The 60,948-nt window shown below is 63.9% G+C and overlaps 2 protein-coding genes and 1 long non-coding RNA gene across 8 annotated transcripts; 1 reads left to right on the forward strand and 2 right to left on the reverse strand.

Moving 5' to 3' along the window:
- Nucleotides 1-23,233: 23,233 nt before the first annotated feature.
- Nucleotides 23,234-30,755, reverse strand: MRPL23 (mitochondrial ribosomal protein L23). Of its 6 annotated transcripts, none has more exons than XM_087822462.1 (5): nt 30,672-30,755; nt 28,242-28,364; nt 27,217-27,299; nt 26,566-26,639; nt 23,234-23,448 (listed from the first exon to the last, which is right to left on the reverse strand). In XM_087822462.1, exons 1-5 carry the CDS (start codon nt 30,686-30,688, stop codon nt 23,290-23,292), a joined length of 456 nt encoding a protein of 151 aa, XP_087678588.1. In that variant the 5' UTR covers nt 30,689-30,755; the 3' UTR covers nt 23,234-23,289. The 6 variants fall into 6 exon arrangements, with proteins under 6 accessions (XP_087678588.1, XP_087678589.1, XP_016072011.2 ...); XM_087822463.1 differs by lacking the exon at nt 30,672-30,755 and adding an exon at nt 30,356-30,493; XM_016216525.2 differs by lacking the exon at nt 30,672-30,755 and adding an exon at nt 30,323-30,493.
- Nucleotides 30,756-33,392: 2,637 nt separating this feature from the next.
- On the forward strand, nt 33,393-41,696 carry LOC107539916 (uncharacterized). The gene is made up of 3 exons (XR_001603456.2): nt 33,393-33,532; nt 34,507-34,671; nt 41,075-41,696. It is a non-coding gene; the product is annotated as an uncharacterized LOC107539916 (long non-coding RNA).
- A 2,234-nt stretch (nt 41,697-43,930) lies between these two features.
- On the reverse strand, nt 43,931-60,136 carry TNNT3 (troponin T3, fast skeletal type). Its single transcript, XM_016216532.2, has 15 exons — nt 60,085-60,136; nt 57,604-57,635; nt 57,477-57,490; nt 56,952-56,969; nt 55,799-55,828; nt 52,329-52,364; nt 51,664-51,682; nt 48,932-48,977; nt 48,273-48,389; nt 48,100-48,177; nt 47,748-47,861; nt 47,508-47,617; nt 47,280-47,370; nt 45,572-45,612; nt 43,931-44,070 (listed from the first exon to the last, which is right to left on the reverse strand). The coding sequence occupies exons 2-15, from the start codon at nt 57,618-57,620 to the stop codon at nt 44,016-44,018; spliced, it is 786 nt and encodes a 261-aa protein (XP_016072018.2). The 5' UTR covers nt 57,621-57,635; nt 60,085-60,136; the 3' UTR covers nt 43,931-44,015.
- Between the last annotated feature and the right edge of the window lie 812 nt (nt 60,137-60,948).

Here is a 60,948-nt window from a genome sequence, read left to right on the forward strand (position 1 = left end):
GGGAGGCAGGCCAACCGCCCCGGCCAGCAGCCAATGGCCCACCACTTTCAAAACAGCACAGGGTCCCCACAGAGGAGGGCTGGGGTCCCTTCTTTTTTTTGGTTTGTTTTTTCAATCCTCAGCTGAGGATATTGCTTCCACTGCTTTTCAGGAGTGGAAGGGGGAGAGAGAGAGAGAAACATCGATGGGAGAGACACACCGACTGGCTGCCTCCTGCACTCGCCCCAACCAGGGCCGGGGATCGAGCCTGCAACTGAGGTAGGTGCCCTTGGCCGGAATCAAACCCGGGACCCTTCAGTCTGCAGGCCGACACTCTAACCACTGAGCCAAGCCAGCCGGGGCTGGGGTCCCTTCTTGAGAAGACCTGTACGTTCTGCCCCCCAAGGCCAGGCCAGGCCCAGGGAGCGTGGAGAGCAGGCTCCATAGCTGGGCAGCTGCCTGAGGCCCAATAGGCCCCCAAACAGTGGCTGCCCCCCCAGGAGCCTTTCTGATGAGGAAGGACGGGCCGGACAGTGCGGGGAAGCCCCGGGAAGAATAGCTCGGCTGGAAGGGCTGGGAGCCTCCAGCGACCCTCCTGCCCTCAGCCTGGGTCCTGCCGCGGAGGCTCCCACCTGCGGGCTGAAGCCGTCCATCTGTTTTGTTGTTTTCCTCAGCTCCTCGGGGGGCCCCTACCCCTCTGTAATCACGCACATGCTTGTCCCTTTTGTTTTACTTTAACAGTGGAGCTGACAACTGCCTGGAGAGCAGACAGCCAGGTTTGGGAGCCTGACCTCAGCGATGGTCACCCACAGCCTGACCTTTGGGAGTGGCCGCAGGCCTGGCCCGAGTCCCCAGGCCCTCCTGACCCAGCCCTGTCCACTCCTGGGCGGCCTCGGGGAAGCTCCTAGAAGAAGGCCCATGAGGTCCCAGTCGTGGGGTTCTCTGGCCTCCAGCCACCAAGAAGTGGGTGTGCTCTGACCTCGGGGTCTCCTGCTCCAGAACCCTGTTTTGGCTGTGACAAGGGCAGGACTCGGGGGGACGCTCTGTGACACAGGTGTTCACGTGATAACAACAGGCCACTTGGCCACATGCTGGCTCATGGGCTCGGGCAGCCCCTCTGCATCAGCAGTGAGGGGGTGCCCTCTATGGCCCCATCCTGCAGATGAGGAGACTGAGGCACCGAGAGGTGGAGGGCGTCCCTGAGCTCCCGCAGCCACTATGGGAGCCGCCCAGGCTGTGGGTCCATGTGGCCATTCAGATCACATGGTCTTCACCACCCTCTGGCTTTATGTTTGCTCAGCGGGTGGTGAATGGGGGTCCCCCAGGGCAGATTAGCCCAACCAGCAAGACTGCCCCAGAGTGTGAGGGTCAGGCTGTGGTGCAGACCCAGAGGCAGGAGGAACGTTCTGGAAGCTCAGAGGCTTCCCAGGTGGAGGCTTGTAGGGGGGCCCCATGTCTGATCCCACACTCACGCCCACGCCCACTCCCCAGCCGGCAGGATGGAGGGGCGCAGGTTGTGTGGGCTGTAGGAACACCCACCCGGGCAGAGTCCAGGGCACTGACCTAGAGCTCCAGCAAGGCCGCTGGGCCCGGGGGTGGGAGCCACGGCTCCCTCAGTGGGGAACGGGTAACACACCACTTGGGGGTGCAGTGAGCAGGCTGCCCCTTACTGGCCTCGGGCACTCCAGGTCCTTGTGCTGTGCTCAGTCTGTAGGTCATCTCGGGGAGGGGTCTTCTTCCGCAGCCTGCAGCCTCCCCGCGTGGGGACAGTGGTTGGCCACCCAGGGAGGCCCTTTCTCTTGGAGGGTGGTCCTCGGGGAGTTTCTGGGACACACTGCAAACCTGCTTCCACCTCACAAATGTCCCCCAGGTGTCTGCAGGTTTCCTCCAGCCAAGGTGGGGTTTGGGGGTGCACAGGCTGGGCTGGGGGTGGACAGGACTTCAGCCCAGGCCTGGGGTGCTGGGGGTTCTGAGGTGGGCACAGCTCAGGGTTCCCTGTGTCTCTGCAGCCTTGGGCCCCGGGGGCCCTGGAGGAGATGCTCCCCGGCAGCTTGAGGGGGTGCCGAGCCTAGTCACAGCCTGTGGGGATGTGCCCCAGAGCCAGTTCTCCCTTCCTCCCGTCTGCCCCATGTGCAGAAGAGAAGGTGTGCGGGGCACTCGGGCAATGCCATCTTGCTTCTAGGACCTTCTCAGAGCACTGTCAGAGCCTCGAGCCCTCAGGCCGGCTGCGGTCCTTGCTCGGGCTGCCTTCAGGATTCCGGGTGCACCCGCCCTGTGGGCAGGGGGCAGCCAGCCGGTGGGAGAGATCCCCCCCTCCCCTGTGCTGCCCCCTCCCCCCAGAGGCCTGGGCTCAGAGGACCACTGGGAAGGGGGAGGCCGCGTTTTGTCCCAAGAGGAGAAAGTGTCACTGCCTTAGCAGGGGCCGTAGGGGTGGGGGGAGGCCCCGGGCTGCATGCCCTCCCAGGAAGCCCTGGAGCCTTCTGTCCCAAGGCCTTGGGCCTGGGGCTTGGGAGCAAAGCAAAGAGGAGGGTGGAAGGGGAGGGGGCCCTGTGTAGAAGACTGGCCAGGGAGGGACCAAGCTGGGGCCCCCCAGCCACCCCCACGCTGTCCTGGAGAGGGAGACCCAGCTGGCCTGGGAACAGAGTCACCTGCGGAAGGAAGGCCACCTAGGGGACACAATAGCCAGGCCACCCAGCAGTGTCCCTGGGTGTGGGTGGCGGTCGGTACCCAGCCTCTAGAGCCTCTGGCCGGGCCGGGCCTGCTGAGCCGGCCTGGGAGCCTCCTCAGAGTCGAGGCAGCTTGGCTGGGAGACCCCACGCTGCTCCCCTCGCTCTCTGGGGACCCAGGGCCATCAGAGAAGCGCCAGCCAAAGTGTTTATTTCAAGTGACATTTTTAAGAAAAACAGCTTCCCCCAAATGCTTGACCTTGCATCTGGAATGTGGAGAGACAAACAGCTGTCCACCCCCAGACCCTGCACAGCCCCTGATTGGGGGCAGGAGTTGGTGGGCCTCCTGGGGGACACGGGCTGTATGTGGTCAGAGCGTGGAACCCGGCTCTGGGCTCCGTTCCCAGTCTTGCTGTGTCCCCAGCAGGATGCTGACCGCCCCCCCCCAGCCCCTGCAGGGACAGCTTATCTTGGCTGGGGCCCCATCACCCGGGGCTTGGAGTTCTGGGACATTGCCTCCCGGCAGCACGCGCCACGCTCCGGGGCAGCCCCGTGCTTCTGCTTCCGCTGGGCTCCCAGCTTGTGTCCCCCTCGGCCTACAGCTGGCCCCAAACCTCGCATCCCCCTTAGAATCCCCACCTCCAGGACGCCCTCCAGGGGAGCTCAGCAGGGTCTGCTCTTGGTGGGCAGCTGGCATTCCCCATGCCTATCCCACCCATGGCAAGGGTCCTGTGCCTCTTGCCCACAGGCCCTCGGACAGAGGCTGGATCAGTGGATCCTGTTGGAGAGCGTCACTGGGGGCAGCTGGCTCCGTGACCCCTGCCTAGGTGATTTTCTGGAGCTCTTTGCCAGTTAGGGGCTCTTGGGGGCCGGTCAGCCAGACCTCCTCGGCTCATCCTGACTCGGGGTGCCCACTGTCGAGAGGTGCAGAGGAAGCCCACCCAACCCCTTTCCCCAGCAATGGCCTTCACTTCCCCCGCAGAGGGGCCCCATCCCGGGGTCCCTGACAGCCCACTGCAGAGGGGAGGAGGCACCGGCACTGCCCCCAAACCCCGGCTTCCTGTTTCTCAGCCCACAAAGCACTAAAGGCCGCAGGTCCCGGGACATCAAAGGCCCGGGAAGCTCATTGTGCCGAATTAAGTGTAAATGAACCAGAGGCATGTGGCTTGCATTTCCACGGAGACGCCTGCCCCGCCCGCTCGGAGGGCTGGGGTGAGCGAGGATGGGCGGGAAGGCGGCCGGGGGCCTGGGACGTGGCCCCCGGAACCGGCCCCCGCCACCGCTCCTGCCCCGAGGAGCAGCACAAACAAACCCTCAAGGTGAACCTACTCGGAGCCCCACAGAGAGTGGACCAAGGGCCACCATCCGGGTGGGGGCTGCCCAGGCCCCGGGCCCCCTCTGCCTGCCCGGTGGGTGGGCTAAATATTTACCAGGCCAGTGCCCTCGGGGCCCAGGCTGGCCTTCAGGATCGGCTGGCCTTGAGGGGCCGGCCCTGTTTTTGTCTGAGAGCAGTGGCCAGCCTGAGCGGCACCGGCCTCTGTGTGCCCGGCCTTCATGGCCCGGGCACGTGGAGCCCAGGGCAGACAGACTGACTAAGAGCCAGGAACTTCAATCCCCGGGGCTTCTCAGTCCCTAAAAAGCCCTAGGTATGGGGGACAGGCAGGGGGCGGAGGGACGCGGGCAGCTCCCGGAGCCCAGCCTTCCCCCTCTCCTAAGCGGTGGGCCCTTCAGCCACCGCTGTTCCCAGGCGCCCAGCAGAAGGTTCCGGGGGCGGGTAGGCAACCAAGCGGGGGGAGCGGGCCTAGGAGGCAGAGAGGGGAGGCCAGAGGAGGGGCGCCCAGAAGTCAATGACCCAGGGGGTTATCTTGCCTCTCTTTGCACACAGTGTCTCGGCTGCAAAGTTGGCTGAGCAAACACTGGAGCCAAGGGTCGAGCAGATAGGACCAGCGGCCCCACCGCCCCCTCTGCCGCCCGTCTCTGCCCAGCCCTGCCTTCCGGGTCAAAATCCAGCTCACCATCTGCCCCCTTCATGACCCCACGATCCAGGAGGCCCAGGGGTCCCAGCACCCCTGCCCACCCCCACCGGGCACGCCGGCCCCTGCTCCCTCTCCACCCTGGCGGATGGCGGCCCGTGCAGGGTCCCCCTGGGCGAGAGGCCCCGTGTGGACGGCAGGAGTTAATGAGTCTCCGGTGGGGACAGCTGTAACTTGTCATTCTCAGGGAGTCCTCTGCTGGGCCCAGGTGACTCAGTTTACCCAAAATCACCAATGCCCCGGAGCCCTGCTCCTAACACTTTGTTGGAGAGGAGGGTGCACCTTCCTTGGGAAACCCTGGAGAGGGGAGACTGGAGAGTTGGGGCGCGAAGGAGCCTGGCGGGAAGCGTTGCAGGCAGGCGTGGGGGAGGGGTGGCGAGGGGCGGGAGGAGGTGCCCGGGCCCTCGCCCCTCCAGCAGCTGCGGGCTTATCCGGCTCCTTCCCCCTGGTGTGAGTAACCACCACAATCAATCACGGAGGGCTTAGCCCAGGGGCTGGGACAGCTGGGGCTCCAGAGGGTTCCCAGGGACCAGACCCACCAGACAGCAAGCTCAGCCCCTCCCCCGAGGGTGCCCCCTCCAAGGACCCAGACTGGAGGGACTGGGCCCAAAAAGACCAAGGGCGAGAGAGAGGACGAGCCCGGGCCTGTGGTGGCCAGGGGGTGCCAGCCTCCTGCTTCCCAGGAACCCCTCCCACCCGATCGGCTCATCGCACCCTGAACCCCAGGGTCTTTCTCTGGTCACCAGGCAGGCTGTGGGTGCCACTCGGGGCTAAGAGCTGGCTCCTCTGCCAGCCGAGGGTCAAAGGTCTTTGATGAGCCGCTGACGGATGGGGACAGCTGCTCCCCTAGACTCTCCCGCATGGACGGGGAGCCCCCTGCCCCATCCGTCACGGCCCACCCAGGACCGTGCGTCCATCCTTCCTTCCTCCTAATCCCCTCCACTTCTTCCCAGCGCTCCGGGCATTTGGACACATTTTCCAAATTCTCAGGCCTCTGCTGCTTCCTCCTCAAATTCCTTGGCCCCCCACCCGCCCAGTCCCCTCCATGGGAAAGGCTGCCACTGCCCGGACACAGGCTCCGTCCTGGGCTGGGGGGGGGGAGCAGCTGGCTGGCCCCAGCAGCTGTGAGGTGTGGGGGTGCCAAGGAGAAGAGCCCAGATTACGGGGGCGTCATGGGAAAGCTGTGACGGAATGCTCCCCAGAGCCCCTCCTGCCCACAGCCAGGCCCGCTCCCTCTCAGGGTTTCTGGCCTCGAAGTGGCTCTGGAGCGAGGCAGGTGGGGCTCCCAGCCTGGACCACGGTGCCCTGCTGGCCACAGGCTCTGCCAGGAATGTCCATCTGCCCGGGCTGAGTACGGTCACTTCGGAGCTCCTGTACCCACGCCCCTGACCCATGCCCGCTCACTGGCGCAGTGCACAGGGTCCAGCTGAGCCACACACTCAATGGGCGGTCCCCAGACAGGGCCCAGGATGTCCATGTCTCTTCCTGGAAGGGGCCAGAGTGTGGGCAGCTGGCCAGGTGTGCACAGGGCAGGCACTGGCAGGGGCTCTGACCCCCACCCCCGGGCCCGCCTTCATGGGTCCAGGTAGCCCAGGGGACACACAGACAGAAGTCGCCACACCGCCCCAGGGTGACCACCCTGCAGACAGAAGGCAGATTCCCTGCTGATGACCGGGGCTTTCTCTGCCGGCTGGGGATGGAGGGGAGAGCAGACCCCAGAGCCCAGGCCTCCCTGTGCACATTTCCTGGGCCACATGGTCTCAGTCAGTCCAGCACTGCCCTTTCTGGAGGGCAGGAGGAGGTGCTCAGGTCTTCCCGCCTTGGCGTTGGCCCCTCTTTGGCCCTGGATTCTGGGCCTCCCCCAGGCTGGCCAGCCTGCCCCTGCCCAGGCCCGCGCCATCCTCTTGGCGGCTGGACCGTCACTCTGCAGTCATGTTCTCCCATCTCTCACGTCCCCTTTTCATAATAAAACCCAGAATTCTCTCTCCTGCCTCCAAGGCAACACGGCCCAAAGTGTCCCCTTGGGTTGACTCTGGCCAGTCCGCGGCCTCCTGCCAGGACCCTGGCCCTCTCTGCACCCTGTGTGACTGGACTATCCGAATTACTGCTCTCTAGCTCACCCCCTCCTTCCATCGTCCACCCCCAGGCCCCCCGGTCCCGGCTCCTCTCCTGCAGGGTGAACTCAGCGTTTCCCGGGCCCACGTCAACAGCGCCTGGAGCCCGCGTGCTTTCCCGCTGCGTGTCCCTACCTCTCGTCCGCAGGCCTCCACGTCTGCCCCGGGCCAGGGCTCAGCCACACACAGGGACAGGGCAGGGAAGCCAGAGGCCGGGCTGGGGCAGCGGGGGGTGGAGGCAGGAGCTGAGGGGACAGGGGACGGTCTCCTGGTGGGGGGCCAGGGGGAACAGGCGGGTCAGCGGCCTGAGGCGGGGGTGGAGTTCCCGGAGTCAGGCCACCGGGATGCCACCTCCCTGGACAGTGCCCACAGGGGGGACGGCGACTGCAGTGGCTCCTGATCTCAGACCTAAGAGCTTTATTGAGGTAAAACAAGGAACACAGAACCCGCCATCGTAGCATCTGTAAGGGGAGGTCAGGGGCGCCCAGCCCATCCACCCTGTGGCATCGCCACCGCCCTCAGGCCTCACGGACGCTTCACCCTTCCACAGAGATGCTCCTGGGACCGGCCGGTACTCCTTGGCCTTCACCCCAGAGGGCAGACTCACGGGGACCCAGCTCCCGGTCACACCGAGGTGGGGCGGTGGGCCAGAGACAAGCGTCCAAGGGTGCTCTTAAGGTCCCACGGAGAGTGTGTGGCAGCTGGGCGCCGGGCTGACCGACGGGGGACGCGGTGGAGAGGCCCGTGTGCCCGAGGCAGGCAGTGAGCCGACCCATGGGCTGCACTGGGCCCCGGCACCGCTGCCCACCTGCTGGCCGGAGGGTCGCCGCACGGCCTTGACAGCCGAGGGGGTTTCACCTTCCAGCCTCTGGTTGTCATTAGCTCTCCAGGCAGGAGGGCGGGAGGGGACTCTGCAGCCCATGAGGGGCCACCTGGGCCTAATTACTCCTAAGTGTGTAGATCTGAGGGGAAGGGGGAGGGAGAAAGAACTGCCCACCCCACGCCCGCCTCTCCCAGCCAGCCCTTTGGGGGGATCTGCAGAGTGGACTGAACCCAGATACCCCAAGCCCGGGAGGGGCATCTGTAAACAGCTCAGCCAGCAGGAGAAAGGCCCAAAGGAAGAGGCAGGAGGTCAGATCCTGCTCCTTCCCTGTCTCTGGGGGTCCCCACGTCCTTCCCGAAGGTGCACTGGGGGGTCTGCAGTCAAGGACGCCAGCAACGCACTGTTTCTGACAGGCGGGAGGGGTTGGGGCACCTTTCTCACCAGCCCCACCCTGGGGCGCACCCTCCTGGCTCTCCGTCTTCCCCACCCCAGGAAGCCTCCGGCTGGGGATTGGAGCCAGGAGGGTGCTGAGGGGACTCTGGACCAGCAAGTCACAGTCCCCAAGATGCCCAAGATGCCAGCATGGCAGTCGAGGAGCTCAGGGTATCAAAGCACCCCCTCCAGGGGCAGGTCAGCCAGCATCCTCCGCTTACAGGAGGCCGGCCGGACCCTGTGTGGAAAGGGCCCAGAGCCTGCCTCTGAACCCATGGCCTCTGGTGTCCCTGCCCCTGTCCCTGTGCAGAGCGGCTGAATCCTGGCCAGGATCCCCAGCATCAGCCAGAGAGAGGCTTCCAGCTCCTGCCCATGAGGAGCAGAAGCCCGGAGGGAGGACACTCAGGGCTCGGGTGGGAGGCAGAAGGCCGGGCAGGGCCCCGGGGCCCTAGGGACTGGCTTGGCACCTGCACCGAACGCCCTGCGCACATCTCCATCCATCCACTCCGGAGCCCAGGGCAGGACCCTGATCACCCCCCTGGCTGACCACAGGAATGTGTAAAAGGGTCCCTGCGGAGAGCTGGGTGGGGCGGGCAGGGCAGCCTCCAGCACGCTGACCGCTGGCCGAGCGATGGGAGGGCACCGGGGCCCTTGGCATCGTCACCTCCGCGTTTGCACCCACTGAGCAAGTATACACTGAAGGAAGGACAGACGAGCCTGGCCAAAGGGACAGTCGATTCTGTCCTTTCTTCTTAATCCCTTCGGCTTAGGGTTTCCCCGGCCTGGACAGCCTGTCTGGGGGGAAGGCTGCCCAAGGGCACACGGGCATCCGTCCGGGCACATTCAGGCAGCGACCAATCCCTGGCCGCCCTGGCGCGCGCCCTGCACCATGGGCCTTTTCCCAGCCGGCCCGTGGGAGAGCAGCCACTGCGGGTCCCCGAGTCTTGGTGAGATGGTCGAGGCGGGACCTGTGATGGAGACGGCACGCGGCGGCGGCCGTGAGAGAAGGAGGAGCGCTGGCTGAGACAGGACCCATCTACCGTCCCCTTGGCCAAGCCACAGAAAGCAGCCCTCTTCCCCCAGCCCCAGCAGCCCCCCGGAGACCACCCTGGGCCGGAGCCCAGCACGGCCACCACCGTGTCTCAGCTGTCCAGCTGGGGAGAGGTCAGTTCTCGGACATCCCTGCTGGAGCAAGTCCTGGAAGAGCCTCAGGGTCATACTGGGCACAGGAGTGCCAGGTGAGGGCCCACCATGGGCCCTGAGGATGCTACCTGGGCTGGCTGGGGCACCTGCCCTGGAGGAGGGGATGTCGCCCTCATGGCCATTTCCCGGAGGTGATGCCCCAAGCCCAGCTCAGTGGGCTGGAGGGTACCAGAGCCCCACCTGGAAACACCTGCACCCCCCCCCCCCAGCCAGGACCCCAGAGCCCAAATGTCTTGCGTGGTCCCAGGGAGGAGCTCACCCGGACCCGGGATCAGGAGCTGTCCCCAGTCCCACCCATTGCGCCCTACTCCCCGACAACCTGGCTTCCCAGGAGCTTGGAGGCAGGGCCTGGCCTCTCCTGGAGGGTCCCTGTCCACAGGGTGCCTTTCTGCTCAGACAAGCTCCTGAGGGACAAGTGAGCTGCTGCCTGGCCGCTCGCAGCCTGGTTGGCCTTTGGGGTAAGAAGACCTCACCGGGAACGAGCCTCTGTGTCCATTGTCTAACCCCCGGTCCCCAACTGGGCTGGGAGCAATGCTTTGCATTTTGGGGGAGCTTTCTCCAGGTGACCTCCTGGCCCAGCTCAGCTGGGAGGGGGTGATGGGGTGTTACCCCCCAAGCAGGAGAATGGAAGCCCAGAGAGCAGAGAGGGGGCCATGGCCCAGAGAGCTGGGGTCCATGCTGGACTGGATGGGGTCCGGGCCTCCTCACCCTGAGGGGAATGTGGGATGTCCCCCGGTCATTGGGGGTCCTGGGAATGAAGGAGGGATGAGCGAACAGCCCTGGGTTCTAGAAGGTTCTCCCATCTCTCTTCCGACTGCACTGCTCTAAGCCACTTGGCCCCATGAGCCGAGGGCCCCTTCACTTGGGCACCCACCTCTGGCCACAGGTAGAGCCCTGGACCCCAATCCCCAGGGCCCTTCCCTCAGCCCAGCTGGTGGGGCTCTCAGCCATTCTGGAGACAACCATCTCTTCTTCCTGCTCCCCATGTTACCTGAAGATGCCCCAGCCTGGGAGGGGCAGCCATCAGGGGAAAAGGTAGCCCCAGGACCCCAGCCCCTCCATACACCTCACATGCTGGCCGCCCTCCCTCCCCAAACACCTGGAAATGCAGACCTCTGTCTTCTCCGGCTTTGCTGCCCACCGCCCTCCAAGGTCTTGGGTGACCGAGGGCCTGGGTGGGCACAGTGGGTGCACAAAACGGCGGCCCCGGAGCTCCCTCAGCACCAAGGAAGGGCTCTGCCATTGGGCCAGAGGACACTGCACCCCAATGTCCAGCCCCCATCCGGCTTCTTGGCTCCCTCCTCACCTTCCTGGGCTCCCACTCCGGCCACGGCCCCTGTGGGGAGGGCTCCAGCCCCTCGTTTCCGTTCTCACTGCGTTCCCTTCTCCAAGGCCCTACCCTGCCCACCTCTGCTCTCTCCCAACCCCTGTCTTCTTTCTCTGAACGTCCACTTTGTCCTCGCTGAGATGCCCCCCTCCCAAGTCCCCTCACCTGTGTGCCCGCGCCCTGTGCTCCGCCTCCCGGGACCTGCGGCTTCCGTCCCGGTCCAGTCTCCACCAGGGCCAGAGGGACAGCGGGCGAGAGCGGGGCCTGCATCGTGGCCTGGGGACACTGCTGGCCGCCTCCCAAGGAGGTTCGAGGAAGTGGCCGTGTGGGTGGCCGTGTGGGTGGGTGGCCTGAGCCAGAGGAGCATCCAGGGGTGGCCCCGTCTTTGCCGCCAGGCAGGGCGATATCTGGCCAGAGCTTCCCGCGGGTTCTGAGCTTCCTGGCCTGAAACAGAGCCCCTGAGCTCCAGCGGCACAGCCTCGGCTGGGAGTCCGCCATGGTGCACGCGGGCCGCTGTCCCTTGCCATGCCACCACGGGGTCCCCACTGTGGCTCTCAGTCCACCCTGGAGCCTTGCCCAGGCCTCATGGCACCCCAATGCGACTGGACATGGGGCCCGTGGAAATGTGGACAGATTGGGTGTCCAGAAACAACTCAACAGCTGGCCAAAGTGGCCCAGGTCTTCCTTGAACAGGGTTCCCATGCCCAGAGACGAGCCAGCCAGTTGTCTGCATTCAGCCCCCTCGGCCTGGGGTTGCCCACCGGGCTGCAGGCGGGCCTGGGGTGCCCTCCTCTCCCGGCTGGCTGCCTCTCTCTGCAGCGGGCGCTCCGGAGGCTGGAGGAGGCAGCAAGGCCAGCTGGGCGGGGAGGAGAGGGCACCTTGGCCAGTCCGCTCCCAATGGGAATTGGGAGAGTCCCAGAAGGGCAGGGAGGGCTGGGAAGGACGCGAGGCCCGTGAGAAGGAGCCTGGAGGCCAGAGACAGCATGGCGGGGAGCCTGCACTCAGGAAAGGGACTGTCCCAGTGGAGCTGTGCCATGCACCGCCGGCCAGGCTCTGTGGGGCTTGCAGAAAGTGCTGACCTGCTGAGCCCACGGGCCAGCCTCGGAGGGGACTGGAAGGAGCTTGCTGCCTGCCCCATCTCCCGTTTCCAGGGCATCGGAGCCACCAAATCTGCCGGCCCTGTGCCTGGGACGGGCTCGCGGGGACACTCCAGGCTGGGCTTCCTGCCCCATGGGGAAGAAGGGGAAATGTCAGCCCCTCGCCCAGTGCCCTGGTCCAGGGCCCATCCTCTGGCCTTCCCATCACCTCCTCCAAGACCCTGGGCAGCATCTCGCCCTTGGGAGCAGGAGCCCCCACCTGCCTGCAGTCCCTCTGTCCCCAGTCCTCACAGTGGAGGAAGGATTGACCTTGGGGGACAGCAACAGGGTCACACCAGGTGGTCGCTGTGGCCCGAAGCCGCAGGGAGGGGTGTCCAAGGAGTCGGGAGAACAGCCCAGAGGCAACCTCAAGGGTCTGCCCAGAAGGAGGAGGGGTGGTGGGCAGCAGGGAGAACCTGGGTGTGCCCCCTCCCTCCTCGGCCCCAGCCAGTCACTCTCTGGGGGTTAGGGGTGAAAGTGTGAGCGGGAAGCCCCAGGGTGTGAGATGAAAAAGGAAGGCCCGGCCACAGGGCCGGGATGGCCAGGCCGGGCTCTGGGGTCTGCCAGGGATCCCAAGAGAAAAGGGGGCAAGGGCTGGGAGGCACGAGTGGGCCAGAGGCAGGCTGGATGGTTCTGAGACTCAGGGTGGGGCAGAGGGTTGGACCCCAGCGTGATTTCTCTTATGTGCTGGCCTCCTGAAGGGCCCCATGGAGGTCACAGGGGGAAGGGGAGTCTTGGGCCTGCGCCTCCCGTGGCCTGAGGAAAGAGGGACAGGATGGGAAGGGACGAGCCAGCCGGGGAAGGGCCCCGGGCTATGGAGGAGGAGGCAGAGGGCTGGCTGGGGCTGGGGCTTGTTGGGAGCTGTGGGGCAAGGAGAGGAGCTGCGGGGCTCAGGGGCTCTGCGGGGCTGGGAGGGTGCGACGGGCTCGGGGGCCATGCCGAGGCTGGCTCCTCACCCCACAGCATCTGGAGGCCGGCAGGGGCCACGTGGGCGTGAGGGTGAAGACGTGTCGCCCGGCCTATGTTTAGAGCAGTGGCAGGAGGACCCTGAGCCTGGCTGGATCTGGGGTCTGAGGGCCCCTCGAGCGTGCTGGGCAGCCAGGGGTGAGGGGAGGGCCAGCTTCCCCCAGCCCGGGGCCTGCGGGTGGGACGTGAGCAGAGCCAGCGGTGCGAGGGGCCCTGCCCGCACCCGCCCCCACCTCCGGCTGCCTGCGCGGGCCGTCTGGATCCCATCAGGTGTCACCGCAATCTGCCTGTGACATAATGAGGCGGGCCGGGGTCGGCGGGGTGACCTCTGGTGGCCCCGGTGTTTGGAAATCCCCAAATGAAAATGACCCAACAGACAGGCTCAAGACTGCATTTTCCAAGTGGGCCCCTTCAATTACCAAAAGGCACACCGGCCAGGCCCTCTCGATTATGGCCTCCCGAGGAGGGAGGGTAGAGGGCCGGAGCCCAGGACCACCTGGGGCAGGGAGCCGGCCCCCAGCCAGGGGCTCCCCCAGGCCCATCTCTCCTTGGGCAGGGTGGGCAGGGCGGCTGGGGCTACCCGGAGCCGGCCACAGGAGACAAAGGACAGTGTGTGACCCCGTGCTGAGCCCCCCCCCCCGCCCGCCCACCCGCCCGCCCGCCCCAGAGAAGCCGAGGGGCCCAGGCAGCCAGCAGGACTTGAGAGGCTGGAGGGGGTCTCTAAGCAGAAACCAGCCGGGGAAGGAGGCTCACGTGGCCGGAATCAATAACTCATTTTGGAGGAGGGGCTGTGGGGAGGGGGTCCCTCCGGCACCCAAGTTCAAAGCCTTTTGTGAACAGACCTAACATACTTCTTGTCCCTCCCCTCCAGGTGTTAGCTGGAAAAAAAAATCTTTTCAAAGTACACGCTGAAACTTAGGCAGGAAAATTTAATGTCAGAAACCCGTAATCTCTTTCCCAGAGATAAGAGCCCGGCAAGGAGGGGCAGGCCCAACCCTCCACTCAGACTGCAAACGTGGAGCCGGAAGGCAGGGCTGGGGGCCCATGGGGGCTGGGAAGGGGCGCCTGAGAGTAGGCCCTGCAGGCTCGAAACTTCCGAAGGGGGCGGCTGATCCAGTGGGGGGGGGGCACGTCCACACTGCAAGCAGGCTCCAGCCTGCCTCCTGCTCGCCCTGAGGCATGGACTGGTCCCTCAGGGTTGGGACCGGACATTCCTGCTGCCAGGAGGTTCAGGTGTCCCCATGAGGCCTGAGGTGGCTCCCTAATTTAGGCCTCGCAGCTCCTGGCCAGAGAGGAGGGTTTGGGTTGTCGACAGCTGAGCAGAGCAGGGCAGCCTGGCCACCGCAGCGCATGACCCCTCTGAGCAGCGTCCTGCTGGCCCGCTCCTGGCCAGCAGCACCGCCCTCGGGGAACAGGACCCATGCACAGTTTTGCTTCCAGGCCCAGGTCCGCAGGGCACACTGTCCCCTGCCCGAGGCCCTGGCACTGGGTCCACACCAGCAGTCATTCCCCGGGGAACGAGCCTGGGTGTGCGTGCTGGGGTTCAGAATGGCCCTGGTCGGCCCAGGCGCCGGCCTAGGGTGTGGAGAGGTGAACAAAGGCCCCAGTCGGCACCAGCCTCAGTTTCCCCTTGGTGACACAGACAGAAATTCCCCAGTTGGTCCCCGAGAGCCCGCACCAAGAACAAAGCCTGGGCCTCAGGCCTTGGAGAAGGGCCAGACCCAGCAGCCAGGCCTACCCCACCCAGGGTCCTTGCTCAGCACCCCAGGAAGGGGTAGGGTGCCCCTCAGGCACATGGGTGCCAGATCCCAATTTCCCGGACCGTGTTCTGGGAGAAGGGGTGCTGGGAAGGCGCACTGTGTGGAGAATCGGCCTGGCCCAGGGGCAGGGGCCCCGGGCTGGCCGCGGTCTCACTGCGTGGTGTTACTGCCCCCGTCCGGCAGCCACCACCTGGGCCTTCGACCTAGTGACCTGCCCCAGCCCTGCTCTGAACCGTCTGGCACCCCAAATCCTGAGGGACAGGGAGAGCTGTGGCCTGGTCACTGAGTCCCTACTTCAATGGAAGGAGATGGGGACCCCCTGGAGTGGGGCTGGAGCCCCGAGGCCTGGCTTGCAACAGTGAGACCCCTCTCTTAACAAACCCCAACATACTGGGGGGGGGACCCTGAACAGTGGGGGGGCTGCTAGCCACCTCGCCCCTGCACATGCTCCTGTGTGGCGTCCTGGGCTGGAGGGGGCTAAAGGTGAGTTTCTTCCCCAAACAGGCTGTCCCACCCTCTCCGAGGGGCCGGGAGTCAGGGGGCCACTCTGTTGTGGGCTGTTTGCCGTCCCTCCCAGGGTTGCCATAGCAACGACACGGGTGCGGCGGGGGGAGTCATGCCTCAGAGCTGACTAAGTGTGCTCTGCCCCCCACCCATAGCCCCCAGCTCCCTCCCAGGACTCTCACCTTGGCCCCGGCCCTTGGCCCCTAGCCCCCGGCCCCCAGCAAGAATGTTCCATGACCCCGCAGGCAAGCATGTGTCCCAGCACGTCAGGCCGAGCGCGCCTGGCCGGCGCCGGCCCCCCTCCCGCCTGCGGGCCTCACCGCCCAGCCCTGAGCCGCCCCGCCCACGCGGCCACCCTGTCCATCTCAGGGTCCTTTCCTCGGGGCTCTCAGGTCCCCGCTTCCCGGTCTCAGGGGCTTCCTGAGTTTCCCCGCTTTCCGCCTGGTCCCCGCAACCGAACCTCTGGTGACACCCCACACTCCACGGGTCACTCTGTGGGTCATGGCCTTGGTCCCCCACTGTCCCCCAGCCCAACCCCGCTGCTCAGGACACACACGCAGCACCCCAGTCTGGGGAGGGGGCTTCAGGCAGAGAGGAGACCAGGGGCAAGGGGACCAGCATGCAGAGCCGGAGGCCCGGGCACCACAAAGGGCTTTGAATGGCCAGCATGGCCCCTTCCCGCCCCTCCCTGGGGGGCCGTCGGAGGGCTCGCAGCCTCCCTGACCCGGGAGGTCAGGGGAGGTCAGAAACGGCTCTTGCGGGGTCATCTTGACTGACGTGGGCAGCTGTGTCCCACCTCCTGAAGTTATTTCGGTTTCAGCCGGAGTTGGGTGGACTGGCACTCAGCTCCGGCATCCAGGCGGGCAACTCGATAGCTTCGAAAGGAGGGCATTCCTGGCGCCCTCATCGCTCTCCCTGGGCAGCTGTCCGCTCCCCTTACCCCCTAAGCCCCAAAGGAGGCTGGGAACACATAGTTTTCCAGTTTTGTACCAGCCGAGGGGCCAAAGAGGATTCAGCTGGGGTGAGGGGGGGACAGGGCTGGCAGGGAGGACCCTGGAGGTGCGGACAGGCCAGGACCCGGACCCCAGTGGCTTCTCACCCTGCGGGGCTTCCTTTGGGACCAGCCTGCACCTCCAGCCAGCTTCTATTTTTAGGAGGCACCTTCTAGGATGGGCACCGCCTCATCCCAGGGGCACAGGGACAAGCTCAGCATGGTCATGAGCCAGGCCGCCCGGGATCCGGGAGGGACCTCAGCAAGGGGAGGGTCCTCAGGCCTGGTCCTAGACGTTCTGGGTGCCAAAGTTGGGACTGTGTTTTCCCCACACACTCAGCCACACCTCCCCATAGCAGGGGCCGGGGTGACCCCGTAGTCCCTCAGGGCCGAGCCTGTGGGTCGAGACCCTGGCAGCCCCTTCCTGCACCCATTTCCCGGGCCCAGGAGCACCCGGAGCCACCCACAGAGCACTGGACAGGCTTTAAGGGGGAGTCTGAGCTAAGCGGACACTGAGGAGCAGAGGGCCCCTGGGACAGCCACGTCACGGGCTGGCTCAGCAGTGACGAGAACCTCGGTGACCTTACCACTGTCCCCTCAGGGTTCAGAGACCGGCATGGAGGGAGGTTTCCTTCTTAGACCAGAAGGACCAATGGCCCTTCTGTGGATGTGACCTGATTTGGGGCCACACAGGGCCGTGACCGTGAAGGTCGCCCCAAGGTGTGTGGAGCCCACTCTGGCACCACCTCTAGAGCCCGGATAGTCACCCGTGGGTGGACGCCCCGTGAGCCTCCCACACCCGACCCTCGGACCGGGGCTCCAGAGCATCCGTCTGTAGCACTCTGCCGCACCGCGGCCGCCCGAGGAAGCTCGTCCTGGGTCCAGAGCCAGGTGCCACACCCAGCAGGGACACCGGATGTGACAGGCCACACGGGGGCGGGGCATAGTGATGGACAGCCACAGGAACAGAGACCAGGCTGGACATAGGGCTCCAGGCCTTACACGGCACCAAGGTGTATCTGGGTAGAGAGGAGGGCTGGGCATCGGGGGCACTGGGGGCCCGGGCAGCCCCAATGTCAGCCCTGTGGCGTGCCTGGGGCGCCCTCCATCAGCCCCGACTGTCTCCGCCCTCCGGCCTTTATCATTCCTGCATTTCAGACAAAGTCAAGGCTGCAGCCAACGGCCTCCCGGTTGCAAGGCCAGCCGCGTGTGCCCGGGCTCCCGACAGCTTTGCGTGTCACCCTAAACCCTCAGACAGGCCCTCACTTGGAGGTCCCAGTGGCCTGCGGGCAGTCGGAGTTCTGGCTGCAGAAACCGCAGGGCGGCCTTGGAGGCCACGGAGGCAGGGACCTCAGGGGCTCCTGTGCCCACCAAGGCCCGGCCCCATTGGCGACTTGTGGCCGAAGCATGGGGGTCCCGGGTGGGACTGGCTCCGTAACAGCCGAGCCCCCATGCCCCTCGCTGGCCTCCCTAACGAGCGCGTTTCCAGGGCCCTTTGATCTGGCCTTTAATTACTGGTCCCCACCAGGGAGCCGACACCGGCATCCCCAGGCCCCCAGCCCACGCAGGGAGGATTATCCAGACCCCCGACCACAGCCGGTGGCCCCGAGCTGGGTGCTGCGGGGCTCTCGTCCCCATCGGGGGCCAAGAGGACATTCTCGGCTGTGTTCCGGGGGGGATGTGGCTGGGCCAGGCTGTCTGGGATCATCTGGGCTCCCCCAGGCCCAACGCTGGGGGAAGAGGCAGCTGGAGAAAAGGAGCCCCGACGATTTTTTCACCTGAGGCCGGCTCAGGGGTGCACAAGATGGGGCCCCACTGTGAGGGTCAGTGTGAGCCCGTCCCTGCCCCTCCGCCTGGGCAGCCTTGCCTTCTCTGCTCGCCCGCGCTGAGGAGTCACACCGGCAGCTGCGCCTGGTCACCAGCCTGCCATCCACGGCCGGAGGCTGCCCAGTGGGAAGGGGCTGCACCTTCGCAGGGCCTCTGTCCCGCAAGGATGTTGGGCCACAGCTAAGTGGATCAGGCGCAGAGTGGGGTGTAGGTGGAGGGGGCAGCTTCAGGGCTCAGTGGGGGCACCCCACCCTCCCACACCGGTGCACACACGTGCACACGGGTGCACATGCACACACACGCACACCAGCAGGAAGGAGGCCTCTGCGGCGCCGGCCCCCTCCGCCCCCACTCTGGCAGCAGGCGTGGGGTTTTATTGGTGCTACAAATCAGATATCACACAGTTTGGGGCTGACATGGTTTTTATAAGAATTATTTAGGGCCCTGGCCGCCGGTGAAGTCCCAGGGAGAACCTGGCGAGGAGCATCCAGCTGTTGGGGCGTCGGAATTCCAAACACTTCGTAAAGCGGTGGCATGAGGGGCCGGCACCTTGTTCGAGTTAAGGGGCGCTTCACCCCTGCCCTGCGCCTGCCGCAGAGGCTTCTGGGAGGCACCTCCCCCTGCCGGCCGGGAGGGGCTGCCTGCAGCTGCGGGGCGAGGGGCGCCAGGGCTCCTCCACGAGCGCCTGCCCCCCACCCCGGCAGCGCCACCCAGGAGCCTCTGAGGCCCAGACTCTCTCCGTGGCTTCCACACGTTCCGAGGCTCTGCAGGCTCCCCCCCGCCAGGCAGACAGTGGGCACGCTCCGGATACCCACCGCCCAGGCCTCCCACCCAGGGTCTGCTAATGGACAGTGGCCCCGGCAGCCACTCTGGGCCAGGTGGCCAGCTCAGGAGCCGTCGTCCTCGGGCTCCCCGCTCCCTGGCGCCCTATAGAATGTCATTGGCCTGGAGGAGGGATGGTGAGGTGGCCGGCCCATGGCATCGGCGGAGTGAGTCAGAGAAGAGGGGCTGAGTTCCACCCACAGGGCAGCCTGCTGGTCACCCCGAACCTGGGCTGCCTCAGGGACCCTCCCTGGTGGCCCACAGAGCTGTGCCAATGTGCGTGAGTCCACGTGGAAGGAAAGGAAGACAGTGTGGCCGGGGGGAGCTCCTGTTGGAACCTCCAGACCAGTCACCTTCCCAAAGGAGGGAAGGTGCTGGGCCACCCTCTGACCTGCAGGCCCTCATCTCTGCAGGGGACTGGGACCCCTCCTCACTGGACTCCATGCAGAAGGGCAGGGGGATTTGGGGAACCCTCCTTGGGAATGTCTCTTGATGAGCCTGCTCTGTCCTGGGTGAGGGGCACCAGGGGCTGGGATGTTTGCCACGTGCATTCGTGAGGCCTCTGTGGAGGGGGAGCCCCCCGGCCCCCAACCCCCAACCCTGAAGTGGAGAAACCAGGACCCTGCAGAGCTGGGCGGGCGGAGAGCACAGCTGTGTGGGGAGGACCGGGGCCCCCACCCCAGCCCCCACGCCTGGCCTTGTGCGGGAAAGAAAGCAGGCTGGCCCCTCTCCCCTCTCCCCTCACCATAACGTCAGGGCTGCAGCATCCACCCCACGAGGCTGGGGCCAATCAAAGCCAGATGTGGGAGCAACAGAAAAATGCTGATTATTTTGACTAGGAAAAGCCCTATTTACAAAGAAATAATGAAGTGATTTGGGGGGATTGGTGCTGTGGATGATCTCAGCCGGGAGGGAGCAAGCACAGATGCCGAGGGGGCCTCCTGGGACCACGTGCGGAGTGGTCCCAGGCCGGCCAGTGGCCCTCGTCTTGCACTGCCCCAGGCCGAGCCTGTAGGGTGCAGCTCCCTTGGGCTGAGCTGGGTGCAAGCCTTGGGAGAGGTACCTGGGATGGACACTGGGCCCTTGCCCAAGGGGGGAATCAGCACACTGGGCTGGGAGGAATGGAGGGGTGTCCCGCAGTGTGGGTGCCCTTGCAGAGCACACTATCCAGCGAGGGGGGAGTCCTGGTGCCGCCCAGGGGGTGGGTTCTGAGCCCTGAAGGGACTTAGAGTAGGTTGCAAAGATGGGAAAGGCACCCACACCCACTGAGACTTGGGGATCAGCCTGAGGCCCCAGATGGGGGGGGAAACAGCACACATGTGAGCCCAGCCACCAAACCTGAGCAACAGGGACTTCTGAGGGTGAGAGCTGAGTGTCCTTTGAGGGGAGGGAGGACCTGGGGCGCAGCTTGGAGAAGGAGAGAGGCACAGGGAGGGGGCAGAAACCCCAGCCAGCCCTGCCGAGGTGGAAGCCTCTGCCCTCCAACTCCTGACCCAGGTGGGTGACTGGCCCCCTGGGGCACCCTCAGTCGCAGGGACTGCCTGAGGACATCGCCCCATCTCTCAGCAGCCTTCTGGGACTTCAGGGACTTGGAAAGACCCTTCCATGGAGGGCAGGCTGCCCTGGCCTCAGTGGGACACTCCTGGCAAGCTGGCCTGTGAGGCGGAAGCGGCCCGTGCCCACCCATGGACGTGGTCCTCTGGCTGTGTGCACACCTGCACGGAAAACCGCTCAGCCTGAAGCGGACGGGCCTGGCAGGCACCACACCGTGTGAAAGGAGCCAGTCATGGTCACCGAAGGCCACACACACGTGACCCGTGTCTGAGAATGTCGAGAATCCATAGGGGCGGTGGTGGTGGATGGCGGTGGGCGGGGTGGGGCAGGGAGGGCCTGCCAGGGGCACAGGGTTGCTGCTGGGGGAGCGTGAAAATGTTTTAAAATGGATCGAGGTGACAGATGCCCAACTCGGGCTCCAACGATACGCCTTCCATGGGAGGGCTGCAGGCTGTGTGAGCCGTGTCTCAACAAAGCCGCTGAAAGCACCGGCCTTCCCGCCCTGCGACGGGGCCTCAATGGCTGCCCCTGCCTCCCGCCAGCCTCCGGCCCCAGGGAGGACCACCACGGTGACGGTGGCAGAGGTGCCAGCGCCACCCAGCACCTCACGGACCTCCCCCTGGACCCCGCCCCCGGGGCCCCCACTTCCAAGCTCCCAGGGACAGGCTGCAGGCCTCTCCTGTCTGGCGGAGCCGACCTGCAGTTATTGTCTTTCACTCGTTCACTACAAATGTGGAGTCACAGGAAAGGGGGGAGGTGGGAGGGGAGCCCCGAGACCCTGCTTGATCCAGAGCTGCCTCCCAGGGGCCTGATGTCTTTAGCTTCTGTTGGGTTTTAAGGCTCCTTCTCTGCAGGGGGGCCCGGCCAGGCAGGTGGGATTGTCCCCTGCAGTGAGTCACTTGGGGGACTAGTTTGGAGCCGGGGTGGTGGTGGGGGGGGACACACGACAATGTAAGGCAGCCCGGGGAGGACTCTGCTGGCCCTTGAGAGGAAAACCAGGCGCTGAGCAGAAACTGGGAGGCCCCGGGTGGCCGGGCCTCACCTGGAACTGCCGGGGAGGTCTGGGATGCGTCCCCGCCGGCCACGGAGCCGGGCTGCCGCCGCCGTAAGTCATCCACACAGACAGGAGTGGGGAGCGGAGCCGGCAGCCCCGGGCGGGGGGCGCGGGCCCCAGCCCCCGGCCCCCAGGGCCCCCTGTCCCTGCGGCCTGGGTCTCACTCCCTCCTGCAAAGTAAACAGAACCGCATGGCAACAAATGGACGCCTCGCAGGGGCCTGGGCAGTGCTGGGGCCGCGCTGGGGGCTCCTCCCCCTCGGCCGGTATCCTTTCCCCCAGGGGCTGCCCCCACCTCCCAGCGCAAGGCATCCGCAGGGGAAGGGGGGCCCTTGCTAGGGCGCCCGGCAAAGGCAGGCCGGCCGAGCCCCTCTGCAGCAGCAGGCAGGCTGTTTGGGTTACATGGGGGTCTCACCGGGAGGCTTATGCCCAGGCTGGGGAACCCCAGGAGGCCCCCCTCCGGGCCCCATGGTGGGGAGCACATGGGGGTGCAGTGGGCTAAGCAAGGAAGGGGGGAAATGAGCCACAGAGATGCCATTGCATGGGGCCTGGGGTCTGGGGCAGAGGTGGGCCTCCCGGGGCTCCCTCCTCTCCCTGCCCAAGCCGCACCAGGGAGGGTCTGGGGGGCACTGGGGCAGCCAGCCTGCCCCTCTTGAAGCTCTGTGCCTGGGGGGACTGCAGAGCAGCCCCCGTCTGAAGGCCCACTTCCCGGGTACTTGCAAGCAGCTCTCACCCCCGCATTCCCCCTCCTCACTGCCTGGCCGGGCCCCTTCCACCCCCCACCCCCGCCCCCCGCATTCCCACAGGGGCCCTGCTGGCCGGGGGCGGGGAGGGGGGAGGCAGAGGGCGCTGGGCTGGGGCCGTCCACCTCGGGGGCAGCAGGCTCCCAGGCCTAAGGGGGCCCCTGGGGCGCGGGCGGGGAGGGTCTGCGGGCCAAGGCTGCCCATGGGAGGAGCCGTGCGGGGGCGGCTGGGCTGGAAGGGCAGGCGGTGAAGGATGAGATTCCTCTCCCGGCCTTGAGTTGGGGTCCTCAGGGCCGCAGGGCCCCATGAATTATTTCTCTAAGGAAAATACCGTTGCCTCGGTCTCCGGTTGGCTTCCGGACCCTCCCCTCACTTAAATCAACACCGGAGGGCGGGGTTTGCCCGGACCTTCACCCTGGAGGCGGAGGGGTGCCTGCCGCCATCCTGTCGGGGGTCCCTTGTGGGGGCAGTGGAGCCAGCTCCCCGCTGCCCTCCCCCCTCCAAGCCCCCACAGGGGAAGCGCGGGGGCCCAGACCGAAGCCGGGCAGCAACGTGGCCGATTCCCTTGCGTGCTGCCCGGATCTGGAGGCCAGACCTCTCCCGGCACCGACCCGACACCCAGACGCGATCCCGCAGTCCCGGCTCCCCGCACCCTGCTCCTGCTCCACTGTCCAGGGTGCAGCAGGCTGCCCAGCGGGGCTTTGAGCGCGAGCTCAGATTCGCAGACAAGCAGAGCTGTGGACAGGCCTCAGGAACTCGAGGCCCAGGGCAGCGGGCCCCGTGGACACTCAGCCCCTCCGGCTGCGGGTCTGCAGGGCTCTCTCCCTTCCCTCCTCCTGGTCTCGGCGGCACAGGCCGTCTCCCACCCCTGCCACCAGCTCCATGGCCTCGCCCTGCGCCAGTGTCTCCTAACACCACCTCCCTCGGGTCCCTCTGCAGCCCTGCCCCCCAACACCCACCTATCCCGCCAAACTGGAGCCTCAGCTCAGACGGGCTCCCGGCTGGTACACACGCTCCAGCCAACACCCTGTCTGGGCCAATGAAACCCCCTCCCCGCAGCCCGCCTGGACACCAGCCTCAGCGTGGACGCTCAGAATTAGGTTCTGGGGGCTCTTTCCAGGGGCATCTCATTTCCACACTGTGATGGGCGTCCCAGCCTTAAGAGACCAGGACTAGACATAGGACTGTGTGGGCCAGAGCGGCACCCGGGCTGCCGTGGGCACAGGTGGGGGAGCAGGGCGCACCCGGGGCCAGCGAGCGCAGAGGCCTGGGGACACAGGAACAGAGCCAGGGTCCGGTGTGCACACGCAGCGCTTTTATTTAAGCCGTGGGCCCCGCACCGTGCCGGCTGGCCCGTCACAGGCCGAACCACTCGGGGACACCGCCGCGCCGGGGGTCACGGCTCTGCCTCTTCCGCTGCTCCTCCAGGAGTTCCTCCTGGACGCTGTCTTCTCCAGAGGGGCTCCGCTTTTTCTCGGGAAAGAGGTCTGGGAACGTGAAGGTCTGTCCGTGTGCCTGGGAGACGGGTAGGCTCCAGCTCAGCCGCACGCCACGTGGACAGGACCCCCCCCCTCCGCCCCGGGCTCAGCTCCCACCCCGCGCCCCCAGTGCAGACACGCATCTCCCCGTCCCCAAGTGAGGTCCCTGCGGCAAAAAGAAACCCCTGGAGCAGGCCTTTGGCGGGACAGGCAGTGAGGCTCTGCCCCCGCCCTGCCTGCATTGTCTCTTTAGGGGCGTCCGCAGGGCGGCCTGCAGCAGGGCTCAGGGAAACTTGTCTCCATAGTGTGTGGGGTCGCCTGAAACCGCCTGCACCCAAAATACCTGACGGCCTCCACCCCCCACCGGAGACCACCCCTTCCAGCACAGCCTTGCCGTTCAAACGCAAACAACACACAAAGAAATGCCCTGAGTCTGTTCAGCAGGGCGGCCTCCCATCCAGGCTTTTACGTCTTGCTCAAGGCTCAGCGGGTCTATGTCCCCCCAAAACCCAGGCTGAGCACCGGGGAGCCAGCCCCCAGTGTGGGGGAGGCAGGACCCCAGCTCCTAGACAAGGGCGGGAGAAGAGGGCGCCCTAGACGGGAAGGGGGGGATGGCACGTATCTGGGAAGTTCTAGTCCGTGAAATCAGTAAGGGGAGCTTGGTTCTCGTAGACCCTGGTTTTGTGAAGACATTTGGATGTGGGCAGGCGGCCAAGTGCGGGCTGACCCTGCCCGCGCACCCCCGAGGACGCCAGGCTTATACATTCGGGTCACGTGGCGAGGGGCGCGGGCCCTCGGTGATGGGAAGCAGCCGCGGCGCCCTCGGTAGCCAGCCCACGGGAGGATTATCTTACACGTTTCAAAACTTTTTTTTCCCTTCCTTTTTTTTAAAATTCCAAAGGGTCATGGTTTACATGCAGGGCTGGCCGCCCAGAGCAGGGGGGCTCGTGTTTAATATCTCGGGGTGATTCTGCTGGTCTTCTGAGGGGGGAGAAACCCAGAATGAAATTTTAAATGTAAATACAAAGATGGCAGTTTGCAGCAGCCCGGGACGCAACGGAAGACGCGGGTGCAAGGGATCCTCTGCTTCGCCTGGGCCGGGCCGGGGTGCGGGACCCACCGCGAACCCCGCTCCAGAGAACGCACCTTGTACTTTCGAAAAACAAAACCCCCTTCAGCCTTCCAGAGAGGAGAGAGCAATCTGATTGCGGAAAAGTACAGGAAAGCAGGGAAATGTCATAAAAGTGAAGAAACCGGCCCAGACTGCAATCCTGGAGCCCCCCGGGCCATTGTCTGCGAGCCGGCTCCCGCTGGGCCCCCACTGTGGCCGGGGCCATTCATTCCTGCTCGCTGTGTAAACACTGGGCTCCGAGCGGCAGGTCAACGCTCCGTTTGTTGTGTGGGCCACCGAGGCCCTCGCCGGAGCTCGGACTTGGGGCCCGAGAGATGTTTATCAGGTTGTCAGAGGAGGGGAAAAAATGTGGGTCTCCCACCCAGTGGGACCAGCTTTTCTGCAGCAGCCAACTCAAAATAAATCTGCTGATTTCATTTGTCTTTCTGATGGACCCTCTGTGCTTTATAATTAGCTCTGTTTTGAGAAGCCCCCAGGGGGGCTCAAAGGGACAGGCCGGCCGAGGATGGTCAGCCTCGGCCGCCGAGCTGGGGGCAGAGGAGGGACCCCGTCGGAGGGCAGGGGCCCCACGTCCTTGTTGTTTGCAGGCTGGGCACAGATATGAAGGCTCTGGGGGCTGGGGGGGCGGAGGGGGCGCGCTACAAATGTAATTTTGGAGCAGCAGGAGCTGTGCCCGGAGGGGACACCGGGCTCCCAGGGGGGCAGCCTGCGTCTCCCGGTCCGGGGTTCACAAAGGCACGGGAGAGGCAGCTGCAAACGCCAGATCTAAGCCAGGCTCAGTTCAGTTTTCATGAGTGGGGTGGGGGTGGGGGCCCAGGGAAAAATGCGGGGCTCGGATGACTCAAAAGCCACTTGTAACTATAGCTCTCCTGTGAAGGGCCTCGTGGCGAATGTGGACATATGGGCCGTCCACCAGCCCGCCGTGACAAAGACGGATGGCCGGACCCAACACAGAGGACACAGGCGTCTTTGAGGCCAGAGCCGCTCCCCCCCTGCGCTGGCTGATTTTATGCACAGCAAATATTAGGCCAAATAATTACGGGGGCCCCCCGTTTAGGACAACAGCTGTGACTGTTTTTCAGAAAACTGCCACGCTAACTCGGGGGCCCTTCACAAACCGCCTCCTGAAGCCCGAAATAGGTCCCCGGCCCCAGGCTTCGCAACAACGCTACTGCCATCTAGCGGCCAGCCGCCCGCCGCGGGCCGCTCCGCCGGGCCGCGGACACGGACGCTGGACAAACTGCAGAATCCCCCCCACTCCCAGGTCTCAAACAGCAGTCCATGGACCCTTCGAGCGGGGCCGGCCCTGGGAAGCTCCCACCGAGCGATGGTGCAGACCCTGCCTGGGGACCCCCCCGTGGGACCTGGGTGTCTGTGAACAGCACCTCGGAGAAGCTCGCAAGTCGGGCTGGCTCACTGGGAGGGTGGGGAAAGGGGTACGAGGCGTGCGTCTGACCGTCCACAGCCCTAGGCTTGGTCAGGAAAGGCTCACGTGGCCAGACCCTCCTCCCGGAGCCCCTGGCCAGGCAGGGGCCACAGTGAGAACCTGGGAGGGGGCTGTGCCGGTGTCCACGACCCAGTGTGCAGGGGAGGGGCCCCCGCGGGGACTAGCACCCCGTGGCAGGCCTGCCTCCCTGCCTGGGAACCATCCGAGCACAGGCCATCCCGAGGCAGGCAGCCTTTGAGGCTCGGGCGCGATCTGGTTTCTGTCAGAGCCCAAATCCCCTGGGCCTGGGTGGGCCTGCTTTGCCCACAGCACGTTCAAAGTTCAAAGGCTCGACAAGGGTGGCCCCTGAGAAGTTCCAAAGTGCCCCAGCCCGTCTCCTCCCACTGGCTTAACTGCGCTTTGAACCCCAGCTCCTCGCGGGTTTCATTGTGGATTAGAACCAAGCGCAGTGGACCTTGGATCCTGCCCCTCAAGGCCTTCCTGGGCCCCCCGGCGGCACAAACAGGGCCCCCCCGGCAAGGTCACTGCCGGTCGCGCCCCGCACCCTAGCGCAGGCTTGCTTCCCGGGCTCTCACCAGCTGTACGTAGGCCACCTTGTAGTCCGGCTTCTTCACCCTGACATTCCTGTGGTCCCTCTTCCTGTTGGAGCCTGTTGGGGGGACAGAAACGTGACTGCCAGCTCAACATTTTAGGTCCGACTAACCCAGGAGCCCACCGGGAAGAGTCCGCCGGCCTGCAGACGCCAGCCCCTCGCACCCCGAAGGTGGCTGCTCTGGGTTTACAGGCTGTGCTCGCAGAGCAAGAGCCGGGCCTGAGTCCCTGCTGTTTGCTAAAACCCCAACGTGGCTGAAACAGCTCAGGAAACCGACTTATCCGTCAGCACAGCAGCAGCCGAAGGTCCTCAGATTCCCGGGGAGGGAGCCGGGGTCGCCAGGAAGGAGCGGGGAAGGGTTAGGGGGATAAACAAAGAAAGTGCCTCGGCAGAGCTCGGAGTAGCCTGTGGGGCCAGCCCACTGGCTCCGCTCAGGCCCAGGCCCAGCTCTGCCCCTCGAGAAGTGCGACCCTGGAGGTGACCTGAGCACCCCCCACTTGTTTCCTCCTGCGTTAAGAACCAGACCCACGGAGTGGCCGAGGTGACGTGGGTCAGTGGCATGGAGTGGCGTGGCCCGCGTGACCTGGGGGGGACCCACGCATGCAGCAGGAAGCAGCCCAGCCCCAGTACCCACCATGCTGCACCCTCGTCCGCACCGCAGCCACGGGCACACTGTAAATGCGCTCAAGGTAGTTCCTCAGGTCCACCCTGGTCATCCTGGGGAAGGACAGGGACAGGGATGTGTGACCCAGGCTACAAAAAGCAGCACAACCTACAGGGGTGAGAGTCACTGGACATGGGCGGGCGGGGGCACAGCCTCCTGGGCCACATCGGGGAAATGCCAGGGCTTAGGTCTGGCTGGACCAACCCCAGGGCCAGCGGCAGGTCCCCACCCATCACTCTCGCTGCCACATCGGCGTGCGGGTGATGGAGGGACCTGGCCCCGGGCTCCCTGGACTTAGTCAGTCTAGTCACCCTCTCGCTGGCCCACACTCAGGAGAGGCCACGAGGCCAAGCTCCGGGGAAGTCCCCCGAGGGAAGTGACGGTCTGCGAGTGCCCCCTGGCTGCCGGGAGCCCAGCTGGGCTGTCCGTCCACAGCCCTGGGGTGGCCCCGTGTGCAGTTGCCACCCCACATTCGGGGCCCTGACCGGCACTTACGAAAAATGATCTTTGGTGGGTTAGGCTGAGTTCCCTTTCCACCTTGAATGCATCTGAAACTTGGGGCCCCGGCCTCTCCTGCTGCCACCCCTGATGGCTCTCATGGGAGCTCAAGTCAAGCCTGGGGCACACCTGGGACAGTCACACCCTAAATTCAGAGCAGCACCCTGAAGCTTCAGTGACAGGGAGGCAGCACCCTGTGGTAACTGGAGGCCAGGTGAAGGAGCCACCTGGAGAACCAGCTGCTGTGTCAGCAGCTCTGGGGACCGGACCCAGCCTCCCAGGAAGAGTGGTGGGTCACTCGATTCAGCAGGAGGGGGCAGGAAGGAAGCTATCTCAGGCTCGCCCCCCCCCCCCACTTCTCCGGGCAGAGAGAGCCCCACCGGCCTCTGCAAACAGCAGGCCTCTGCAAATATTTGCAGAGCCTCTCGGGGCTGCCTGCAAGATTTTCCACAATGGGGAGGAAGCTGGCCCCCCAACCCCAGGCTCCCAGGACTCACTCCATGGGGATCCGGAACTGCACGGTGTCCTCGGGCTGCGCTGTGCCCGGCCGCACCATCTGAATGAAGAAGTTGGTGCGGAAGACACGGAGCTGGGGGTTGCCCAGCTGGTACAGAGGATACCTGTGAGGGAGAGACGCGTGTCCACGGCGTGTCCAGAACACCCTCCAGCAGGCCCCATGGCCCCCTTCGCTCACTCACACGGTTCTGCCCAGTGTGGACGGCCAGCTCCCCGGCCCCTGCACCAACTCGGGGCAGTGTGGGCTAGTGACCCCAACTTTAGAAGGGGCCAAATGAATGATTCCAGAAATAAACAGCAGCCACAGGCTGCAGAGAGCATGCCCCCATGCCCCTGAACAGGCTAGGGGTTTGTTTAAAGCCACAGCCCCGCAGGCATGAGGCCCCAGCATGGTCGTCCTGGTCCCCGGGAGTGGGCCCCACACAAGCAGGCCAGGCCGGCTGCTGGCACAAGTCGCCCACCATCTCCCTGTGCTCGGGGAAGGTGGGGTGGACACAATCAGCTCTCGGACACAGGCTGAGCTCCCCTGCACACCCCCGTGGGGAACACCAGCTCCCCAAGGACAGGACTAATGCAGGACTCAGGGAGGTGGTGCCTGCAGTTCACCAACTTTGAGTTCAGGGCACCCCTTCAAGTCCCTCAGGGTGGGCAGAGGTGGCTGCAGCTTGGACCCACTGGCACCTCCAAGTGGCAGGCAGGGAGCCCAGGGGCAGGTCTTGGTGGAAGGTGGGTGCTGGGGGTCTCACCGAGGGTCTCACCCATACCCTATGTCCAATCTGCAGCCCCCAGCACTGGGAAGGGGCACAATGTGGCTGAATTCCATGCTGGCTCTTGCCTCCCAAGCCTGGGGAGGGTTGGCAGGGCCAGGGGGTCAGAGGATCTGGGTGGGATATCCTGAAGCAGGGGCGGTGGGGGCTCACTCACTCCCCAGGGCAGGGCTAGAGCCTGGGCCCAGGCACCTGAGCTTAATGGTTGGGCACCATCTACCCAGGGTATAGGAGTGACCAAGTCAGCGGCCCTGCAGAACCCCCTGTGGCGGGCTGTGTGCAGGGATGGGCACCGGCAAGGGGCTGGGAAGGAAGGCAGGTCTGCAGGGTCCAGGGCCTGCCTTGCTTTACCCTTGTGGGAGTTCAGGCCCACAGCTGGCCACCCAGGGGTCTCTTTTTCCTTCCTGGTGACCAACGGCAGCACTGCAGCAGGACAAAAGCTAGGGCCCAATGGTCACTGTGGGAGTGCGGGGACACTGGCTCAGACCCCCCAATCTCTCCAAGACCCCCACCCCCATTTGGGGCTTCAGGGAGCACCCTCAGCTGGGGATGGAGAGAGGCCCAGTGTGAGGGTCCACAGGTGAGAGACCCAGGCTGGCAGGGGTGGGTGTACTGCTCCCCCCATGCTGAGCACCAGGTCCCCCCCAAAGGCCCCTGCCTGAGGCCTGGGACACCCCTAGCTTGTGAACAACTGGTGCTGGTGACCACCCTCCTGCCGGGCCCTGGAACGCGGCTCCCCGGCCTTGCAGGAGGCCCAGCACCCCCGTGGGGCCCACCCCTGGCCTCGGGGTGGTTTCACCCACCCCTCTGCCTCCCTGACCGCTCCCCTCCCTCGGCGTTTCGCAAGCACCTCGACCTAACATCTCTCGGGCAGAGCTCTGCACTCCTCTCCTCCAAACAAGGCGCTGGCCGGCCGCCACCAGCCCTCCCGCCCGCAGCCCGGGTGACTCATCCAGGATCCCACCCTCTCCCTCTCCCCACCGCGTGGCTCCGGGCGAGCCTCCCCTGCGGGGCCTCCCTGGCGGGCGAGCGAGCACGTGCACCCCAGCGGGGCCGCGGTTCCCTCCCGCCGCAGGGCGCAGGCCTCTCCCGGGCCCTGCCCCCCAGCCTGCTCCCCAATCCACGCCAGCCCGGCCACCAGGCTGCTGGGGCGCCGGGGCCCGGCTGGGGAGTGGCCCCCGCGACCCCCGCCACCCCCGCCACTGCGCGCTCTGCGGGGCCAAGGGCGTGCGCCACGCGTGCATATATTCACGCACCCCTTATCCATGCGCGCACGCGTGCATTTATCCGCGCACCCCTTATCCATGCGCGCACGTTTATCCACGCACCCCCCTATTCATGCGCGCACGCGCGCATTTGTCCACGGGGCGTTCGTGTGCACGGGGCCTGGGGCGTCCCTGCTTAAACTTGGGGCATCTGGGGCGCAGCACGGCCCGGCCCCAATGCCCCGCGGGCTCGGGGGCGGGGCTGCAGGGCTGCGGGGGGCTCCCCGCCTCGCCCAGCCCCGCATCCGGAGAGGTCCGCGCACGTGGCCGCGCGGGGGGCGGGGGACGCGCTCCGACCGCACTCGGGCCGGCCGCGATCGCCCCCCGCCCGCGTCCCCTTGGCCGTGACCGCCGCCCCTCCCCCCCGGGCCCCACTCACAGCACGTTCCGCGCCATCGCCGGCTTCCGGTCCGCGGGCGGAAAGGACGGCGCGTGCCCGCCCCGCGCGGCCTCTGGCGCAGCGCCCCCTGGCGCCCGGAGGGCGCGCCCGCCCCGCCCCGCCCCGCGCCGCAGGCCCTGCGCCCGGAGCGCGCCGCACCTGAGCCCCACCCAGCCGGGCGCGAGCCCCCTCCCCAGCGCCCTTGGGCGCCTCTCCCTCCTGCCCCCGCCGGGCCTGTGCCCTGCTGCACCCTACAGCGCCCTACGTGCTCTGCAGGGCAGGGAGGGCAGTGAAGGGGAGTGTCAAGCGAGCCACAGGGAGAGAAGAGCTCTGGGAGGAGGCCGTGGAGAGGCAGGGAGCAGGCTCCAGGGTGGGGATGGGACCCAGAGAAGGTGGCGAGGGGCTGGACCTGGTGGCTGCTTCAGGGGGAGCAGAGGGAGCCCGCAGGGAGGTGGGCGCTGTGCTCCTCGGAGAGGCCCGGCCGTGGGGGGCCCGCAGGCCTCCTCCTTGGTGTGTTTGCTGAAGGGAACCACATAGTAGATTCACCTGGGATGGTGCACATGAGGATGGGGCACAGGGGAAGGGTCAGCGGGGCAGTGGGCTGCAGCCTGCCTGCCAGGGATGACCAGGGAAGGGCCGGGCTGTCCCCTGCTGCTCTCCAGGCCCATGTGGGATGCCGGGGTCCCGGAGGGGACCTGATGGAGGGGGACCGTGTCAGAAAAGCCACTGTGCCAAGACCAGAGGACTTGCAGGGGGCCAGGGGGACGGAGCTGGAGAGGGGACCCAGCCGGGAGGCAGCAGGCTTTCTCCTTTTTATGAAGTGCTGACTCCGAGGCCATGTTCTGACTGAAGGTGAGATGCTACGTGCAGAGATGTGGCCGGAAATTGGATTCAAAGTCCTGTGAGGCTGAGGAGGGGGGCGGAGGGAGACCCCGTGCTGGGCTTGGGGGCCCTGCTCAGTGCGGAGCCCTCAGCACTCAGCTCTCACCTCTCTGATTATCTGCCCACCGGGTCCTCCCCCGAGGGCCTGGGATTTCTGAGCACCGGGGGGTCCCACCCCCAGGCAGCGGCGCCTGGGAAGCCCACGTGTGTCACTTCCTCCTTCCCCTGTGTCCCTGGGCCTGTCCCATCATTGCTGGGCGCGCTGCCTCCTGAATTCAGCGGCCTGGCTTCCCCAGGAGAGGGGAGCCAGAGAAAACAGGATGCCCGGCTAACTGTGAAGCTCCGATAAACAGCAGCGGCTCTCACAGCCGCGCTCGCTCGGTGTGCCCCTCCCTACGTGGGTGCCCTGGGTTTCCGGTCCCAGGGGGCTCAGGCAGTAAGCCAGCCGGCTGGGCCTGGGTCCCACAACCCTGAGTATCTCGGGTGGCAGTCTTGCCCCCGTGCCTGCCTCCCTCGTGGGTGAGGTGGTTCCCTTCTGACTCCAAGGCCCCATGAGTGCCAGGTGATCATGTGTGTGGCTGGCGGCCAGTCTGGTGAGACTGGCACAGGCAGGACGGCCCAGGTTAGGGTGACAGGCTTGCCCCTCCCCAGCACCTCACCAGAGTGGCTTTGGGACTCCAAGCAGGCCACGCCCCCCCCCAGAGCCGAGGTCACCTGGCAAGCACAATGGGCCCAAATCTGCCGGCCAGGCTGAAGGAGCGTTTGACATCCGCGTCCAGACCACGGCCCTTGGGACCTGCCGGCCTTGGTGACCTGCCGGAGGATGCTCCTGGGAGGCCTGGGACTCCCTCCCGGGGGCTCCTGGCACCTGCCCGGCACCATGCCCGGCTTCCCAGAGGCACTTCTGGCTCCCGGAGGGCCTGGCACACAAGGACTGCCTGTCCTCGCCACTGCGAGCAGCCTGGGAAACCCGGAGGTAAACCTGCTGTCTCATTTACGGCGATGAGAATGCGCTTACAGGGTTGGCCGGTTTTTGTTTTTCTGAACCCGTGGCTTGTCTATGTATGTTTTTTGCTCATTCCTGAAGCCCTAACCCCCGGGACCTCAGGATGGGACTGTATGTGGAGTTGGGGGTCTTTAAAGAGGTGATTATGGTAAACTGAGGCCACTGGGGCGGGTTCTCACCCAGTGTGACTGGCGTCCTCACAAGAAGCGGAGGTCAGGACACAGCCACACGCTGAGGGACAACCATGTGGGGACACAGGGAGAGAAGATGGCCGTCCGCACGCCCAGGAGAGAGGCCTCAGGAGGAGCCAGCCCTGCCCACACCTGGATCTCGGACTCCAGCCTCCGGGACCGGGGCACCGTAAGTGTCTCTAGTTTAAGACGCCGTCTGTGGCCCTTGGGTATGCCCCCCCCAGCCCCGGCAAACCTATCAGGGTGTTCGTGATTCCTGTGGATTTCCAGGTGCGTTTCATGTAGTCTCGCCCGCCCTGTTTGACTCAGAACGTTTTCCCGGTTCGCCGCCTGCCTTATAATTTTCCAAACCGCCTGTAGTCGCTGTACCATTGACACGCGGCCGGGCGGGCACACCTCGCGAGGCCCACGGCTCCTTAGTCCCCGGGTGCGTGGGGGCGCACACAGCCGGCCAGGGCCCCAGACGTGTCCGCGGGCCCCTGCGGCCCCTTCTCCCTTCCCTCCCTGTGCGCCCCTCCACCCGCCCTCCCAGGCGCCCGTGACCTGGTCAGCCCGCACGTTATGGAGTTTTCCTTAAATGGAGGCGCAGTATAGCCTCTTTTTTTTTTTTGTTTGGCTTCTTTCCCCAGCATAGCTATTGTGAGACTCATCCGCGCCTCGCGTGCGTCCACCCGCATTCCTCTGGTGCATGCTATGGACACACCACAGCTTGTTTGTCCATTCAGCCGCTGATGGACGTTTGGGCAGCTTCCAGTTTTTCGACCACGATGGAAAACAAAGCGGTATTTACATTCATGTGAAAGTCGTTACGGGGGACAAACATTTCCTTTTCTCGTGGGTAAATGCTCAGGAGAATGACTTAGATCACATGGGAGGTTTATGTTTAACCGTTTGAGAAGAGAGACGTTGCCAACGGAATCGTTTTACATTTCCGCCTGCGAGGCGGGGCTCCCCCCGCGATCTGGCTGACACTGGTGCGCTCCGGTTTGCAAGCTTCGCCATTCTCATGGGCCGGTATCCTGTGATTTTTTAAGTTTGCGTTTCCCCAGTGACCGAGGGGAGGCCCCCCCACCCCACCCCCCGCACCCCTCGGCGTTCACGTGCATACTTGCCACTCGTTTGTCTTCTTAATGAGGTGTCACCGCTAATCTCGGGCCCATTTTTTAAAACCGGGTTGTTTGTTTTCTCATTATGAAGTGTCTGCACTTTTTTCTGTACGTTTATGGTTCGTTTTTCCCTTTTTTGGGGAGTGCTTTATGCCTCCTGGGTCAGGCCTCGATGAAATATTGGCTTGGCCGAGATTTTCTTCCACCCGGTGTCTTACATCTCGTTTTCTTTGACAGCGTCTTTGAGGGAGCAAACGATAAACATTCTGGATGTATTTCAATGCCCCCGTGTGCTTTCTCAGGGGTCGTGCATCCGGTACTGTGTGCAGGAAACCTTGGCCTCGTCCACGGTCACCGAGGTTTCTCCCGTGGGCCCGTAGCTCTAGTTTCCTACGCAGGCCTGTGGCCTGTTTTGAGTTAAGTTTTGGCTACAGTGTGAGGCTCGACTCCACGCTGTCGTTACCGGTTACCGCACGTGGGTATCCCAGCGTCCCAGTGGGATTTCTGCAGACCTGTGGGTTCGTTTTCTGGGTCCTTTACTTTCTACCTTCGATCCATCTGAGCAGCTTTACCCCAGTACCAGCCTGTTTTGGTGACTCTAATGCTACACCAATTCTTAGAATGTTAGCTCAACTTCTTTCCGTTTTCAGGGTTGTTTTGACGGCTCTGAGTCCCCTGCATTTCCACCGGAGCTGTGGAGCTAGGCGTGGAAACCTGCCGGGATTTTGACCGGGATCGCATCGCATCTACAGACTAAGGCGAGGGAGAATCGATGTCCTCACGGTCTTGGTCGAATCTCCCAACCCATGAATACCGTATGTCCCTTCCTCTGTTTCTCTCACCAACTTTTTATAGTTTTCGAAGAGTAGCTCTTTTACACCCTTTGTCAGATTGATTCCTGTTTTTGGGATGCTATTAGGAAGCGGTGTGTTTTTTTTAAAGGTCACCATCTGATTGTACATGATTATTTTATACAAATACGGTGACTTTGTATAGCAATGTGTGTCCTGAAACCTCTCTCAAATCACTTTCTAGCCCCTGTAGCTTTTCTTGGGGGTCCCACTGGGTTAGCTGTTTGGGTTGTCAGTGACTAAAGCTGTTTCCTCTCTGATCTGTATGATTTTTTTTTTCTTGCCTAATTGCATTAGCAAGCACCTCTAGTACGAGGCCCGGCGGAGGTGCCAAGAGCAGATTTCCTTGGTCTGGTCCTGTTCTTGATGATACACTTTCAGTCTTTCCCCAGGCGGTGCCGTGTGTTAAAACAAGGACACTCCCCTCTGTTCCTTGTTTGCTGAGAGCTTTTCTCTGGGGGAAAAAAAAAATTAGGAACGTGCGTTGGATTTTGTCAGATGCTTTTTCTGTACCTATTGAGTTGGTCATATGGCTTTTCCCTTTTTCAGTTTGTTAACATGGTGAATTACCAGCCCTACATCCCTGGGGTGGGCCACGCTTGGTTGTGACCTGGTGTCCACTTTATACGTGGCCAAATTCTGTTTGCTAACATTTTATTTAGAACACTCATGCCTCGGTTTTTGAGGGATACTGGTCTGGTAGCTTCTGTTTCTTTCACTGTCTTTGGTGTTGGCATTAGGATGGTGCTGGCCTCCTAGAATGAGTTGTAAAGTCATGTCTCCGCCTTCTGTTTCTTCACAGAGCTTGCCTATCGTTGCTGCTACTTCTTAATTAAAAAAAATATATGTTTATAGGTTTCAGGGGAAGGGAGAGGGAAAAGGGGGGAAGAGAGAGAGAGAAACACCCATGATGAGAGAGTCACTGATGGGCTGCGCCCTGCACGCCCCCCGCTGGGGATCGAGCCCACAACCCGGGCCTGTGCCCTGACTGGGAATCGAACCGCGATCTCCTGGATCCTACGTCGATGCTCAGCCGCTGAGCCACACCGGCCGGGCTCCTATTTCTTCCTTACACATTTGATAGAATCCACCCGTGAAGCCATCTGGGCTGGAATTTTCTTTGTGGAGAAGTTTCTTCTGTTTTGTGTGTGTGTGTGTGTGAAGTTCTTAACGACACTTCCAGTCCTTCGGTAGCTGTAGGTTTACTCAGGCTCTCTTTCTGTTTCTGAGTGAGCTTTCTTAGGTTCCGGTTTTCAAGAAATGTGGCCGTTCCATCTGACTGGTCCAATTTACTGGCCTAAAGTTGTCCATAATTCCCCTCATGGTCCCTAACTACCTGTGCCATCTGTGGTGAGGTCCCTCCCTCGTCGCTGCTGTTGGAACCTCATTCGTTCTCTCTCTCTCTCTCTCTGTCTCTCTGTCTCTGTCTCTCTGTCTCTCTCTGTTTCTCTCTGTCTCTCTCTGTCTCTGTCTCTGTCTCTGTCTCTCTCTCTGTCTCTGTCTCTCTGTCTCTCTGTCTCTCTGTCTCTCTCTGTCTCTCTCTCTGTCTCTCTGTCTCTCTCTCTGTCTCTCTCTCTGTCTCTCTCCCTGTCTCTCTCTGTCTCTCTGTCTCTCTGTCTCTCTCTCTGTCTCTCTCTCTCTCTCTGTCTCTGTCTCTCTCTGTCTCTCTGTCTCTCTCTGTCTCTCTCTCTCTCTGTCTCTCTGTCTCTCTCTCTGTCTCTCTCTCTCTGTCTCTGTCTCTCTCTCTCTCTGTCTCTCTGTTTCTCTCCCTGTCTCTCTCTGTCTCTCTGTCTCTCTCTCTGTCTCTCTCTCTGTCTCTCTGTCTCTCTCCCTGTCTCTCTCTGTCTCTCTGTCTCTCTCTCTGTCTCTCTCTGTCTCTGTCTCTCTCTCTCTCTCTGTCTCTCTCTGTCTCTCTGTCTCTCTCCCTGTCTCTCTCTGTCTCTCTGTCTCTCTCTCTGTCTCTCTCTCTCTCTCTGTCTCTGTCTCTCTCTGTCTCTCTGTCTCTCTCTCTGTCTCTGTCTCTCCCTCTGTCTCTCTCTCTCTTTTCCTGATCGGATGGATTCCCGGTTCGTCAGTTCTTGTTGACCTTTTCAAAGAACCAAGCTTTGGGTTTATGTTTTTTGATTTTCCTATTGTCTTTATGTTTTTCCACCTCATCGACTTCCAGTTCATCTGCTTCGTGTCCTTTCGTGGGATTTAATTGCATTTTTCCGTGTTCCTTAAGATGGAGGCTGAGGTCAGGGATCGAGCCCCCTCGGCCTCCCGGCAGGCCCTCGGCGGTGTGGATCTGGCCCCGCTTACTGCCTTCGTGGCGCCCCGTGCGCCCCCGTGTTCGTCCCTGGGCCCCTTTCTCTTGGCTTTTCCTTTCCCCTCATGGATCATTTAGAAGTGTGTTATTTCGATTCCAAATACTTGAGAATTTTCCAAGGATCTTTCTGTTATTGATTTATAATTTAATTCCTTATGGTCCAAGAACATAATCCGTGTGACTTGAACCCCTCTCAACTTATTAAGTCTTGTTTTATGGCCCAGAACGTGGTCTATATTGGTGAGCGTTCCGTGCGCGCTGGGAAAGAATGTGTTTAAGCCGAGTGTTCCATAAATGTCAGGCGAGTCCCGCTGGCTGGCAGCGCCGTCCAAGTCTCCCGTGTCCTTGCCGAGTCTCTGCCCGCCTGTCCGATTAACCATTGAGAGGGGTCCTGCGGCCTGACTGTAATGCGGACCTGTCTCTCTCTCTCCTTTCAGGACTGTCATTTTGGGCTTCGTGTGTGTTTCAAAGCTCTGTGGCCCCGTTTACGGTATTTGTGTCTTTATGTTTAAAATGTGTGCCTAGCCCTGGCCGGCTTGGCTCAGCCGTTCGAGCACCAGCCCACGGACCGAAGGGTCTCAGGTTCATCCTGGTCAAGGGCACGTACCTGGGTTGCAGGCTCCATCCCTGGTCCTGGTCAGGGGCACGTGCAGGAGGCAACCCATCGACGTGTATCTCTCACATCCATGTTTCTCTCTCCCTTCCACGTGCCTCCCTCTGAAAAGCAATGGAAAAAATATCCTCAGTGAGGATTAAAAATAATAAATGTGTGCCCAGGCAACGGCGAGACCCCTTTTCAGGCCTGACAGCTTCCTCCCAGGCACATGCTGACCGGGCCCTGCTGTCCTGGAGGGGCCCCTCTGCGGGTCCCCAGGGCCCTCTCCTCTCACCCTCGGGCCTAGGAGCTTTCCTCGCCTGGGTCTCCCTACACCCTCAGCTCTCTCTCGTCAACTCGGGGACCCCATGGGGCTCCCCCTCAGTCTGCCTTCCTGCACCGAGGCCTGACCGCTCTCTCAAGGAAGGGAGCGGGGCAGTTGTGGGACTCACCGGGGCCCTTTCCCACCTCCCAGGGACCTCGTCCACCGCCCGGTATTCTGTGTACTTTTATCTGTTTCTCTCGTTTTGTTTTGTGGGGCATTTCCAGCAGGAGGGTGAATGTGGCCCCCGTGACCCCACCCTGGCTGGAAGCGAGGACCACTTTTCCATGTGCAGAAACGTCACAGTGTTAAGCAGTGAAATGTACTGAGCTGGGCCTTGCCTTCCACGTGCTCCCGTGGCTGGTGAGCTTAGCAAGCAGAGAACCATGCACCAACTCTTTCCTCTGGTCTTATTTTCGACAACTTTCTCCCACATCTCATCCCCTGCCCCTCCTGGCACGAGCTCCTGTGTGCTCCGGGGGCGACAGGCTCCTTCCCTTTGTTCTTCACACACATCTCACTCTCCCAACCTTCTTTGTCAATGTGTCACCCCCCACCCCCATCCTTGGTGGGGACGCCCCGGGTTCTTGTGTCCCCAGGCCACCACGCTGATGAATACCGTAGGACTGGGAGAAATTTTACAGCCTCCAAAAGCAGAGGCACTGGGGTTGCCAGTCACGGCCCATAGCCACGTGGGCCACGTCCACAGGGTAGTGCCCGTGGGACCTCATGCCTCTGCCTAACCCGCTCCAAGCTCCAGTTTGCTCTCTGGGAAAATGTAAATGGTGAGGGCGTTTGGCCCCTTGGACAGAGACAGCAGAAGCTGGGCCTGACTGCTGACCGTTGGTGCCGGGCACCCAGCACCCACGGCTCCGTTCCCTTCACATTTGAAATCCACTCTTAACTTTCAAGATCCCCTTGGCTTTTCCTTCCAGAAGAATTCGACAATTCATCTTGTCAACTCCCTCCCCACCCCCGCACACCCCTGGCCCCCAGATAAATCCCATTAGGATTTTGCTGGAAAAAAAAAAAAAAAAAATCTGGCAGCTCTATACATTAATTTGGGAAAAGCTGATTCTTATAAACTTCCTGCCCCAGAGCAGGATGTGTTTTTTCTGTCTTTCTTTCTTTCCCCCCCAATTTTGTTTATACATTTCTCATTAACGTGGCCGCGGTCTTCCTGCAGGCCCGGGTGTTTCTCGAGGGGGTCACTGCTCTGTGCCTCCCCGCGCTCTGGCTCCGAGCTCCCCTTTGTTTGGGAATGAAGTGTGTTTTATCCCACTTTATCTCCTCGCGGGCCCTTGCTGGAAGGCAGTAAGCGATATTGATTTGAAATATGTGCCCTGCGTCTGGCCGCTTTCCTGCGGCCTCTCATCATTCTGAGAGCTCTTCCGCTGGCGCTCGGGGGCCGGGGGCCCCGGGAAGGGCTGTGCGGTCCCCTCCTCGCACAGCTATTCGTCTGATTTCCGTTTCTCGTCTCTCTCGCATTGTCTCCGGTTTCCAGCCCCGGGCCCAGCCGTAATGGTAAAAGCAGGCATCCTTGCTGGGTTCCTGTCTGGGCCTGGAATGCAGCCGGGCCCGGCCGCACAGGCAGATAGCGGAAGCCCCTGTTTACCGCTTTCTATAGTCGGTGGAGGTCCTGTTCTCAGAAACGAGAGCTGACCCTCAGCAAATGTCCCTTCCCGGCCTTTCACGGGGGGCGACACTTTCAGATACGCAGGGAGGCAAGAGTAAAAATAGCAGGAGGCCGCTGCACTCCCCCCTCCTCCTTCCCCCCTTAATTCTTGGCCCAAGAAGCAAGACGTGATGAACCCCGTCCTGCTCGCCCGCTCAGGGGGGACCCCCGCCCGCCCGCCCGCCCCGCCGGAGGGGCCCATCCATCTGAAACGTGTGTTCCTCACATCCAGGCACACATAATTCACTGTCATGGCTAAAAAATCGTGTGTCAGTAAAATCACGCTCCCTTTTTCCTTTCTCAGCTCACTCACCACCCCCAAAGCTGTGCTCTTGGAATTTTGGCAGCCGCTGCAGGGTAGCTGTAGGTCGCTGGCTTTAACCCTGTAGGCTCCGGTCGGGAGCACAGCACACAGGAGGCTGGGGGCTGCTCGGGATTCTGGGATGGACAGCAGTTGGGGTGCACCCAGCAGGGACGCCCCACGGGCCCCCAGGACCCTGGCACAGGCAGGGTGCCTGCTCCCGGAGACCCAGAGCACCCCGGCTCTCCCGGGCCGGGCCCCTTTCCGACTTAGTGCTGTGCTCCCCGCGCCCACCCTTTCCCGGGGCGCAGAGGGGAAGTCGAGGACCGAGCCTTGCGAGCCGAGTGCCTCCTCCTGCGTGGCCAGGTCGCCACGATTGCAGGGCTGACCCGGGGCCTCCACGTGCACGTGCCCGGTGCCTCCTGTTGGGATGGTGAGCGGGCGAGGCCGGTGCCCTGCGTTTCATTGTCGGGCCCCTTTAGTGTCCGGTCGTCTAGAACCTTCCGTGATTTTCTTGCCTGTGGCTTTTCCAGGACACTGACCGTTCCCGGGCATAGTCTAGTGGCCCGGAGGAGGGTCCCCCGGTCCGACACGGCAGGCAGCCTCTTCACGGGTAGATGGAGGGGGAATTTGGGGGCCAGACCCCGGCTCAGTGGCCTTTTGCCCAGCAGGACCCGGATGTTCGTCCTGAGCGAGGAGCCCTGACCCTGCTCGGCCACGTGCGAGACGCCTCCTCCCGCCAGGCGGCTCACGTGTCTTTTGACGCAGAGAAGTTTTTAAGTTTTTCTGTTTTTAAACTAATTCTCGTGGACCCATCAGCCCCGTTTCAGGGTTTGGGGGTCTTATGCGTGTCTGAGAGAACGGCGTAAGGCCGATGTTCCCTAAAAGTCTGAGGTTTTCTCTGCGGAGGTAGGTCTCCAGGCCCCCCGGGGGCCGATTTCGGCGGGTGACGCGAGGAGGGCGGGTTTTCACGTTTCCATTCCAGACCCCGGGCGGCTGGTGCGGCGCCGTCTCCACCGCAGGCACCCGCGCCAGCCTGCGAGCCCCCGCGTCCGTGGGGCGAGCTCCTTCCCCTGTCCCTCTGGGGGCCAACATCCCAGTGCCCCCCCAAAATAGGTTTTTTTCCTACTAGTCTTTTTTTTCAGGTTCTTTTTCATGTCTTACAGCTCTGGCCGGACAGCCGGGTGACGGGGAGCAGAGCGTGCGTCCCGGAGACTTGCCTCTCCGGGGATATCGATTGTTCGAAGCTGATAAACAGGAAAGAACGGCAGTCGTGGGGAATCCCCGAGAACCAAGGGGAGTCCCCCGCTGTGATCCGGCGTTTACGTCTTGGGGGGGGACCTCCGCTCCAGAGGGGTCTCCCTCGGGGACCGGGAAAGGCAGGGTGCCTGCCCCACACGCATCTGAGGACCCCGTGTCCTATGCTCCGGAGCCGCCCCCAGCCCCCCGACATCGTCTCCGGCCCTCAGCTGCACGTGGCGGTTACCGGGGTGGCCTCTGCCGTCTCGGGGAGTCGCTCAGAGGTCCCCGCCCGTCCTGCGTGAGCAGGAGGTGTGCCCCGTGCCTACACATGGACCTGCTCTCCTGCTAACCTGCCTCGTGCGGGTTCGATGATTGACGTGGCTGGAGAACCTGGGCGGACAGAGGAGAAGCTTCCCCCCGACAGTGACCGTGAAGGGGAGGCCTGACCGTCCGGCCCTGCCCTCGATTTTAAAGTGAACCTCCTAACGGTTCCGTTACGTGCGCGCCGTAGGTTTGCCTTCCCGAGGCCGAGGAGCTGTGTGGTTTCCCCCCGCGCCCCACGCCCCCCCGCGCCCCCAACAGCCTTTAAGCTGTTTCTTCCGTGACTTGTCGCACGGACCCGTTTGCTGATACGAAGCCGTCCCAGCGATAGAGAGGCACCGTGCCCCGGGCCCGGGATGCGATTCAAAAATAAAAATTAAAAAAAAAAAAAAAAAAAATCCTCCGTGCTCTTCGGTGGGGAGATAGCTAACTGCTGGCTCAGCAGCTTTAAAATGAAGTTCTGCGCTTCGCTCTGAGTCAGTACAGCAAGTCACGTTTCCCCTGGACGCCGGCCACTGTATCTCGTTTTCAAATGCATTTGTCAAAAAGTTGCTTACGGTGCTGTTTCGCTCCCAAGTCCATCCCCGCGGCACCCCCCCGCCCGCCTCGTTTGTTACCGGGGTGTCGCTTTTTCCGCAGAGCCCGTTTCAACCCTGTGGCTCTTGCCCGTGAATTTTTTAAATGGCGTCTTTATTGTTGAACGTGTTACAGATGTTCCCTTTCTTCCCCCGTTGACCCCTCCACCCCGCCCCAGGCCTCCATGTTTTATTTTACTTTATCTTCTTGCTGTTTCATGCTGTTCTTTTTTATTATTATTTTAGGGTTTTGGGTCGTTTTTTTTAATTTCGTGCACTAGATGTTGAACTTGTTAAGGTCCGGGGCCCTCTCTCTCCCTTCCCTGCCGCGTGCCCCGGCGTTTCCCCCGCGGGGCCTGCGGGGCCGCAGCCGGTTCTGTCTCCCGACCTCCCACGAACGACCCTCCGGTTCTGAAGTGTGTCCTGCTTCCCTCCCCGACCCCCTCTGCCGCCAGGAGCTCCCCAGCCCAGGTTTTCGCGTCTCCGAACCTCTCGTGGCCGAGGGCGAGCTGCCCCCGAGGGGCGGCCGTGGCCGGGGGACCCTCCCGTTAGGGCTTCCACGTCCCCGCGGCGCACACACGCTCCGAGGCGCGGGGCCGTCGGCGTCCGCGGCCGGGCCCCCGCCGCCTGTGACCCCCCTGACCTCGCCGTGACCGCGAGGTGGCTCTGCAGGCCCCGCTCGGACCTCGGCCTGTTCGTCCTGTCCGTGGTCCTGCCCTTTGCCATGAAACTCACACTATTCTGAGCCTGCAGAGCCCCCGGCGGAGCTGATTCTCACACCCGTGGGTGCTGACGGTCCCCCCAGGGCAGCTTCTGCCTCCTGCCAGCTCAGTGCTGCTCAGTCGCCTCGGCTCACAGGCTGCTGTGCGTGGCCTGGTGGCCACTCGGGTCCGTGGGGCCTGTCGGTCCTCACAGCACCCGTGGGTCTCTGCAGCATTGCAGTAGAGCCTGCCGGCCACTCCGTGTGTTTGCTCCGCAGCCCGGGGTCGAGTGTGTGGGGAGGGGGTGCTCCCGCGTGTTGGGGGAGCGTGGGGTATGTGTGTGCTGCGGGTTAAGAGTGCACGTGGGGTGCCCACACACAGGACACAGTGTTTGAGGGGGCATGTGTGTGTCGGGGTGCTCGCACGTGCGCCGATAGGCTCTGGGGTTCGCGGCGGTGGTGGAGGGGTCCGCCCGCCCCCCTCCCCGCTCCCCCCTCCGCGGAGCCTTCCTGGAGGCCGTTCCGGACTCCGGAAGCTTCCTCCGTGAATACCTGGCTGTGCAGGCTGTGCGTCTTGATCCAATTTTTCTGATTTATATTTTCCATAATTCCGTTGGGTCAGGATTTTCAAATTTATTACACAGTGTGCACTGTGTTCTCTTATAACATAGAAAGAGCGGTCTGTCTGCCCGCTGCTCACACCGAAACGTGCTTTTCCGCCTGTTTCCCTCGGCGGGTGGGGCCCTCCCAGAGCCCCCGGCTGCGCCCCCCACCCGGTACGGATCTCCCTCGGCCCCCACATTTCTGGGGGACGTTTGTAAAGTCTCCCACTGTGTGCCGGGCCTCTCCAGTGGCAAACGCGTCGGCCCCAAACCGGCCTCGGAGCTGACCCAGGGGCCCAGGACCGAAGGGGCTTCTCGGGGTGGAAGCCACGGGCAGAGCCAGGCGGGAAGCCCAGGCCCCGCACCCATGCAGAGTCCGGCCACAGCCCCCTGGTCTCTCTCTCACAGCACCCAGTGTCCCCTGGGCCCCCGGTGCTTCTGTCCCCTTTTCACCCCCCACCCTGCACCCCCACAAGGAGCCAACGCACACCAGGTGGAGGGGAGTCTGACAGCTTTATTCACAGACCCCGGGGGACAGGGGCAGCGAGGACAGAGATGTGGAGGGTGCTCCAGAATTAGCCCCCCGCCCCCAGGCCTGGGGGCCAGACGCCACCATGGGGGCTGCACCGTCCTGTGGTCTCTGCCTCGGGGGCCCTCTCTGGCTGCTCTACTTCCAGCGCCCGCCGACTTTGCCCTTGGCCGTGGCCCCGGCCTTCTTGCTGCTGCAAGTGGGAAGCAAGTCGGTCTTGAGCGTCAGGGTGTCCAGGACCCTGGCTGAGCCCCCTCCCAGCCCCTGGCAGACCCCCAGCCCTCACAGCTCTGCCCACCCAGAGCGAGGGGACTGTCCTGTCCCCTGAAGCCCCCAGCACACATCCCTGGCTCCATCCACGTGGCAGCGACTCACCTGTACCTGGCCCGGCTGGGCCTGGGCGGCTTGGTGCCGAGGCAGTTAGTGTGGTTAGGAGAGGGGCTGGCACAGCGTGTGGGGGGCACCTTTCCCCACCTCCCTTCCTGCCCCAGGGGCCCCGCTTAGGGACTGTGCCCTGGAAGGAACGAGCCCCCTGGTCCTTCACTCCAGGTCCACAGTCCCGACCTTATGGACTCAGGACCTGGGAGCCTCTGTTTCCCTCCAGAGTCTTGGTCACTTGGCCACCGGCTAGAGCTGGACCCTAGGGTCAGGAGGTCACCACCCCTGAGGTGGCGGTCCTTAGGGGCCTACCCCTTCTGTCTGAGGCTCTCTGCACCCCAGTGAGCCAGGGGCAAGCTGGGTGCTGGGTTAGGCGAGGTGGGTGCAAGGACCAGAGTGTGTGAGCCTGGAGGCCCCCCTTTTGGACGACTGGCTGGGGAAAGCAAAGTTGCTCCCAAGGGTGGCTTCCGGAGAAGGCTGGGTGCTGGTGGCCGTGCCCATGTCCCGTGTCCCACAGGATCCAGCCTGCGAGCTCTTACATGCATGTACCCATCCACACACACACACACACACACACGGGTGCACACACACACATGCATGTGCACACCCAGCTTAGTGGCCCGCTCTGGGGGCCTGCATCAGCCCCTGCCCCACGCAACAGAGCCAGGGAGGAGGGGCCCATCCAGGGAGCAGCAGGAGGCAGAGAAAAACCTTAAGCTTCCCAACTCCAGGCCGTCCATGGGGCACTGCCCTGCCCGGAGTGTGACTGCCCAGGGACCAGGCCTGGGGACAAAGCCGCAAACCAGCAGCAGCCAGGCCCAGGGGTGGGCACTGGCCCCTGCAGGTCTTCCCAGCAGCTGTTGCAGTGGGACCAGTGGACTCGGGGGCTGATCTTACAGATAGAGATTCACTGTCCCGAGGATCCAGGGTTGCAGAGGACCTGGTGACAAGGCCCAGGCCGCCTCATCCCCTGTCCCAGGTCACCTTGGAAGTGACACACTGCTTGGACGCCCAGGAGCCCAGGCTGCCTTTTCCAGGCCACTCAGAAGGCCGCCCAGAACCGCCCCCAGGCCTGCTGCTGGCCTACCCTCCACCCCTGTGCCATCCTCCTGGGCTCTGGGGCAGCGTGGAAAGGAGACTGGGGGTCCCGGGGTGCAGGCCCCACATGCTGGCTCGAGTGGCTGGAGGTTAGTCCTGTTACTGCTCTGCTGAGGGCTGGCCGCCCCGGGGACTGGCTAAAATTGCCCCGTGGGCAGGGGCAGCCGTCCCCTGGGGCCGTGGCCCCGAGCAGAGCGCAGCTCGGGCAGGCTACTCACTGCTTCTGGGCCTGGTCGATGCGGCTCCTGAGGTTGGTGATCTGTAAACAACACGGACAGCTTACCGCGAGGAGTCCAAGCGGGGCCCAGCGGGTGTGGGCCGGCGCGCCCTTCCTCGCCGCGGGCCTCCTCGGCGGCCCTGGCGGGCCTCGATGCCACACGAGGGCCACTCGCTCCCTTACTGTGCCTGACTCCTGGCTGGCGGACACCGTGCCTCGGCCCTCGGGCTCTGACTTACTGTTGGTGGTGCACTGGAGGCCTGGGCTACGACACACAGCAGCTCCGAGCTGGCCACTTACCTTCCAGCCTGCGGCAGGATGTGGGGCCGAGGGCATGGGGCGGGAGGCGAGGCTCGCAAACAGAGCCCCTGGCCCCGGTAGCCCCTGAGCTCAGAGCCACCCTCCCGCTCCTTGACCCGCCTGCTCCCTCCTCCTAACGGCCCAGAGAGGAGGCTGAGGGGAGGGCAAAGCCCTTCTCCGTCTGCCAACAAGGATGGCAGGCCAGCCTCGGAGCCGCCGGGTCGCAGGCAGAGGGGAGCAGGCGAGGGCCGGAGGAGAGGGGGCGGCCTCCATCGCCTCCATGCCTTCTGCCGCCAGCATCCGCTACGACCTAGGGTTTTGCCATGCGCGAGGCTCACCGAGCACCACGTGCCACTAGCCTGGGCCTGGGTGGACCCGGCTACTTACAACTTGGCCAGCATCTCCACTCTGGCCCGGGCAGTCATGATCTGGAAAGACCAAGACAGTTACAGGGCTGGGTGGGTGGCCGAGGCCTAGGTTTGCCTCGCACTGGGTTTGCCTGGGCCAGGACCCTCATGGCTCTCCCAGCCCCGGGACCCTCGTGGGCTGTGCCTGGACGTGTCTGGAGGCCAGGGCCGGTCTGGTTCTGGGGGCCTGACGCCCATTCCTGCAGGCAGCCCACCCGGGAGTATCGAGAGAGAGCCGCTGTCCCCGTGCCCGGCCCTGCTGGCCTGCGGAGAGTGTGTGCTCCTGGGGGCGGCCGGGAGGAGTGTGATGGTTGTCCTTCTGTTAGAGCTGAGGAAACTGAGGCACAGAAGGACTGGGCGACTCGCTCAAGGGCACAGGGCTCCTGAGAAGGAGCCAGGATTTGCCCGGTTGTCGGTCCCGGTCCCCCAACACCCTCTAGTCAGTGGCTGGCAGGGTGGACCGGCCCCCGGGGGCCCTGGGAGAGTGAAGGGCGGGCACTGGGCCCGTGGTGCTGAGGCTGAAAGTGCCTGAGTTCAGGAGCAACAGGTGTCACTGGGACTGGCGCCCTCCCCAGGGCCCGTGTGGACTCCAGTCCGGTGTTGGCACCGGGATCTGTGAGCCCCTCTCAGGAGACTCCAAGTGGCCAACCTCCAGAGAGGTACAGTCCCGGCCCCCCGGCCCGCCCTCTGTGAGCTGAGGAGGGGACCCGGGTGGGGTCCCCAGGGGCTCTGAGGAGGCAGATGTCTCGGGGTCTGTGTGGCTGAGACTTGGGTTTGCAGAGAAGGCTTTAAGGGGAGGACGCCCCAGATCCAGGGGAACCTAGTGCCACCCTGGGGTGAGTTCGTGACTTTGGGGACTTTCTACCAGCCCTGGGTGGTTCAGAAACTGGACCCAGGGCCTCTGCCCGCTGCTCCCTGTGGGAGGAGCAGGGCCTGTGGGGACCTGGGGACACCGCTGGCCAATGAGACCCGGGGCCCGAGGGCCCAGGTGCCTGTACTCACGTCATATTTCTGGCGTTTCAGCTTCTCGGAAAACTCGAACTTGTCGGTCTCCAGTTGGTACAGGGTGTCCCACAGCTCCTTGGCCTTGTCCCTGGGGAGTGGCAAAGGTCGGGCTTGGCCGGATGAGCCCTGGCCACCCGCTGTCCTGCCCCGAGACCTCAAGGAGACCCCGAGGCTGGCGGACTCAGTGAGGGCACCGCCCCCCTGCCCCCGGGTCAGGCCCCTCACCTGAGCTTGTCCTCGCTGAGGTGGTCGATGTTGAGCGGCTTGCGCCTCTCGGCCAGGACTTTCTTCTTCATCTCCCGGGCCGTCTGCTTCTTGCCTCTCTTCTGGTCGGCCTGGGGGGACACAGCCCAGCGGCCCGGCCTCAGGGAGGGACGCGGCACGGCCCAGCCCGTAGGCCCAAAGGCGGGAGGCCGGGGATGGAGACAGAGGCTGGCTGCCCCGGGCCCGAGCCCCTGCACTCACCTTGGCCAGGTAGCTGCTGTAGTTGGCGCCCATAGAGGACAGAGCTTTCTTCTTTTTCAGGTCGTCCTCGGCTCTCCTCTTGGCATCTTCCTCCTCCCTCCGGGCCTTCTCCTCCTGCGGAGACCCCGTCCCCACGGTCCTCAGGGCTGGGCCAGGCTGCCCCCTCCAGGCAGGCCTCCAGGACCCGCCCGGACCTGGCCCTCTCTCAAAGCTCCAGGCCCTGGCCGGGGTCTGCCCTCCCCCGGGGGTCTCGCAGGGCTCTGGTCATTGGCCAGTGTCGGGGTACCCTCAGGAGCAGGAAGGGCAGGGACCCTAGCGTTTCCCAGGGGGCTGGAGGGCTCGGGGTCCTCACCGCCAGCCGGTTCTGGCGCTCCCTCTCCTTCTCGGCGCGGATCCGCTGCTGTTCGGCTCTCTCAGCCCTGCGCTTCTCCTGCGGCCCGAGAAGCGGGTCAGCCCAGCCCGGGCAGCCCCGGCCCCTTGGAAGGCGACCGCGGCCCCCGCCCCCTCCCGGACTGCCCCACGCACGATTCTCTCCTTGAGCGCGATCAGCTCTTCCTCTTCTTTCTTGCGCGCCTCGAAGTGGCTGTCGATGAGGGCCTGCAGCTCCATGAGGTCCTTGTTCTGGCGCTTCTTTTGGATGTCCTGTGGGCAAAGGGGCCGTCAGTCCCGCCCGGCCCTCCTGAGCTCCAGCAGAGCAGCCCTGACTCCCCCGGTTGTGGCCGCCCGTGAGAGCTGCGAGCGGCAAGGGATCCCGGGGCTACAGGGTTGGGTGGGACCCCCCCCCACCTCATGGGTGAGTGAGGTCATCAGGACCCCCAGGATGGACTAGCTCTGGCTAGGCCCTGTCACCATCCTGAGATGTCCTGCACGAGCCAGGCAGAGAGGAGGGACACCTGGGTGGACGGATGGGAAAGTGAATGGCGGGTGGATGGGTGGGTTGTGGATGGACGAATGGAAGACAGGACAGGTGACCGGCTGACGGATGGATGGGCGACGCATGGATTGGTGCCTGGGTGAGTGGATGGAGGGAAGGGAGAGAGATGTCCTGAGGGAGGACTTTCCTCTGGTCCAGGAGTTGCCTGGGGTCGGGAAGCCCTGGCTCTGGGTGATGGAGAGGTGACCTTCTCAGGCCTGGGGCTGGGGCTGGGTCTGGGGACGTGTTGCCCCAGGTCCCATAAACTTACATCGAAGTCTACTTTCTCCCCTTCCGGGATCTTAGGAGCAGTGAGTCTGAAGGAGAGAGAGAGGCCCGTGAGCAGGGAAACGTGGGGACCCCACCGGGAGCGTTGCCTGGCCCCAGGCAGGCCCTCCCGCCCCCTTGCCCGGCCCCTGGCCGAGGGCACGTCGCCTGACCTTTGTCTTATCAGATGCATAGCCCACTGTCCCCCAGGGTGGCTTGACCCCTTCGGGAGGCTTTCAACCTCTTAGCGTCCCTGTGTTTTGCCAACTTCTGGACATCCCGAGGGCTTTTCCAACCCCGTCTGTCCAGGGAGGGCACCCTCAGGCTCCTTCTCAAACAAATAAGCCCACGCCACGGGGTCAGACCAGAGGCTGGGTGGTCACCACTGGCCCCGCGGGGGGTCACGGGCCTCTGCGGGTCAGGAACGGCCCTCTCGGCCGTTTCCCTTTCTGTGGCCCCACTTTCATCTTTCTTTCTGGGGGCCCAGAGAAAGGGAGCTGAGCAGAAAGCAGCCCGAAGAAGAAAGAAAGGAGCCCCCTCCCCACGCTGGGCGGCGGGCCCGAGGTACCCGGCCACCAGCCCGGCGCTCTCCCCTCCCCCGCCCCAATGCATTCCAGATGGAGCGAAGAGTTAAACCGACAACAGCGATTTTTAAAAAACGAGCCTTAGAAGAAAGTGGAACTGAGTATCGATCAAGCCGCTGGACCGGGAAAGGGTTTTCTGAGCTCAGAAGGTCCCGCTGAGGGAAAGATGGCAGATGACTTGCACGCAAATGAAAAACTTATGTATGTTAAAAAAAAAAAAAAAAAGGCAAAAATTGAAAACGGGGTGGAGGGGTGGGGGGTGAGGGGGGAAGAAAACCCAATCCAGACTAGAAAAATATTTTCAGCAAATACAGAGAAGACTTATATCCTTATGCAAACGGACGATTAAGAAAACAGAGCCCTGCCTGCGTTAGATAAATGGGCAGAGGCCATCGGCCGCCGATTCCCGAGAAGAAAGAAGGCCCGTTCACAAGCCGGGGGGAGCTGGGCCTGCAGTAATCAAAGGAATGCAGGGAAAACAGCCCTGAGAGGCCCCTTCTCATCCATCAGCGCTCCCCGGGGCGCAGCGGTGTGGGGCGCAGACCCGCTCGCGTCCACGTAGGAGACCGCGTTGGCAGGCCCCTCGCGGAAAGCCATTTGGCAGGGGCGCCGAAAACCTTAAGAGCGTTCATACTCTTTGACCCATTAATTCCAGTTCTGGGAACCGGGCCTAGGGAAATAACCCGAGAGACAGAAAATGCTTCCCACCCAGTGTTATTTATGATAGTAAAATACTGGGGGACGCCGGCAGGTCCTGCGCCAGAGGAATGCTTAGGAAAATTATGGTTTCTCCAATTGATGGAATATTATGTGGCCATTCTAAATATTTAAGAAGACTATGTAAAAACATGGAAAAATACTTATGAATGGTGCTACATTTTTAAAGAAAGCAGAATTCAAGGCTGTATAGACAGCCCGGGGTTTGAAAAACAGCTCGGGGGTTTAGATCTTTTTTTCCGAGCCCAATGCATGGAAAGAGCAGGAAGAAACGAGGCTTTTCATTTCCACCCCCCTTTCCCGCAGTCTGGCTGGCTGGGTGGGAGTTATAGATGATTTTTTTTTCTTCTTCTTTCTTCAGTGGACTTTTATGTATTTTCCAAATTTTCTTTAATGAGGTGTTTTATTTTCATAATGAAAACACAAACATTTTTTTAAAACTAGAAAATATCTTGTGATCCGGCAGCTTTACTTAAAATTGCTGACAAATAAAGTGGCGGGGATGGGAAAGTGCTGGCTCCGAGCTCCTCCGGGGGGCCCGGCCGCCCCCGGTGGGAGCCCGCGCGGGCGTGGGGGCGCCCGGCATTCCAGCAGAGCACACGGGGCGGACGTGCAGTCACGTACCGAGGGCTGTGGGCTGACCTGCTTATCGCACAGAGAAGTCAGAACACTCGGATTAAAAAAACATCTCTGCTCGCTCGCAGATGCGATAAAGGAGGGAGGGACCCTCCCTACCGGGACGTGGCTCCGGCCCGAGGGGCTCAGAGGGCCCAGGGCATCGAGAGGTCACCGAGCCTGGTCTGGGCTTGCCGCTGCTCCAAAGTGGGTCTCAGGGGCGAGACCCTCCTCCCATGAACCCCGCTTTTGGGTCTCTTTCCCATCTCGGGTCCTGGGAGACCCCACAACACAGGAGGAACATAAGGGGGGTCCAGGGAGGGCAAGTGGAGGGCCGTGGGGCCCCCTTTCTCCCTCTCTGTGCCCCTCTCCCCCAGCTCCCTGTCTCCCTTCCTTCCTTGGACCCAGCTTTCTCCTGCCCGAAGTCCCCTTGCCCACACTGGGCGACCCAGGGCAGAGCTGTACCCAACTGGACGCCAGAGTCCGGTTGCGCTAGGTGGGGTCCGGTCCCCGACTGGGGGAGGCACCGGCCGCCCCGGATAATCCCCTGCTCACAGAAGGCCTTCGACAGATACCTGGAATGTTCACCTCCGAGCAGCGACGTGGAGTCTTTCTCTTGGGGTTTTAGGGGCCAACTCATGCCTCACAGGGCCTAACGCAGTGTCTCCCTCTACGGGCCCCCAGGCCCCAGCTCTGGGGGTGTCGGTTTCCTGCGTGACCTCGGTCCCATCCAGCCCGCACACTTGCACAGGTCCCAGGCCCCACACCCGGCCCACTCCCTCCCACCCTGCACCCAGACCTGCCCGGGTCCCACACTCACTTGGGTCTCGGCTTCTCCTCTGGTCACCACAGCGCCAGCCAGCGTGGGGAGAGGGGAGAGAGAGACCATGTGAGACTGGGGGCCCACTCCTGCCCACGGGGCCCTGGGGTCCACCTCGCTGGGGGCTTTCTGGGCTCCGGCCTGGTCTCTCTCCAGCTGAGCCGGCCACCCCCCCAACTGACCCAACAGGACAAGAGGGTCTTGTCCCCACTCTGGGCCCGCAGAAGTCCCCGTGGGGTCCGAGGAGGAGAGTTGGGGTGGGGGGACCAGGACACGAGGAGGGAGAAGGGGTGAAAGAGAGACGGAAGGAGCAGAAGCGGGAAGTACTCGGGGGTCAAGGAGACTTCGAGAGGCAGGGGTCAGCGCAGGAAGCTGGACGAGAAGCGAAGGTCTGGCCCGAGGGGCAGAGACAGGAAGGAGGGGGAGAGCCAGCAGCCCTCGCCCAGGCTCCCGGCCTGCTGGCCAGTCCCCGAGGCCACCCCCTCTGTCCCTTCCAGGAGCTTGGAGGGGACGGCGCCTGTGAGGCCCCACAGCCAAGCCTGTGACAATGGCCATGCCAAGCGGTCCGGCCTGTCCCTCGGAGGGAGACCGAGTGGGCAGCGGGCAGCAGGCAGGCCCGTCCTCTCCCTCTCGTGGGCACCCCCGCAGGGCACCGGGGCCCTTACCTTCCTCTTCCTCCCGCTCCACCTCCGCGGCGTCTTCTGGGCAAAAGCGCACATGCAAGAGAAAAGCCAGCCGGCGAGGCTGCGGGCGTTGGCGGGGCGAGGACTCGGGCCTGGGAGGACGCGGGAGGCAGGCCTGCACCCCATTAGTGCCCTCAGCCATCCGGGGAGGGGGTGCAGGAGCAGGGTGTGGCCATGCTGTGGGGCCGGGGTGGCCTGGGAGAGACCCCCACGCACCCGGGAGGCCTGGTGGGTGCTGGCCGCTGGCTGTTTTGAGCGTTTCCTCGGTGGCTGGCAGGGCCTACCTTGGGAAGCCGAGAGCTTCCCCCCCAGGGTGGCCTCAGCGCTGGGGGTGGGCGGGTCTGGGGGCCTCACTGCTGGGTTTTGCTGGGTTGAAACCCAGTGGGTCTAGCAATCAGGTTGAAAGAGCTGGTCGGCGCCTGGGGCCTGTTGGTTCCGGCCAGGGCCATACCCCCTGAGGCTGGAATGTCCACTGTGCATCCCAGGGCCTTGAGCCTGGGCCTGCTCACCCCTAAGGGTGGGGGCCGCTGTGTCCCCAGGGAGCCTGCCCCTGACCTCGGGGAGCCTCCCTTTCCTCCCACCTCTGCCTCGCCACCCCGGGGCCTGCAGGTCCGAGCTGCCGGGGCTGCCCTGGGTACCCTCACGTGGGGCTACTTCCTTTGACCATCGCCACCCAGGGCCCCGGAGGTCCTGGCTGGGCGGGCCTCAGCAGGGGGCCTGAAGCCAGTCTGGCAGCACCTGGTGCCTGGCCCTCTGTTCCTACCGGGGGCCCTTTATTGGGGCCTGCAGGGCAGAGAAGCCCGGCTGCGAAACCACCTCTGGCCACCAAGCTCCTTCCTCTGCCCTTGGCCCCAGCCAGCAGGCCCCTCTGGGAGTGGGGTGGGGGATCCAGCCTCTCCAGCCCCTGTCCTGTGTGTGCTCTGGGCAGATACCCCCTTCGTGTGCCCCCAGCTCCTGGATCACTCGGGTCACTTAGGAACCAGCCAAAGGCCTCTGCAGGTGGGCCTGGTGCACCCTCAACCAGCACCCTGGGCCGGGCTGCGAGCTGTGGAGCTGAGCCTGTGGCAGGGGCACTCGGGGAGCAAAAAGCTGGCCAAGGGGCAGAAGGGGGGCTTGGGGAGGAGCGGAAGTGAGCTTCAGGGCGCCTGGCTTTCTGTGGGGGCCTGGCTGGGCCAGGGTCTGGGGTCTGGGAGGGCGGGGCCAGCCAAGAGCTGGAGGGAGAACGCTCGTGCGGCCAAGCTCCCCGGGCAGCATCCTGGCACCCCATCTCCCGTCTAACTGCCTCGGCCTGGTTCGGGTGGCCTGGTGACCTGACAGCTCCTGCATCCTGTTCCCGGGACGCCTTTTGCCTGCTCGGCCACCACCCAACGCCCCTTTGTCTCAGAGGCAGCTTCTCTGAGTCCAGGGAGGGGAAGACATCATGCTTGGGGTTCAGGCCCAGCTGGGAGGCCCCCAGAACCCTGACCGAGCAATCATGTGAATGGGGGGGGGGCAAAAAAAAGTCCACGTTGGGCCCCTGACTGGAACCTACAGCTCCCTCCCCGCCGGGGGCTCCTCCGGCCTGGGCGCTTCTGGCTCTGACCCAGGGGACGGGCGGGTCGCTGGGACCTGACGCTTGCTTAGTTTCACACAAGTGCCCTGGTTGGCGTGGGGCCGCCATCCCCACCGCGGGCCTCAGCCCGACTTCATGCTTCGCCTCCCTGTTCCCCCACCCGCCCTCCTGCCCTCCCCGCTCCGGTTTGCCATCTGGGACAGGGCATAGGCCACCTGCCTTGCCTCTGCCCCCTCCTCCCCACCCCACCCTGGCAGATCCAGGGGGCCTAAGGGAGCCCCAGCACCATCCTCCCAAGACCTTACCCTAGGCTTGGCCTCGAGACTGGCCACCCCCAACTCCCTGCTGGTGGCCTGGGAAGGGCCTCACCCCACCCCTGCGTGTTCCCTGCCAGGGGGGCCAGGAGGAAGCCTGCACCCCGCCAGCCAGCGCTGCATGAGCCAGAACTCGAGGCCCGACCTGTCCCCACTCTGTCCCAGCCCAGCGCAACGGGGTGAGAGTCACACAGGCAGGCAGGCGGGCAGGCGGGGAGGGAGAGACAGGATGGGGGGGAGCGGGCCGGGCTCGGAGGGGAGCGACATACCTTCCTGGACCTCCTCTGCATGGGCGCCGCATGTGGGGAGAGAGGGGAAAGAGCCGCTGTGACTCGGGGCAGAGGCCGGGCCGGGGCAGGGCCGGGGCAGGGGCAGGGCAGGGCAGGGAAGGCAGAGGCAGGGGCCAGAACCACGTTGTGAGTAGGTTACGCGGCCTCAGGGCCGGGCTCCTGCTCCACCCACAGGCGGCCACGTGCGCTCAGGCGCCCACATGGGACTGAGGTCCCGGCACATACCTGGCTCAGGAGCTTCGGGAGCTTCGGGGGCTAAGGAGGGCGGAGGGCGAGGACCGAGAGGCAAGACGCGGGTCAGAGGTCAAAGGAGAAAGGATCCGAGGTTAATGGACACAGCCGGTCACCGCGCGGGAGGGTCAGTGGCCGTGGCCGAGGCCGAGGGGGGAGCATGCGGGAGGCGAGCAGGATACGGTCAGCGTTGGCCCTGGGAGCTGTCACACCCCAGGCCTAGCCCTGCCTCGCGCACGGGGAAACTGAGACTGCAGGGTGGCGTTTTTGACCCCTGGCTCTGGCTGCTGTTATGACATTACTGCTCTGGTCACGGGGACATTGGGGCTCCTGCCTGTCCTCAGGCCCCTGGGAGGGTCCCTATGCGGGGCACAGAGGCCATGCTCAGGGCTGAGCTGCGGGGGGCACCAGGCACCAGGATGGATGGGCCCACTGGGGCGGGTTGGAGGGGTGGAGGGACAAGGGTCCCTGCTTGGGGCCAGTGGCACTGGCTGGGGGCACAGCCCTCACTCCAAGGCCAGGCTGCAGGGGCTGTTCCTCCGTGGCTCTCTGCTCACCCAAGATCTGGCCTGGGCCCTGACCCAGGTGGGGGGTCAGAGGTCATGTGGACTCTCAGTTGCCCACCCTGGGGCAGGGGGCTCTTTTCAGAGCCAGCCTTCATCTCACATCTGGTCCAGCAGCCCTCCAGTGACAAACCCAGGGGACTTCCCAGCCCTCAGGGTCTCCCCAGTCTGGTCAAGCGTTGGCTGTGGTTAGTGGGTTATGTTGGGGGCCACATGTGGGGGCCCCTTGGCTGGCTGGTGCCTCGCTATGTCTGGACCCTCGCCCCCACCCCTGCGTGGGCTCCAGCCAGGCCCCGGGCCCCACATGGGGACCAGAAGTCCTGTGTGTTCATACCTTCCTCATGGACTTCTGCGGGCGGAGAGGCACCGGACACGGGGCAGGAGGAGAGAGGAGAGGGTTAGGCCGGGAGCACACTGCACGTCCTTAGGGGTGGGGTCGCTGAGAGCGCCAAGGTCAGTGGGCACATGGGCTGGAGGAAGGCACCGGACCCAGCTTACTCACCTTCCTCCTGGGCCTCCTCCTGAGCCTCCTCTGAGCCCAGGGCAGCAGGGACCGAGAAGGAGAGAGAAGCATAGACAGTCATTAGTGGGGCGAGCGGGTGGCAGGGAAAGGCTGGCACGAACCGGGGCTCGGAGCCCCGAGCCTCAACCCTGCCTCTGCGGGGCCCCCTCCTCCGGGCTCCAGGGGGCCCCGAGTTCCTCTCTGCCTGGGGGCCTGCCGCCTTTCCCGGCACTGAGGTGCGTGTCCACCGAGGGCCTGGCTAGTCCTGCTCTGCGGGTCCCAGAATTGAAAAAAGGGGACAAAATCCTCGAGCTACGAGAGAACACCGGCCCCGGGGAGAAAGTCGGCCTGGCTGGGGCATGTGACTGAAGGTAATGGCCACCCGGGGGTGTCTTGGGCACGCAGGGGACCCTGCCCACGGGCCGCATTGCAGTCCAGGAAAGAGGTGGCCCCTGGGACCACGTTTCCTGCTCAGAAAGTCTTTCCACCTTTTCAGCAAAAAAAAAAAAAAAAAAAGAGTGTTTTGCTCACGTTGTCAGGGGAGCCAAGTGTTTTCAAAATATTTTCAAAACATAGCACCCAGAGGCCTCCCAGCAGAGCCCTGCCCGTGAGGGTGCGTGAAAGCGTTCCCAAGGTTGAGCGGGTGCCAGGGCCTTCGAGGGCCTCCCATCCGAGCCTGAGAACCGCCTCTCCGCACCGTTCCCAGGTGCGCCTGCTTGGGCACGACCCGGAGGTTCCCACGGTGGCACGAGGGAGGGGGCTTCGGATTCCACCCGAAGGTTATACAGGGCAGGGGGCTGGGGGAAGGGGTTGCTGAGAGAGACAGAGAGACGGGGGGAGAGACGCAGGCAGGGCCTGCGAGCCAGGCCCTCGATGTTAATGAGGGGGAGTGTTACTGGCCGGCCCCCCTAACTGCACACAGCACGGGCTCCTCGAGGGTGAAAGATTAATGAATGATTAATGAGTGTCCGTCTATTAATCAGTTAAAGAGATGGGAAGTTAGCCGTGACCACAAATGGGAATTAATGGTGAGGAAGGTGGATGGTTAATTGTCGAGCTCCAAGGGGCCCCGGGGTTCCCGGGCCGAGCGGATGGAGCGGACCCGGGTTCACAGGGAGGCCCAGGCGGGGGCCTCCGGGGGCTGTGCACTCACCTTCCTCCTCGTATTGCTCTGGAAGGGGGGATAAGAAAGGACAGGAGCCTGTTAGCGGGGTGACCCCCACCCCAGGGCTGGCCGGGAAGGGAGCAGGACCGGTGCCAGAGGAAGAGGAACCTCTGGGGACGACAGCGGCTTTCGGGGAGGGTCTGGGACCCCCGGCGCCTCTGTCCTACTGGGGAGCAGGGCAGAGAGCGGTTGGGGCCTGCGGAGCTCCTGGGACCAGCCTGCCCCCCGCAACCTTGCAGAGCGGGCTGGGTGGCGTGCAGGGCAGGGCAGGGCACAGGGCTGGGCTCAGGTGGGACCACATCCCAGGGATGTCACCTTCGAGAAGGAGGAGACCTTGGGTGCAGGGGGCAGGCGTGAGGAGCCCCTTTTCAGAGGGGTGTTGATCTGGGGCCCACTGAACGGGGCAAATCTAGGGCTGCCAGCCCGGGGTCCCCAAGGAGAGACGTGTGTCCTCTGTGGGACTAGTGCTCCCCCGGGGGCCACGCAGACAGAGGTCGTGGCTTCGACACTTACCCTCCACCTGTTCGCTGTGGGGGAGAGAGGGGGAGAGCGTGAGGGGCTTTTACTCGGCTCAGGGGGGGGGTCTCACAAACACAGCCGAGGCCCGGGGGTCTCGGGTGCTGTTGGGGCTGCTACTCACACTTCTTCGTCTGACATGGTGGCGGGCGGCTTCTGCAGGGGAGACCAAGACCCGAGTCAGAGTTGCCTCGGTCCAGAGGTGTTGGGGTGGGTAGAGGCTGGGTGTGTGGGGGCACATCTGTAGTCTTAGACCCACACCACCCCCTTTTTCCTGCCCTGGCTCCAGCCTGGAGCTTGGAACCCAGCGCTCGATGGGATGTTGGAAGGTGGGAGAGTCTGCCCCCCGCCCGGGAGAAATGCTCCACGGGGTTCCCCCAGGAGGGTCTGCTCGCCCAGGCCAGGGAGCGGCGTCCAGGCTGCCCTGGACACAGCAGTCCCGCTCTGCTGACACCTCTTGGTGGTCTTGCCTTGGGCCGAGGTGGGGGCTCCCTGGTCCTCCCGCCCCACTACCCCCACAAGGGCCCGCGTTCCTGGTGTGAGCTCCAAGCTCCCTTTTGACCCACGGGTTCCTGCACGGACCCGCTTTCTCTTACGAGGGCCTGGGGTCCCCTGCGTGTCCCCACAGCCCTCTGCAGGGCCCTCTTTCCAAATCACAGGGGTGCACACGCTGTCTCCTTGTCTCTCCCTCATCCCACCAGGCAGCAGCCCGAGCTCCAAGCTCGGGGGCCGTTTCCCTATGTGTCCCCCCCCAACACACACGTGCTCTGCAGAGCCGAGCGGGGGAGCCCCGTCCCGCCAGCCCCCTGCTCCCCCGCCCGCTTTCCCAGGCCCTGCGCGTGCTCTTGAGTTTGTCAGTGTCTGCAGGGAGCTCTGCCCGGGCCGCACGTGTCCAGGTGCGGCCGGCCCCGGGCCAGCGCGCTCGAGGACCGTCTTCCGGTGAGCTGGCCGCCGCACACGCCCGGGGCGGCCGGGGCCTGGGAACGCTCCGCGCAGCTGCGCGAGATTGCCGGCCGGGGGATTCAAACGGCCCAGTGCGTGACCGCCCATTACCGCTCGCTTGAAGACAATAGCTGTGGCCCCCACCCCCGGGGAGCTTTCTATAAGAAAAACACGAGTTCATCACCGAAAAATGCGTGCACGTCGCATTGCTAAGGTGGGAGCAGTTGTGCAAAGCCTCGGTCAGGAATGTTGATTTTCCCAGAGCAATTTCAGCTCCACGCATCATTAACTGGCGGAGCTCTGAGAACCCCTCCGGGCGGCGGGGCCCTTCCCATCCCCACGTCCCTTCCCGACCCCACTGCTCTCTCCAGTTACAACCTCCGGCCTCATCCACAGCCGGGGGCCTCACTGTTCCCCTGGCCCCCCGGACCCCCGGCTTCCAGCCTCGGCCCTGGGGCCACGCTCTGGAGGGTCAGCGAGAGCCAGGGCCTCGCCCTGCTGTGCCCACCTCTCACCCAGGCAGCGCCCAACACCTGTCAGCCTCCTTCAGGGGGGCGGTCATAGCCCGAGCCTGGGCGCAGGTTATTTTTAAGGAGCCAGTGGCAGCTGAAGTATCTGGAAATAGGCACCCAGATCAGCCAAGACTCCTTTGCCCAGAAACCGAAGACGGCGGGAGGGGGGCTACGGGGCAGCTGCCGGCTCAGGTCTTAGCCAGGCCTCCCCGCTCTGTCCCCCCCTTGGTCTCCCAGGCCGGCTTGAGTTCCTCTGTCCTTCTGGGCTCCCGAACCCCCAGTCAAGGTGCCCCTAGGGGTCCCTTGCAGTGAGAGGGCAGCAAAGTCCCCCCTCCAAGCGGGGAAACTGAGGCCCCTGGGGCTCCTGCACCTCCACCCAGCGAAGGGCTGACGGCAACCCCACGGGCGGCTCTGTGCCCCTCATGTCCTGTTCACCGGAAAGGGGCCGAGGGTGGGGTGTGTGCTTGGGGACAGGGGATGGCATTTGGACAGCTGAGGAGGAAGCCAGCTGTCCACCTAGTGTCCTGCCCTCGGAGGGACAGGGGTGAAAATAGCCTGTGAGGTCAGCGTTCCTTGGGAGACGCTCACCCTCCTTCCCAGGTGACAAGACGTGGCTGGGGGGGGGGCACAGGAGGCCCTGCCACTCACTTGCTGTGGGGCCCTGACCACGTCCCCCCTCCCCCCGCCCAAGCCCTGTTCCATCCTGTCCTTGGGTCCTAACCGCCTGCCTAGGGGCTCGCTCCTGGGGGAAATTCGCTGTCATCTGTACAAATGGCGGCATGGCCATGGCCACTTGAGGCCCAGAGCCCCGGGCTCCTGGGAGGAGCTGGCCAAGGGGCCCTCGGCTTCGTGGAGCCCGGGGGGGAACCCACCGCTCCTGGCCACTTGGTCTCGAACCCTCAGCTCTCTCCAGCTCTGGCCTGGGGACGGCCCCTCCCACCATGGACCTTCCAGAAGCCCCCCCCTTCCTCCTCGGGCCTCCGCTGCCCCGTGTTCTGATGTGGAACGGCCTCTTCTGGGTTCAGCCCCGGGGGCCCTGGGGATGCCGTCCTGGGGGCTGCCGTGCTCAGAACTGAGATGCGTGGGGTGTGGCGTCCCGGCCCCTCAGCACCGGGCCCCGCCGCCCAGGCCACTGCTCCGGCCGTACCCACCTGCACGGAGTCCGGAGAAAGGGCTGGAGCTCCCTGTGGACAGGACAGGACCGGTTCAGGCGCTGCCCTCCCGGCCTCACACCCTTATGTTATAGTGACATTTGATCTTTCGCAGCAGCCCATTGGCCAAGGGCTGGGTGGCCCGGGCCATGCCCATGCGGGTCCCTTACCAAGTATAGGAATAGCCGAGGAGGCCCAAGGAGGTGAGGATGGGGAAGCATCTGCCCAGGAGACAGTCCGCCCTCCGCCCCCAGGAGGTGTCAGCTTCTATTTTTACTCCCCCGACAGCGACAGCGGGCACATTCTTGATGGCTGAGGGGGATGAAGGAGGGTATTGGGTGGCCCCAGGGACCCTGGCTCCTTGGGCCAGCCTCGTGGGTCCCCAGCCCAGGTGCCCCTGTGTTCGAGGTAACTGTGGGGTGCACTTTGCCCAGGAAAAGGGTTACACTGCGCATTGTCCCCAGCCCACCTGCCCCCCATCAGAGGAGGTGGCCGGGGCTTAGAGACCCCCATGGGGTGAAGGACTTGGAATCCTCAGCCAGGACCCTCACGTCCAGGCCTCACCAAGGCTGACTGGGTCCTCTGGGTGCATGCCGTTGGGGAATGGGGAGTACACAGGCGAGGGAACAAGCAGCCACTGGGAGCTGGCATCTCCCCTCTGGCTGGTGCCCCCCAGGGCCAGGGGCCACCCTTCTGCCATCAGCCGGGATCTCCCAGTTTCGGGGTCCAGACCCTTCAGGCCTCTCTCCCAAGGACTGGGCTCAGTGTGCCACTCACAATGGCCACCGATCCCAGCCTTTCTTTTTGGAATTCCAGGTAACACCATCCAACCAGTAGACATCTCGCTTGGGCCTCCGGTCGTCC

Source organism: Miniopterus natalensis, chromosome 11 (assembly GCF_054644295.1).
Source record: "Miniopterus natalensis isolate mMinNat1 chromosome 11, mMinNat1.hap1, whole genome shotgun sequence".
NCBI classification, from domain to species: domain Eukaryota; kingdom Metazoa; phylum Chordata; class Mammalia; order Chiroptera; family Miniopteridae; genus Miniopterus; species Miniopterus natalensis.

Bases quoted from the DNA above. Each gene is read 5' to 3' on its own strand.
- TNNT3 (XM_016216532.2), bottom strand. The intron at 48,390-48,931 runs GTAAGTTTATGG...CTTTGCCCACAG, and splicing joins GGGAGAAAGTAGACTTCGAT to GACATCCAAAAGAAGCGCCA. The intron at 47,862-48,099 runs GTGAGGACCCCG...GGGTCTCCGCAG, and splicing joins AGCGCCAGAACCGGCTGGCG to GAGGAGAAGGCCCGGAGGGA.
- MRPL23 (XM_016216523.2), bottom strand. From the start codon at position 29,083: ATGGAATTCAGCCACATTGTGCCCCTTCCCAGTGCTGGGGGCTGCAGA. The intron at 27,300-28,241 runs GTGAGTCCTGGG...GTCCTTCCCCAG, and splicing joins CAGTTCCGGATCCCCATGGA to GATGACCAGGGTGGACCTGA. The intron at 23,449-26,565 runs GTGAGAGCCCGG...CCCGTCTCCCAG, and splicing joins AGGTGGCCTACGTACAGCTG to GCACACGGACAGACCTTCAC.